At 45.9% G+C, this 72,089-nt stretch overlaps 3 protein-coding genes across 3 annotated transcripts; 1 reads left to right on the top strand and 2 right to left on the bottom strand.

Annotated features, from left to right (window-relative positions):
• Positions 1-17,706: 17,706 nt before the first annotated feature.
• On the top strand, positions 17,707-45,110 carry LOC111267441 (uncharacterized). Its single transcript, XM_086971541.1, has 3 exons — positions 17,707-17,757; positions 36,043-37,670; positions 42,474-45,110. The coding sequence occupies exons 2-3, from the start codon at positions 37,092-37,094 to the stop codon at positions 43,119-43,121; spliced, it is 1,227 nt and encodes a 408-aa protein (XP_086827667.1). The 5' UTR covers positions 17,707-17,757; positions 36,043-37,091; the 3' UTR covers positions 43,122-45,110.
• LOC111267311 (U11/U12 small nuclear ribonucleoprotein 25 kDa protein) lies at positions 44,465-46,452 on the bottom strand. Its single transcript, XM_022845520.2, has 2 exons — positions 45,765-46,452; positions 44,465-45,501 (listed from the first exon to the last, which is right to left on the bottom strand). Exons 1-2 carry the CDS (start codon positions 45,944-45,946, stop codon positions 45,126-45,128), a joined length of 558 nt encoding a protein of 185 aa, XP_022701255.1. The 5' UTR covers positions 45,947-46,452; the 3' UTR covers positions 44,465-45,125.
• A 9,314-nt stretch (positions 46,453-55,766) lies between these two features.
• On the bottom strand, positions 55,767-57,962 carry LOC111267567 (uncharacterized). The gene has a single exon (XM_022845891.2). It carries the CDS (start codon positions 57,504-57,506, stop codon positions 56,379-56,381), a length of 1,128 nt encoding a protein of 375 aa, XP_022701626.1. The 5' UTR covers positions 57,507-57,962; the 3' UTR covers positions 55,767-56,378.
• Between the last annotated feature and the right edge of the window lie 14,127 nt (positions 57,963-72,089).

Below are 72,089 nucleotides of genomic sequence, written 5' to 3'. Positions count from 1 at the left end.
TCGGCAACGTCGAAACACCCGTTTGTCGATATTACGCGCTCGGAGACAGGGGCAGGTAGCCACGAACGATCTTCATGCTCCGATCGAGCGAGGTACTCAGCAGTAATTGCTCAGTGTTCTTCTTTTCTAAGCGCTCGCTCGTCGCGCTGTTCGTTTCGCTTCTGGTTGATGCTTGATGCGGTCTTCGAAGACATCGACTTCGTCGAGTCTTCGTGGCCGACTGGCTCGTTTACTCTCTCAATTCGCTAGAGGCAGTGGCCTCTCGACCACTCGAAACGACACACTCAGCTTTTGCGAAGACGGAGACGTTGATCCTAACGCAGGCCAGCTTGGGCGGGCAGGCCGGTAAGAGGGAACCAGACACGCCGCGTGACCTGAATATAAAGAGAGAAGATGAAAAAACGAACAAGCACCAGAAACAAGTCTCAGGAATTTCTCTGTCTCTTCGACCTCTGAAGTCAACGCAGGAATGAAGTGAATCTTAGTCTCTGGGACAACAGCCATTAAGAGGAGATGTGAAAATACCTTTCCGCATTGTTATAAGCTGTTGCGGGAAAAACGTCGACGTAATTAGTATCAACGGTATAATGGGCTAAATAGATGACCTTGAGGAGATTCCTTGTTTTTTGCGATAAATTCACCAATGAAGTAAGCCAAATAATGTTAATGATTTTTGTAAGCAGGGAACAAAGGGTTTATTCTGATAATTCTGAAATATATCTCGCCTTTTTTTTGTAACTTTGCTTGCTCGTACCTTTGTAGATACGCATTAATTACCATATTGCTCATACTTAAAAAGACGACGGTACTTAAATTTCAACACGCAACTGATATTTCTCTCGCTAATATGTAAACCAAACAGTTGCCGACGGCAAGCGTGTGGTCTCTTCGTACATTCAACTTATGGCGCGGTCTTTTACAGGATAGTTCGTTTTTATTTCAAAGACCAAGTATAGATCTTTTGGTTACCTGCCCACTTACCTTTAGACAATAAATCAGTGGTAACATATCACTAATATGTGCTCCGTGTTCTGACCCGCGGCCATGCAAAGCATCGGACATTTAGACGTATCCCAATACACATAGGTGAGATTTGCTGCTAATACAAAACTGGTTAGACCAAATTGAAAAAAACCGATCCGCCGTTTCCGTACTTCAGTTTGGGCTCGCTTGGTCTTCGCATAAACGTTAGAACGGTGGCCTCTAAAATGTCCAAGCAACGCAATGCCGACTCTAATATTTGCCTAGTGGTCCATGGTGTAAGAAATTCAGCCCTATACGGCTGAAGGCACATAAAGGGCTCCAGCTTTTCGAAGCATAACAGGAGACAGCTGGAACTTGGGAGTGATTGAACAAGACAGGATTAGAGTAGATCATTCCTATTAATCCCAGGAAAACTCACACCAGACAAAGAAGACAGTCGAAAATGAAACGGAAGTGAATTAAAGAATTACTTTCTCGTGAAACGGAATGCAGGTTTGAAACCACTCGCATTTGCTGACATCTCCACCGGTAGACATGATACGCAACAAATGGTTTAGTGACTTTTTACCCTCGTGCATTCATTTAGTTGAAAAGGCACACTTTATTCGGCTTGGACACAGACATGTAATCGTACACAGACATGTAGGCAGCGCTATGAAGACCCAAGTGGTATAGTAAACATCAAAAACTCAGTAGTTCATTGTATCCTTGCTCCACGATTACCGTTTATATATTTCCCACAAAATGTGACATTCAGTTGATAAGTACAATGGTTGCAAACGCTTCACATTGATTCTTATGTATTACATTATGGATTTCATTCTCTAGTAGAATCACGCAATGTTCTTTGCGTCTTTAGTTTTACAACGAATAGCTCGATGACTGTAAACCAGGACCAAGAGAGCCGAATTCTAATCTTTAGATATTCTATAACCTTCGTATTCATTAGGAAAAATTGACTTCATGTCGTCAGGAGTATATATCACAAGTTCATGACCTTCGTCTAACTTCAATTCAATGTAACAGAGGCACAATTACTAAAGCATTTTATCTACACAAAAAGAACTGTAATATGTTTAGTTAAGTTGGACCTGCTTTATAATTGGCTTAACGTAAGTTTCGAGGGTAGTTAATATCAAACAAAGCCTTTTCTGGCCTTGTGAAGAAAGGTAACCGTTCGACCTTGACTATTTTTCAAAGTATAATTGTTGTCCAAGAGCCTGAAGGGAGGTTAAGAGAGAAGATTGGTGCGTGATATAGAACGAGATACTTCTCTTTTTTTTTTTACTGAAAGAAACTTCGTTATTTTAACACACATGATTGTTTTCAGTCCACATAAAACGAACAAAAATAGATATGTAACATACGATCTAACAAACAGATCTATATTCCTATGCTTATATTTAATTATATCATTAGGCTATTTTTATATAGCGATAGTAGGTCAGATGATGGCGTAGTTTCCATAATTCATTGACACCGATATATAACAACTGCATCCATACGATACAAATATAATAATTGTTTTTTTCTTCACGTAATTCAGTATTTCTTTATAACATTAATTTCGTTCTAGGCTCATCTAACGATCTCTATATTTCCATTCTGTAACTCGGAGCAGTTATAGTACACGTTTGCGAGTATACTGCCCAGGTTGAAAGATCCGTTGTTTGTAAATACAGCCGTTTTCATGCTGCCTGCATCCATCCGTTTCGAGTTAACACCACCGAAACCGTGTGCTGATAGTGTTACATTATTAGATATCTTAAGCGCACAGCGTTATCATAGGTGCCTCTAGTCTAACTCTATGAAATGTAGAGTTCACATAGGGCTGGATGTACACCCAATGTGTGTTTTATGTGATCGAGGACAGTTCTAACGCTCTCTGTATTCAAACTGGCTGGTACACAGAACGGTGTACGCATACATATCCGTCCACTCAACAAGGCTTGTCGGTCTTCGCTCGATCGACCAGCCAAACGACGTGACGCAGTTATAGGCGTCCTCGACAGAAGCAAAACGACTGGCACAAATAGGCGGCGACGTCTGCAATCACGCTCTCTCATTACACTCGGCGACCGTTCTCGTCGTCTCATGCTTTTACTGGCCCTAGCCTTTCTGTATTCAGAAGCGTTATCTCGCGAACGCACAGAGAGAAATGAGAGACCGTTGAAACGAAACTGAGTTATTTGGTGTTTGAGTCCAAACTACGGCCTGCGCCACCCCTCGGTGGCTCTTCCTGTCCCTCTGTCTATTTAAGCGAATAGTTGCGCACCACCAGATCGTATATAGAGACAGGTTGAACGCGAAGATCGGCCAGCAGCCGAATCGAAGACACTATGAGTTTCCTTATTCGACCCTGTAACCCTTCTCAGTGAGCTGCTTGATCATATAGGTGCGTGTATGCTTGTATACGTTTATCTCTTCATTCGATATGACGAATTTTTTTGTTTCTCTATTTATTTATTGTATCTGCTTATTGAGCTGTTCTCGTTTTTCCCTTTTTACTTGCTGACGTGCAAACTAGCACGTAAGCGCATAGTTTAGGTGTTTAAGTAGACTCCGGAGAGACTTATACTGTTGGGGCTGAAAACGCTACTCATACTAGCTATCAAACGTCTACCGCCAAAACGTCGCCTTCTCACGCCCGCATCGTAAATGTACGCGGTGACAAACCGAGTGTAACTACGTATGAAGCAGAGTAGCAAGAGCGTCCGTTCTGAAGTCAAATGGCCCTGTCTCCATGAGCAAAGTGAGTGTTAGCTCTGCCCGAGGCTGGCCGTCCGACCGATGAGACCTGGGCCGCGTCGTAGAGTTGGTCTGAACTGATGACCATCTCCTGGATTTCGGGCCTGCCAGCTGTTGCCGAAGCAGCTTCCGAAACGCCGAAAGGCGACGCTGTAACCAAAGGCGCTCAACGACGAGATTGTTTTTCCGCTGTGATCGCTTCTGCTGGTAACTGCCGCTGCCGTTGTGATTGCTTGCTACTGCTCCCACTTCGGGCTCTTGCGTCGTTATCCGCGGCTGCCTTTCCTACCGCCTGCTCGTCGCATCTCATTTCTGGTCTCACCTGCTCAGCAATCATTGAAGGCACTGCGGCCTAACGAGGTTGCTGCTACCACTAGGACTGCCGTAACGACGACTACAGCTTCAATGTCTCTGACTTCCTTCCTCCTATAATGCCACACTGAAAGCACGAAGCATCATCTGCAGCGTAATAATGGAGACGGCAACAAAGCGCAGGTCGCAGAAGCGGCGTTGTTCAGGTCGGTTCGGTCAGGTTTAGCAAGGTACGATTGAGTCGGGTCGCTGGTTTGGTTACCAGCCAACCAAATATGCAGCAGCAACAGGCCGACGTTGTCTGTAAAGAGCAACGACGAATACCATGGCTGGCACCGTGAGCCAGCGGCTAGCGAGCAACCCTCCTGGCGAACGAACTCCACTTGCTCATTTCTCGCACTTGCCTTACTATAAGTACTACTGCATTTTAACTACAGCAGATCGCCGACTGGCGATTGCCAGCCTGACCCAAGTCGGGAGTCACTCCAATCAAACCGTCGAACAAGCCCACCTCAATCTTCTGTGACCGTCGTCTCCGCGGACGGCTTCGTCGCGTCAAGCTGGACCAGGCCAGAGCACACTGCACTATCAGCGCCGATATCATCACCAGCAGCAATCGTGTGCTCAGCCATTTGACGACCCCGAAAACTGTCGTTTACTTTGAGCGCGCACAGTCCGTATGCGCGAGCTTTGTATCGTTGCGTTACGACCATTGCCGATGTGAGTAGAACAGAGATAGGGAAGAAAATTCGAGCGAGTGAATGGGCGAGCGAAAAAAAGCCGAAAACTACTGGGTGCTGGCAGACCATTCTGCTAGCAATATTGGTGCAGCGACCACTGAAACAACAACAACAGCAGCAGCAGAAGCCATGGCCTCAAACCGACATCAGCGGGACAACTTCGTCATCATTATTAACAGCGAGCCGCAGGGTCGTCAAGCAAGAACCAGAGGACGATCGCAGCAACTCCTGTTTTTCCCCTCTATGATGTCGGATTCGTTTGTGGATCGAGCGACGGAGCGAGCACCAGCTCCAGCTCTATCTGCCGCCGCTGGCGCTAGTCATGGCGGTCAAAAGTACTCTACCACGACGTGACGATCCACTCACCTGTGGCAATTTTCCTCAGCAGTGGCACAGATGCTGCTGCTACTTGTAAATCTTCTTCCCTTCTTCCTTCTTCCTCGCTCACTGACTCGCTTCTGCTTCCTTGAGCGTCGGCCAGATATGGAACAAACAGGCAGCGTGCGCGTGCGAGCAGCGACAACACCGACAAGCACAGCAGCAAAACAACAGCAGTAGTTTTTTTACCTGCCTGCCTGTCTACGATCTGTCTGTTCGTCTGCCAGCAACCGCTACAGACAACTGTCTCCCTGCCTCCCGACGCTGCCTTTTCCTTGGCCAACGGCAAGCACCGTAGCAACGGCAGCTTGGACGACAACAACGCAAGCGAAAGCCTCGCCGGAATAGCTGACAAGATGGAATCCACTGAAGTTTGATGCGATCAGTGAGTGACTAGTCGGCGAACAGAGGGACGCTGCAGTAACAGTAGCAGCAGAAGGAGTGTGAATGGAGCACTACGCCGCGACAGCGGCTGGATCGTCGCTGCAATTCGGCGCTAGTCGATGCCGCTAGGACGATCACCGCTAGCAACAGCCTTATTGCCGACAACAACACTGCGGTGCCGCACGAAACTCACGCCTGCCGCCGCGGCCTACGTGTCGACTCGTCCACAAAGCGGTTATACAGTGAACGAGTCAGCAGACGCAGCGGCAATCTAAACAGATATTGTCACAAACGTATGTAGATATGGACAAATGGACAGACAGTAGGCACCCGGTGGCAAGCTGGCTGCCAACGGCCACGTCCACGGGCTGTGGCGCCCCAGTGGAAGCGGACGCGTCTCCCAAACGTGGATTCAGTGAGCGCACGCGGACCACTGGCTACGAGCGATGCACAGCGCGTCGCATCGTGATCCCCGCTCATTGCGGCCGCCCCGTCCGCCAACAATACCACCGTCGCCGTATTCGTTGCCAGCAGCGTCTGACAAAACGCTACCGCTACCGCTATGGTTGCTGACGGCAACGACGAGCTCCAGTTCCTCCTCATGCGAACATTTCTGGCCTATTTTTTTGCTTCTCGCGGATTCGGCAAGTCTGCGCGCGGGTCGCGTATTTCTATTAGAGCAAGCAAACGAACGGAAGAACGAACAAGCGACTGTAGATGAAAAGACGATTGACGACGTTAGCTGGCTAGGGAACAGGGCAGGCAAGGAAACGGCCGAAGAGGAACAGGAAGCCGGCCCGAGAAACTCCATCATATGCAGCCATACCATCCGCGATACCGTCCCGTGGCCATGCCAACAACAGCAACAACAACGACACCATTATCGCGTTCTACTCTTGAACGAAGAACGTCTAGCTGAATCATTGGTTTGTTGGCTCATTGGCCCGACGAAGTGCGGAGCCGCCCTCGTCTTCTATGCACATACATATCTTTAGGCCGCGGCAAAGATATCGACTCGGCAATGGGCTCGGTGGCCAAGTTGTGACTACAACTACTTTTGCTGGAGCTGCTGTAACCGCTGATTGAGCCGTTGAAGATGAAAGTACTCGGTCTGATTTCTTTTCTACACCTTCATTGAACCCGTTTCCTCGTACCTATGTTTCCGATGATGATGATATGCGATGAGGGCCCGAAACAGCGAAGGTATTAATTGTTAGTACAGTACAATAAACGTCATAAATGAATCAGGCCAAAAAGCTGACATAATCAGATCATTTGATACGGGTGAGTGCCATTTAACGGCAGCAGCTTGTTGGGAAGAAACGCACATATTAAATACAGAGCTACTGAGCGTAGACCAAACGTGGGAAATATATGTTATCGATACACACTGTTTTTCAACTATATTATCTCGAAACTAAAAAGAAAGTAGACACAGTCTTGATTTTAGTTTATTTATTATTTGATTCTATTATTTGATCTAAAGTGTGTCGGCGACAGTTCCCAAAACGATTCCGCGCATAGATGCTGCTGTACAAAAATTTCATTAAATACGAACCATCCAGTTAGACAACGTTCTAGCATACAAAACAAATGACAACACGACATCAAGAAAATGACAAACGTATTTTACAGATAGAAAATAAAACAGGACTACACGCGATGTATCATAGAGTATTTAATAACAACCAGTTTTATATTTACATTTCTTTTGTATGCTATTTAGAGCATGTCAGAGATCCTACGCTCTAAGTCTAACAAGTACGGTCATCTTTTGCGTATAATTGACTACCTTTTCTTTTTGACCGTTTCCACCAGTTCTGAAAATGAGAGCTGTAAGTGGCGACTTTGGTCTCCTCCCAGTTTTCTACTGTCATTGGGTAATACCTGAATCTGAAATAATCGCAGACAATATTCGATGCTCAATGTTTGTGACAGGTGGTTAGGTTTTTAAGCACTCGAGACCTGCGAGTAGCAGCGCTACCGGACTTATTTACGCTAAGCGACTACAATCAACCTCTATCTATGGCCAGCCATTGTGGACGTTGTCGCGCGAATCAGGTGGTCACCAACATGGCGTGTGCCGCTAGCGGGTGCCAGTTCCTCTGTCGTCTCCACCTGTCGATCGGCCGGTCGCCTCGTGACGTAGCCATCGGTTGCACGGACGGGCTCACGAGAATCGCTTCATTTCCATGGATGAATTCGCGTCTCCTTCATGCCATTCCATGTGGCCGCCTCAGCATCTCTAGCGGATGGCGGTCAGACCCCAACAACGGGCAGGTAACACGGCTGAGACGGCAAAAACGGCAAGTCATCGAAGCGACTCGAAACCAATTGGCTTACGGTCAGCTTTAGAGAATCACCTATTGGACGCTGTACGGAGTCTGAAGCAATGATCGCTCGGCCGCCTTATTACGGCCATCGAAATCAACGCAAGAAACGAGTATCCTGACACGAAGCAAGCAAAGCAACAATAATACACCACCGTGCTCGGCCTGGTAACGAGTACCTAGCTGACAGTCTTTGCCGAGTGACTTCGTCCGTGTCCGTAAAGTCACTGGAGAATCGATCCGTCTCTTTCTGTTTCTCCTCGTCAAGCAACGAAAGCGTTAGAGAAATCCAAGTGACTTGACTTCGCCTCCAGTGGCTTCGTTTCGTCATCGTACTACTTTTCCGTCCGTTGATAGTGCTATAGAGAGTTAGTACACGGCTAAACATATGTCTGTCTGTCTGTACATGTACACAAATACCCACTAGTGCCGCCATCTGCGATGAATGCGGTACCGCTATTCGACTTCATTCCCGCTTGGATCGTTTCCAAATTCAAACGCGATTAAACGCGATTGTGTGTGCGGCATCTTAACTAATGACAAGTCCGACTTCTGTCTTGTTGTGTGCTCCGATGCCCACCGAAGTCGACGGCCGCGGCACTGGGACAAGATATTTACACGAGAAGAGGGGACGAAGGTAGTTAAGACAAGCGTTTTTGCAACGTATTGCTGATAGTAGTAGTTTCCTTTTACAGCAAAATTTTCAGTTCATTATTGCAACAGATTGCTATTCAACGTATAGAACATTACCGATCGTTTAGTTGTATAAATAAATCTTTCAAGTTTAACATCGGATTATATTGCCGTTAGGTATTGCATTAAACTGTTGACTCGAAGGACCAAGCCTAACGCGTCTTTGCGCGGTTTCTGACCTAACGTTATTAATATGTTCCTAAATTTAGTGGGCCAACACGTCATCGTCTACAGTTGTCTGATTGTTTATATTGCTATCTATATTATAGCGCTATTTATAATTCTCTTTACACATACAGGACAGCATTTACGTGATTTTGCACTTTATCGCCGAACATGGATTGGCGGTGATTTGTGTCTCACGCTATAGACTCCCTTATTTCGCCACCTCAATACGTTCGTCTGTCTTCGTTCATCGCCCAGATTCGGTTCTCTATCTGGCTTTAGATCGAGCCATATCAGCATTATGGTATCGAATATTATCGTTTTCAGTATTATTAACGTAGTAGTACTACTGTTATCGTTTACGAAATACCTACGAAGTCACCTCCCGGTATTGCTATACATGTAAAATTGGGCCTGGTCGTTCGTTCGAGTGGATCGGAGCGGTTTTCTCAATGGGCTCCTTTACAGTCATTGGCTGCATCGCGCATTTAATCCTCTCGGAAGCCCCATACGCACGCCATCTCTGATACCGGAGGGAGGCGCTTACCGGATGGGAGGCCTTCGAGAATCGAGCGCCGGATAGCAGCAGGTGAACCGAACTCGTCCCGGTAAGTGCCGCACAACAACGTTCGCACATGCGATCAACGTACGAGACAGCAGCCTCTTTCAGCGTTCACAATCAGCTAACTGGCTGTCCGTCCAGGGACAATCAGACAAACGCACCGACACAATAGCGGCCAACATCACCATCTCCGTTGGCAATGGCCAGTTACACATTGCTGCTTTTGTTATTCGAGCAGTTAGTTTTTACTCACGGCGTCCAGCCGACCTGTTGATATTCGACCGGCAGACAGGACAATCCTTTGGCAGGTAAACCTTGGAACACGTAAATAGAAGAAATTGAAGTGGTCTCCTTTTCTACTTTGCGGAATGCATTTTTCTTCAGGGACAAAGAAGATGCGATCATCATTTGAGACGGCAAGCTCAGATGGCACCGGAGCAACTAATTTTCTATCCCAGCTAGTTTACTCTACTTTTCATCACCCTCTACATTATACTGCCTAGTTACGATTAAACTACGACTATAATTTAAAAATTTGGTCTTCGCTTAAAACAACCTTCTAAGTGCTACTTGCAACAAACACTCAGTGACATCCAAGAGATCAATATGATAACATTGTGAGGTATTATTAGGCGCAATTTCGATAGCTTAGCCAATTATGTGCGACGCTTAGAGATAAAGGGGGGACATTGGCAACACCTTGCCGCGAACTGTCAGCGTATGGATTCAAGCAAATATTGATTGTTGATAGATATCTTTTGCAAAGTGCCGTTACGCAGACCACGGGAACAACAAAAAGGGGCGACAGAGGCAGTCATGTATATATATATATATGTATTTATTTTGTCGTTGTTGTTTTGGCTCCTCTATGGTTATCGCGTCTGTAGTCGCGATGACTGTAACTAACGTAGCACTATTTGACGTGGACTTCGACTGCGGCTGTTTGTGTTCATCGCTGCTGCTGCTGCTATTGCCACTGTCGCGAACTTTTTTTCATAGCGAAGTCGGAATGTTTGACGAGATGGCGCTCTTGAAACGGGGCCGAAGAGAGACTCGCGAAGACGTCGATGGTGACGGCAACAACGAATGATGTTGATGCGATGTCCAAGTATTTCCGGGCTTTGAGAGGCAATTCGGCCGCCGGCCAACTGTCCATTCGGTTGGCCCAGCAACAGCAGTAAAAGGAACGCATCAGCAAGAGCAGCAGAAGCAATAGCGACGTAACAGCAGCGCATTAGTTCATAGCGACGATTGCGGCAGCGCGCGAAAAGGCCCGCACGAGGGCTCGTAAGGTACAAGCAACGCCAAGAAGTAGCGAGACGGCAACAACGGCGATAGCCACCCTGCGACCGGCGGCCCCAGCGCTCGCAAAGCTGCAATCGAGCGAACAAGCGATAGCGGACAAGAGCCCGGTGGGCCCGTGCCCGAGCCCATGCCAGGTTCGGGCCCCAAGCACAACAAACTACTGCGCGCATGCACACACACATACACACGCACGTCGAAATACACAAGCAAACAGCATAGAACCCAGGGAAGTAGCCCACGTCCAGCGATTCGTTGCTTCACTTACTAGCATCACTACTACAACATTACTTCTACTACTATAACATATGCTGAACGAAGAAGAGGGCTGATGGCTCGTTTATGTGTGTGTATGTTTTTTGTGAGTGTGTGTATTTATGTGCCGGTATGATGTTGTTGGTGTTCTCAGAGTGAGTCGGTGAGTGTGCGTAGCCCCGTTGCCGCCGCTGACGACTGCACCGCAATCAACATCAGTACCAGCGACGTCAACAACAGTAAAGCGAACCGCGATGCAGGCCCTCTTGCGTAGCTCGAACTACGCTGATCTGTGCTGTTCAACGCAGTTCCCTCGGGTGGCCGTTCCATCCCTCTGATCGACGGACGCACAGACCGACCGGCTTTGCCGGACGCTCGGCGTTCTGTAAGCAGGCGCGTTTGACTTATGCTGCGACTGTGCTACGGTGCCAGCCTGTTGTTGTACCAGTTTCGCAACAAGAGCCGCAGATGCAGCGGTGGCAGGCAGTCGAGGCAGCCACCGAGAGCCGTCACCAGCGCAGCAGTGGCCATAGCCGCCGCTGCCGTTGCTGCCGCCGTCAGCGTGAGGCCGGGAGAGGGCTGAGTCAGTGGCTGTCGGAGCTAAGTGGTGCCGCAGAGCCGTTCGAGCCGCGGCAACCGCTACGTCGAGATGCCAGCGACGTCATCCCGCGCCAGCCAGCCAGCCAGCCAGCCAGCCCCGAGAACCAACGAAACGCTTGTTCGCTCCGCCACCAATGATGGTCGTGGCCACCGTAGCGGCTCACTTGGTCGCAGTCTACCTATCTCTATGACGGCAGCAGGTTCCTCCTTGGTCCTTCGTTTGCTCGCCAACGTGCGAAAAGTAGCTCAGCGACGCGGTACGACACACGACATAACGCAATACCGGTTCTCGAACGGGAGTTGGCTGTGTATTCCTGTGCTCCGCTGCTACGTTCTCTCAATGGCCAACTGACTGGCTATGCGACAAAAGAACTTCATTGCTCTTCGCTCGACCTAACCTAAGGAAGTGCGACGGTACAGGATCAGCTTTTCTTCTTGCCTTCCAACTCTGTGTGACCGGCACTCTTCATTCTTGTCATGAGTGATAGTACAACAAATGTTCGATCACCACAGTTACCCAGAAACTCTCTCGATCTTTAACCTAATTGGATACCGAACGAGCGGATATACAAAATAATTAAGTTTGGCGGATACAGCATAAGAGTAAGTTAGCTGCACTGAATTCCGTTGAATAAGGATCACGTACTTGCTAGAAATGATAATCAAGATGTTAGTATGCATAAGATTTCAATGTGAGAGCTATCTCATTTAAACTGACTAGTGATCAAGTGGCGCAAGGCCCAATAGACAACGTTATAATAATTGATGAACGAGCTAGGAAGTCCTAGTCGATAATATTGTTATTTTTATACTAAGCATTCCCAAGGCTCCGTTCGTTTAGACACTTCATGTATCTATGTAGTGAAATGTAGAAGCAAAAGGACAGCTATTGATATGTGTTCCTAAGGTATCTGTGCCAGTCGACTCGAATATGACACTTCTGTAGGAATGGTACTACCATTTCGTATACAAATTCGCTATGGAATATCATGCGTAATTAATTCATAAGCGAATACTTCAACCTGTGACGAATGTAGCTACTTAATTTAATGACATACGACGATGCACTAGCTTTCGAAGTTTATGCTGAAACTCCCAGAGCATGATAGTGCCCTACTTATAGATGAACCTAAGGACAACTTCGTGGTCAACCACGCTGAGCACTCGACTCATCAATGAGCTCAGAGTCTACTAATTTTCGTGGTTTTACCGTGTTTTTAATTTGCTTCCATAAAACGACTTCATGATAAAAAGCTGGATAGCTACTTTAAGTATGTCTTTAAAATTCCTCCTGGTTAACAGAAGAGCTCAGCCGTTCGTAGCCCAGCTACCTGCCACAGACATCCGTTCAGTCCATCCCCATTTATTTACATCAACATACAACTGCTGCAATTGTCTCTGTGGGCCATCTATTAATCTATTGGCCCGAATGTATGTGTGTAGTGTGTGCGTGTGTGTGTGTGTGTGTGTGTACACCCGTCCAACTGCCTCTCCACCAATCTGACGGCTGTTCGTTTTTTCGACTCCAACTTCGGCCGCTAGTCGTCGTCGTCGTCATCATCATCATCGTCCTCGTAGTCGTTGTCAAACAGCTGATCGGCACAACATACCCCCGTTGTCCAAAACGAGGTGTTCCATCGGATTAAATAACATTGCTACCGGCAGTGATATTGCCAGTAGTAATGCTAGTTTTGCAGTTGTTGTTGCTAGTAACAGATCGGACGTCACCGTCTGCGTCGGAAACTCGACTTTATCGGCGTTCGTTGACGCTCCTTCAACTCCCTCCATCACACGATAGTAGCTTCGTTCGCTCGTGGCCACCACTGAAGGCAGCGATGCAGCGGGGCCACGAGCGGGCCACCACCAATGGACAACAGCGCCAGCAGCAGAGGGGCGGCACGAATGCAAAATCGCCTGCTTCTTAGTTGCCGTTGCCATTTTCGTCGTGGTTGTTCTTGTTGTTGTTGTTGTCGTCGTTGTTTTTTGCCTTACGCTCCTTCTTTGTACCATCGTTCTCCCTGTTGACGTCCGTCCCCCCCCCAAGTTGGCGTCGTCAGCGTCATCGGCGGCGGATAGTAGTTTTGGGGGGCTGATGAGGCAGGCGATGGTGACTTAAGAGACCTTTGTGCGAATCTTGTGCCGCAGCTGTTACAGCGGCGGCAAAGGGACCGAGGGGCAGATGCGCCGCAGCGCACGGGGTCTTGGGGCTCGGGGCTCGTGAGTCGCGACTCGGGGCGTTAGATGACGGACCAACCAGACGATGGTGTTGCAAACCTTGTTCTTGTGGAATGGTCGCTGTTACTGCCTTTTCCGCCGTCAGAGCGCTGATCATAAAGCCAACGTTATTGCTAACAACGCTCTATGTAAGCTGTCTTGCCTCGTCGTCAGCAGTCTGTTTGCTGCTGCCGCTGCTGGAGACCTTCTAGCCATAGGGTTCAAGCCCTGTCGCGAAAAGAGAAACTTACAGACATCACATATACACAGACACATTCACTCACACGGCCAGTCCAACAAGGTCTGTGTATGTCCATTTGTGCGCCGTTGGCCGTATTGGGTAACTGCGAGCGATGTAAGCTCTCCGACGAAATTGCTGTTGCTCTTACCGCTTCGTGTGAACGGATTTTGGGACCTACGAAGTGCGACGATGACCGACGTCAAAGACGACGACGACGACGATGACGCTGAACCGGAGGACAGAGGCAAAGACTACTACATCACCATCACAAGAAGATTATTACTGCCACTATTGCCCCTATTACCCTACAGCAATCCAACTACCGAGACACGGGGGGCAAGCAACTCGGGAAGGGTCTGATTTTAGTCAACCCCGAAATGCCCAACGACGAAGCTGCTGTACTTCGTTACATCAGAAGCTTTCGACCTAGGGAAGGTCCCCTTGGGAACAAAACAGCAATCTGAATAAACCATTTTAATCTAGCGTTTTTTGGCTGATGACGTTGCATTAAGTGAAAAGCGATCTCGGTCACTTTTTCAAGATACGCTAATTTCTCTTGTCTGTGTTCGGTACACTTATCTCCTGATCATGAATAGTTAACTTTGAGCAATAAAATGGAAACGTAGAAACATAAAGTGGGGAAGGCAGGCTGAGGGGGTTAAGAGTCGCGGGGATGAATGAGGAAAATGAAGCGGCGTGTATCACTTTGGCGAGTTATCGGGCGCTTTTCAATACTGAATTATGGCGCAGTTGGATGTAACGCAACGCGATCTGCCAGTATGAAAGTAACTTCGACGTACCCGTTACCATCATACACTGTTGCACATCGCCACTCCCAGGAGTTGTTTTGGATCCCCAGGCGATTGAGAAGAAGACGAAGAAAAAGGGGTGCTCTACTTATTGAGCCGCTTATCCGATATATCGCAATATATCTCAATTGCCACTGCGATTTTTGCCGTTCTGTCAGCGGCCGGCCGGCCAGCCGGTATATTTCTACTACTACAATCATCATCACCACCATCACCACCAAAAATCTGATGGTGATCGCTGTTATATGCAACGCTTGTTATTTGCCTCGAGACTCTCGGAGCGAGCACAAACTTCCGTCTATCCTGTATATTATCCGCATCTATGGTTGTGTCGATTTTTTCGTGCTGACACTGTGCGTGTATGTTTGTGTGTGAGTCAATTTCAGAGAGTTCTTTCCAAGCGGACGTTATGTCGGCTTTACGGGACAGAATCGACGTTGTCGGTTGCAGACCATCTTAGACAACGTATAGCTAGATATACTACTGTATAGAAACGAGTCGGCTGATTTGTTTTCATACAGTAGAACAACAACAAGTCAGGCGGCAGTAGCAGTTAGAGATGCGTGTGGTTCGACACTTCAGCTAGCGTTGTTTTCAACGCTCAGATACGCGACAGGAACGTTAAATACAGATCAACGCTACAAGTACGTGCTGCTACTGGGTATTGCGACTTTAAACCGAGAGAGGATGACTGGACAGAACAGAGAGCGTGGTGTTGCTGCTGTTGTTGTTAATGATGATGATGGCGCGGTCGTTCCTGGAGGAAGTTTTATTCTAATTCCGGACGAGGCGCAGGCTGGTTTTGTTTACTTCGGTAGCTACCACCATCGGCATCCGCTGGATTTAGGTGTAACAGCCGCCGTATGAGTAGACGATGATAAATCAGGGGGAACGAATTCATCGTATTCAACTCATCATCTGGCTCATAAATTGTGCTTTCGTGACGTTTTTGTTTTGCTCACTGTTTTTTCTCTTTCGAGAAGAGATCGAGAGTTTTCCTCTGCCAGTGTCCTTCCCCGTGTTTTGTGCTCCTGTGGCCCACAAACACTACCGCTCTACCCCGATAACGTACTCTACCTATTGACGTATGTTGGTACCTGTTCTACTGCTGACGCACTGCTGGTACCAGTGTCTTTCTCGTGTTCTCCATCCCCGCCGCCGTCACTTCTGCTGCTGCTGCTGGGGCACCCACTTCGCCTCATCTTGTCTCCGCGATATGTTAATGTACAACAGCGAGGCCAAGAGGTCGGACCCGCTCGAAGCGTCCCGAAGTCGATCTCGGATCGGCGTTCTCTCCTAGAATCGGGTTGGTCGAGAGTGGGTGAGGAGGCGCTAGACGCCAGCCCGAATCACCCACCAGAACGCCAGGCCGACAGCACCGTCTCCGTCAGTCTGTACTGCGCCAGCCAGCGTTCTCGAACGGCAGCTACCCATTCAGCAAGCCAGAAAGCCCCGAGCGCTCGGATCGATCGAACCAGTCGGGGCAGCCGTGTCAAGCTTAGAGAAGCTGGCGGTGCTCTGTTGCAGTCCGAGTCGGTCGCGCACTGGTACAGCGAGGACGCACCCAGCTACCCCACCGTTTCATCCACTTGTGCAGCTGCCACTAGCACTGTTTCTACCGCTACTACTGCCAAAGACATTGCTACAAGATGCGTCTGTGCACCACTGGTAAGCACCTCTAGCTCTACTACAAGCAGCACCAGTCGGTGAATGTTGACGATGCCAGTAAAAGTAACAGTCAAAATAGTCTCCCTTTTGCTGCTGCTGTTGTTGCACATCGTTTCCGTAGTCTCACTGATTTGGTCGCTCGTTCAGCTCGCCTCGGATCATTCGTTTGCTCGCTCCGTTGCCGTCTCTATTCCGTCATCTCCTGCTGCTGTTGCTGCTGCTGCCGCCATCGCCGCCGCCGCCGTCGTCTCCACCGGTGCTCTGGTGGGTCGGTCAGACTGACGGTTCTCGACGGCGCATGCGCGCCAACAGAGACACAGCGCCGCCGCTGCACGCCTGCCGCGACGGCAGTAGCAGTCGCCGCCGCCACCGCCGCTGCTTCTGCCGCGACTGCTTTTACTCCTCGTCGGCCGCGGCAGCACCCGACCGCGCTACTGGTCTGGTTCGGCTACGCACTGTTCGACTCGGCGAAGAGTGAATCGGTGTTGGTACCGGGAGAGACAATCCTCTTTGGGAGTCCACTTTGACGGACGCTCGGAGCCAAGAAACGTCGGAGTGTTCTAACACGACACTGCCTGCACGTTACTACTCCTTGTCTACCAGTTTGATGGTACTTGCCGTCGCCAACAGGCCAAGTTAGCAACGAGGCGACTGCAGTAGAAACGACCTGTCTATCCATTTCGTGTTAGCTTCGCTGTCGCTGTAGAGGAATGAGTGCGATGCTTAGCGCATAAAAGCTGATAGCAGAATTGTCTGGTAGTATGACCGTGAGTGCGTTCGATCCTATGCCTCAGTCCAGATCGGTTATGCGGATGTGTCTTGTACTCTGCGAAATATGACAGCAAATCTCTGTTTGTGCAGCAGCGATCTTTTAGCTGTGCCCTCTGTCCCTCCTAATACCGCCACGATCCTTGCTAACATAGCTTGTTACGTAAGGATCAGACATAAATGATAGTCAGACATAGCTAACCAGATGTTAAGAAGCATCTGTGAAGATCGACACAGCAGCATATACAATTGATTGCAAAATCTAAAACAACAACAGGTGGCGAGTAAACCGAATCTGCGCCAACTCACTAAATCAGCCATTTGGCGTTTTGCAACAGGCCGGAACCTATCCGCCCCCTGTGTACTTCAGCGACTACCGTCTCGTCTGTGAACTAAGTCAAAGACGGTGCCTACGTCGATCAGTGCTTGTGCATGTGTGAGTCTGTGCTTTTACCATCTGTGTGTTGCGATGAACTGTCGCCATCGTTGATCTGTGTACTGATGAATCTGCTCCCTAGATCGACTTCCTGTATCTCCCGGTCTTTCGTGTTGGCGATTTCATCGTTGATGGTAGGACATCTCAGCGGACGTCATTGTCAATTCGGTGAGTACTACGTGAGACTGTATTTGTGTTCGTGCTCTTTGCACATTCCACGTTTCTAGCTACGCTGACACTTTACAGTGGCTCCTGTACTACTGCTGCTGCTAGGTCTTGCCGCTAACATTGCTATAGGATAACAAGAAGCAAATATTCAAGGGTCCCAACCGAGAGTTTCCTCCATTAATGGGCCGACCCACTTTCCTACAAGTTCTCGATGCCCTCCGATCCGAACAGATTTTCCCAGCACTAGGTTTCGATACAGGGCTACAAATGCGTAGCAAATGCTGGACTTATGGAAACGAAGACATATATATATATATATACCCAACTGAGTGTTGGATGCATTATCACTTTTCTGCTCGAGCTAACTCCTTTTTACGTTTTATAGATTACTGCACGGTTTACGAAGAGCCTTTTTCTCTGCAGATGGAATACCTGCGAGCCTACTAGGTATTTGATATTCCATACGTATATGTACAGATCGGTGCTCCCTAAGTCTAGTGTTTAGCGTTTTAGTCAAACGCTGTATTCGTTTCTAGTCTATATACGTTTTAGCTTGAAATAGCAGCCTTCCTTCTTAGGGCAGTCAGACGTTCAGCGCATTGACATTAGATTAGTTAACTTGTAGCGGGGTTTGTTGTCATGTACTGCAGTTGGCTACAGCTGGTCGAAGCTGCTGCAGAGGTAGCGAAGCCAGCAAGGAAGGCCTCGCATGTCAGCGGCCAGCCTGGCTATATAACTTGCCTGGCTAACTGAAGTCTGTACGCAACAGTCCGTGTACTACTATGCTATAAGCACAGCTATTGCCGTTGTTGCTGATCATGATTATGACGATGATGTTGATGGCGATGCTTGTTTATGCTGCACTGCATTAGCGCGACGAGGTCCGTCGTGCCATTTCGTCCTCGCGATGTTGCCTTGTCTTGTCGACTTGGATCGGACTGCACTGTATGCTCGTCGTTTCATTCGTTTCGCAGGCCGCTGCTGGCTTTTGTTCTCTTCGCGATCATGTGTTCTTGCTGGCATAACAACACCATCTGACAACAACAACAACAACAGCGGCAGCGGCGGCCGCTACAGCTACGGCAAGACCATGATTGCAGCCTTCGCTGTCTCCCTCGGAAAGCCAGCCAGTCGCCTTCGTCACACTATGCGTTGAAGTGTAGCTGCTGCAAGAACGACATCGTCCCAGCGCCAGCGGCGGCATCAGCTGAAGTAGCGGCGGTCAGAGAAACGAAAAGAGAAGCAGAGAAGTGGGCCCCGGTGGCCAAGCCGTGGCTGACCCCCTTTCGAGCTCCGGCTGCCATGACCCAAATTCTTGGCAACTTCTTTTTCATCATCGTCGTCGTCTTCTTCTTCGCCTCCTTCTTCTCTACATTACACACTACTGTGTTCGTTACTACACTGCTGATGCCAACTGATGACCGTAATGGCAGCAGCAGCAGCAGCAACATTAACTGCAGAATCGGCGTCGAAGAGCTGAGCAGGTCTGCGCCGGTGGGCACTGTAGCAACTATTGCTCTACCGAAGTCGCTGAACAACGGAGTCTTCCTTCGACTGCGATAGCAGCTGACTCAGCCCAGCGCCACTCAGCACCACTCGACGCAATAGCAATCTTAGCTCGGGGTTCTGGCTTTACGTCCAGCAACGGAACGGCCGTGGCAAACCCCAGCTCGACCATGCATAAGATGAACACACTTGCACACTGCGCACAAGATTCAGACACAGTCAAATGCTCGCACACATTCACTGATAGACAACAACGGGCTCACACAGCAAACTATAGTGACTGCTGCAAGCCAGCAACTGCGTGATGATCTTGATGTGCCGCTGCTACTGCTACTGCTAGGTAAAAATACCTGGCAAGCACATATGCATGCACACATACACACACATAAACAGCTCGAACTAGCTCACTCGCTGGTTCGCTTTCTCGCAATTTACGCTCATGAGTAAGGAAGAAGCCAAGCTGCTGGTAGCTTGACCTGCCAGGGGGCCACCCGATGTCGACACAGTCCGTTAGGCCGTATGCGAAGCGGCTTGATGGTGCAGCTGCCGTCAACTGTAGCTGGCGTAGCTCGTGGCGGCATCGGCGGCGTCACCAGCACCAGCAATAACACAAGCCGCTGTGCCCCCCTTTTGAGCATATGAGTTCTGCGTGAGAAATTCTGCAATGATCGTTTCGTTTCGTTCGAAGCTGGCGATTGCGCGACGGCTCAATTCCACTCGATTCGACTTAGCTTAGCTTTTCCGAGCCACTCTCAACAAGCAGACATCTATACACACATTCGCAAGCTCACGGAGACGCCCAGCCCGAGTGTTAGTGTCACAACAATAACAATATGTTAGAAACTAACCATCATCTTCGTTGGCACGGATCGCCACCTTGCGGCGACGTGAATTGATGATGACAACGGTAGCGTCGCCTCCGCAGGCGTTTGCCTCATGTCTCGCTGCTGTTGGCCCTGCGATGTTTTCGGTGTTGCTTTGATTACTGCTGGTGTTGTCCGCCTTGTCCTGTCATTGCCCCACGGACAGACACGGGCTGACCGACAGGTACCGTTGTCCCGGCCTGGAAAAGAGCCATAGCTGCCTATCGTTGCATATATAATCTTCGTCTGTCTCGATGTAGTGTATAATATAGTATAGTATTAATAATGCATAAAAGCTTGTCGTGTGGTTTTTTTCGTGTTGCTGTTACGGCTTCTTCCGACGCTACATTGCATGTGTTGCCATCGTGGCACTCGGTTGAGTGTCACTGTTTGGTCACAGTACATGGCGACGTATGCGCGCTCCCGCAGGGCCTTTCGACCTACGGCACAGCAGCATAGTCGGAAGCGACCATTACACTAGAGCGATCGTCGCACGAGTATAGCGCACAGAGTGAGAGCGGCGAGTATAGGTAGGTCGGTAGAAGACGTAGTAATAGCCATGTTCGAAGCAGCAGAAGGCTAAAACTGCAGCGGCGGCGGCAGCGGCCGGTACAGCAACAGCATCGGCAGTTTCGGTGGTGGTGGCGTCGGGCGAGTCCAGCTGAGAGCGCTGGGAGAGTTAATGGGAAACCATCCGTGTTCCACCCGTCACCATCGTCGTCGACGTATCCATCGTTGTTTCACCGAATCGTATGCCGTGCGCTAGACCTGAGTAACGTGGCCTACCAGCTACCTGCAGATCGCTGCTGCTGGGCTGCCTCGAAAGTTGGTAGGCTCCCTCCACTCGACAAAGGATAAAGACAGGGCGGGGGGAAACTCGATACTCAAACGTAAATACTCGACTGCGCTCTCACACGCTCACGGTTCTCTGTGGACCGTGAGCAGAAGCTTCTGTAAGAGAGGCCGCTTCTGGAGATTCTTGGCTATGCACATTTCTCAAACTGTACTAGAAGAGCGTTACCGCCGCCGGCCGATAAATCGCGCTCGGATGGATACACTCGTCGTGGCCGTGGTCGTCATCATGCTTGTAATGCCAACAAAGACCTATCTATATCTCAGCAAAGAACAGCGTCATCCGAACGCCTCAAATGGAGCCAGCAGCCGTAGAGAATCTGTACGTACGTTCAACGGCGGTCTCAGTTCACGTCTGTTAGACGTTTGCTTGCTCGGCCGCTCAGCAGCATAGCCGTTTCCTCTACTGGAGTATCGCCGAGTAAGCGATTGCTGCTGCAGCCGTTAACTCTGTCCTTTCGACGTCAGCGTCATCGTCGACATCTCGTATCACCTAGGCTGTTCGGCGGTACGCCTACTTTCACCGAGAATAGAAGGATTTTATACGGAGGTGGTTGGCCTGTTAGAGGGAAGTAAAGAGTTTCCTCGGCAAGCTGCCACAATTCCTGGTGCAGCATTCATAACGGTGTGGGTAGAAGAGGAGCGCCCAACGAGAGCAAATCTGCTGCGATTTTCCGCCCTCCGAGATCACAAATGACTCGAAGGCGACAGAGGCATACACACTTAAATATACATATATCTATTAAAGATAATGACATCGTTTGTCTCTCGGCGTCTGCAGGCGCGTCCATCGATCGACTCCACACCCTGTCTATGTATTTGCGTTCACAATGGATATGCAGTGAGTATGCGGGACGTTGCATAAAAGCTGTTCGACTGTTAGGTAGAGAGCGTCTGTGTACTCAGCGCTGAACGCCGAGCTCTGTGTAATCGCCTGTCCGTTCTCACCTGGTAGTGACGGAGGCGACAACGGCAGCATCCCTGCGGCCAATGCCTCTCAAAGATTATCTTCTATGTTCTTGAGCCCTCTTGAGAGCGCCATAAAGTTTACAGCGGGAGCAGCGCCGACAAAGCGCCGACGAACCACTCGCCAGCTACTATCATTCCTCTTTTATTTACATTTGCATAGGTAGACTAGCGTAGATCTACTTGGCGACGGTCTCTATCTCTTAACAAACAAATCAACTAGATCAAAGATCTCCAATTTTGCTAGTCGCTAGTGTCGATGCTGCGTCTGATGTTTGCGCCCAACCATAGCGTGTTCTCCATTTTCTTCTAAAAGTAAAACAGCGATAAATTTGTCGCTGCTCCGGGGGCATTCCAGCTATCGATAACGTTCGTATGGCCTCGGTTAGCGAAGCTGCTGGTCGCTTGCCGTCGTTATTATGACGACGGCCAACCCGACGCTCAAGGGGGTGTCTCAAGAAACGACGCTTGGTTAGAGGAAAGATACGCCAAGAGGTATCACTTTGGTATGTGGACATTATACGCGCCGCGACCCAGCTTCCCAGCTCGCCGGCTTGCCTCGGAATTATGGATAAGAGAAAAAAGAAAAAAAGCACACGGAGCAATAAGCAGCCAGCGATGGCGTCTCCCTCCGTTTTCGTTCATCCGACTGCTCATTGCATTGTTGATCCGGGCAGCTACAGCGCTATTGGTAATTGTACTTGATTCAATTTCGTTCGCTGGCTGTCAGCCCACCAACAACATTCTGCAAGCGTCACAGACCAGCAACGACAACGTTGTCGATGGCGGCGGCATCAAGATTGAGACCTGAATCGAACAAATGTGAAGAGATGCTTATGCAATTAGACAGATAGAAGATGCGTGAAGCGTCGCTGCGATCCAAGCTGTAAGGCGAAGATGGAGCGACAATTTTTGACCGAGTTTCACTTTCTCTTTTACCAGGCGATCCAGTAACAACAACAACAACAACAACAACATCAACAACCATCGCATTTTGACTAGCGTCTCGTCATCTTGCGATGCTCGGTACTTGACGACACCGAGGGTCTTTCGACGGGCCCCACACACGCCGCTATCGGCCCGGGCTTGCGCCAGAGCTCTTACGCCGTTGGATGGACGTTGGAACCACGAAGCTCCGACGTCCGCCTGGCGGAAGGGTCTTCATGGCTTTTTTCATCGACATCACTAGCAGCAGCGTCAATATTATCGGGTCTGTTTGCGCACTTGGACGTCTCGAAGCGACGACCGGAATTCCCTCCAGTTCGCTCCGTTCGCTGCTGCGGCTAAAGCCACGACTGCTGGCGCTCGGTTCTTGCCGCCACCGCTGCCGCTGTTGCTGCCGCCGCATTGCGGCTGTGTGCGTCTACTGTGTCGCCGTCAATGCATATTCGACGTTGGTCGTTCGCTCTTGTTGCCTGGAGGTATAGAACGAGGGCCGAGCGGCGAGATAGGTAGGCAGCTAGCGGCTACGACTGCACCGCCAACAACAGCGTTGAACAACCATTGGAATCGCATACACGCACAGACACGCACGATTAGGCGATAGTACCAAAGTCGGGGTGGCTGGCGACGGTGCTGCTGAGGAAAGCGACTGCGCAACAATGAAAAATCGGCTTCGTCGTAGCACGGCGTCATTTGGATACGGCGACGAGGAAGACAAAAAGAAGACAAAGACTATCATTTATGGATTATCCTTGAGCAACAACATCCCCGTCAGTTGTTGTTCTCTCCTCCAGCCAATTCTGTTTCAGAGTAACGCTACTTTTCTATATGGGCGACACCTGCAATGACGCGGCAATCGTGGTTTGCAATCGAGTCAATTAGTCATTACACGGCCGAAGTAACGACTAATGAAATACACAAGACACCGGTTAGCGGCACCTGATTTCAGAACAATCCGTTGTTGCTACGCGAACGGCTGCTGGGCGAGTTAGTGACTCATCATACCCGAGAGCTGTACGCTGCTGTTCTACATTAAAACACTGTATTATACAATATGTCGTGCTTGTTGCTAATGGTGATGATTGCAGTGCAGGAAGTGGTACGATCGATGAGACTGTGATACTGGCAGTAGCTACATATATATATATATATATATATATATATATTGAAGGCAGGCCAGGTCATTCAGGATCTTAGCTATGGGCCGAGGCATAACTTCGTCGTGGTTGTCCCGAGTTAGCTAACGTTTGCTCTGAACGGGCTCGGGACGCTTCGCCAACTCTGCTGCTGCTGTTTGGATCATTGCCATACCGTGCTGTGTCCTTATCCGCTGGCGATGTCGGCACTGCGTGGTGGGTCGCGGCTGGCGCTGCTTCTCGGTTTCATCTTGCTGTCGTTGTCGTCGCTATCGGTTACAGCTGCTGCTGCTTCTGTTGTTGCTCTGAGGCGTTGAGCTTATATTGTGTGGGACTCGCAAGCACATCGTCCGCCCGAAGCACGCATTTGTAGCTAAGCACATTAAAATTCGCTTTAACATAGAAGAACATCGGCTGTCTGTTTGCTAGCTAGTCAGTTAGGTCGAAGCTGGCGTCGAGCGACCAAGTCAGCCGAAATGGAGGACCCGAAATCTTTTTGTTTCCAGCTGCTCTTGCAAGTGGCTGGCCGGTGGCTAGCCCGCTCGATTCGAGGGTCGAGCTGAACAGCCGCGGCTGGTTGAGTAGAAAAGGCGTGGAACCGACTGCTAGGAGGCTTTGACCCTACCATCATGAACATGACTTGAAGCCTCTGCTGATGACCACGAGCCAACGAACCGCAAACGTCTCGTTTGCCATCATCATCGACTGAACTAAAAACCGTAGGAGAAGGTAGTGTCTTGCTACTTCGATGTTTCAAAAGCGTACTCCATGATTTATTATACGGCCTCCCCCATTTGTCGTCATATGCTTCACCGATATTGCTAAATCGATCTGTAACCTGCCCCATGGATTCTTGTGTACCTCCCTAACGACAAATCTCACTGTATTCTGTAGCGTTTATTAGACAAACCTGACGCGCTAATTGTTGCTATAGGAACTACTGGAAACATATCTATTCCTGTTCAAAGTGACATTTACAGTTTATACGGAATCTCGATATCCGCACAATGCTGGGCGATTTGTGACAGAAATTAAAAAAAAATACTTTATTATTACTTAGCTCGAATCCTTTAAGGCTATCTCACCTGCCGGAGCGCACCTGCTGGTAGGGATCCAAGCAGAGCGTAGGCGCCGGCCGTAGAAAAGTAGGGCATAGATAAGCAGCTGTTGTTGGGAAGCTTATATGTAATCATCGTAGTAGAACAAAGGTGTCTGTTGCGTTGCTCGACGACTGCCGGCCCGCTTCTGACTCGCTCCATCGTCCCCTCCGCTCTTAGCTACTCAGTCCTTGGCCATGGCGGCGTCAGGAGTTGCGGTTATATTCAGCTGAGATTTATCCGAGGAGTAGCTTATTAACAAGCTCTGCCACTCTATCGTACAAGATAGAAGTGCGTTTATTCCTGATTCCTACATCTGCCACTCCCCTTCCCTCCCTGTCTCCCTCCTTCACCCCCCTGACCTGCCTCATTGTGTTCTCTCTCGGTAGACTGTCGCGCTGACTGTAATGGTGGCGCCGGCGACGACGACGACTGCTGCGTCGGTGGTATCCGTCTTCAGCAGCCAGCCCACGAAGTCTGGCGGAACGTGAGGCCCCAGGGCGTTCGGAGTTTTGCCGAGTCATCAGAGTCAACAGAACAGATACTCGGTCGTTCGCTCAATCGCCTACTAGCTTGGCCGGGTCGCTCCGGCCATCGCTGAGTCACTTGTTCAGGTCGTCGGCTCGTTCTCACACTCACATCGATTCACATAGAATAGAGCGGAGCGCTATGTGCTGCTGTTGTCGTGTGAGCGCGTGTGTTGCTGCCTCTACTGCTCGGAGTGAGGTGCACTTGTCGCTCGGCTGCTCCGCTGCTGCTGCTGCTTTGTAAAGCGTTCGCGTTCGTCTTTGCATTTGTGTTCGCGTCCGTTCTCGTCCTGTCCCGTCTCGCTCGCCTTTTGGACGACCGGCGACTCAGCAGCGGCGGCAGCAGCAACAACTCGATGGCTCATCGTTCGCTCCGTGCCGTCTGTTTCAAAGCACTCTGAAGCTTCGGAGACACCATTATCGCCACAGCGCTCGCATACGGTGGAGTTGTGTTCTGCTATCGTTGCTGCTGCTATTGAAACCGAGAACCCACGGCGGCGGCCGCCGCCGTTGCCATCACAGAGCAGCATCCTGTCCTGTGGTCCCGGCGGAGCGAGCCGTAAACAGACTGTTCTCCATTCTGGACTGTGTAGCAGGGACGTCTATATTCTGCCAGCGACGAGGACGAGCTACAGAGTCGGTTGCGATTGCGACGACGCGGTGCAGTCGGGAGAGCAGTCAGCGCATCCCGAGGCAGAGCGACTCAGTCAGCTCGAAACCGAGTCAGATGGCTGAACGGCTACGGCGCAGACGCTGCTAGCTCGGTCGACGCCACCACTGCAGCACGTCTCATCGCTCCCCGCCGAAGTCACTGTTGTTCGTTGCGACCAACCCTGCTGGGAGTGCTCCTACTATTCACATTACAACGCACTATATAGATAGTTAGATATGTAGGAGCCACTCGCGCATGCGCCGTGACCGCGCCGGGTTCCGGATTAGAGCCGTTCCGAGTAGTGGTACGGCTCGCTCGCTCGATCGACCGACCGACCGCCTCGATTGTGCTTCGGCCTCTGTGGCTCTTGTCTGGCGTCTCTCTCCCTGGAGCTACTCCAGAATAACGCCCGTTCGGGCGCGTTCACATTGGTCGTCAAGTGTTCGCCGACGCCTCCGCCGCCGCTGCTGCTGTTGCTGCCGCAATTCGGTTGCATTGTTGTCGAGAGTCGCTAGCCAGCAACAGCCCAACTCCATCTAAGCATTGAGCGTTCGCAGAATGTCAGCTCGTTTGGCGCTCAGCTCAAAGCAGCCCGGGAGAACGACCCGTAGAGGTCTGCTGACGCAGACGGCACCGGTGCAAGACACAATTGACCAATATCGTTGGGGGGAGCAGGGGGAGAGAATTAGAAGGCAGCCATCAGTAGTCCGCCGCCGGCAGATGGAGCCGTGGCTGTTCCAGGGATAGTGGCAAGTCGGAATAGATAGACCCTGAACATTTTGCACATTTACTTACTTTGGTTGACAGCCAACCAGCCAGCCTGCTTGCCGCCTGCCTGCTTTCTGCATATTGTTAGGACGCTGGCGGCAAGGCAGCCATAGTAGCAGCGGTGCCGATGGCAACAACGACTGCCAGACAACGTCAATAACATCTACGACGTCGACTACTGACACAAGCTCCGGAGAGGGCGGAACCCGACCTCGTTAGTTCGCATCGCGGCTGTTCTCGGGGCAGAAGAGTAGTGAAGAGAATCCACCGTCACCTCACCGCGGGCAGGTCCGTAAACCGGGTTACCTCAACAGCTGGACTAACTGAACCGAACGTCGAAAGAATTAAGGGGAATCAGAAGTAAGGCTCGAAGCCAGCAAGATAGCCGTTTCGTTGTTGCTTCTGATGACGGCTTTATCAGGCAATGGCGTGGTCTGTAAAAGACACTAGCCGTCATTGTCGCCGTTGTAGAGATGGCGCTAATGCTGACCGTGACATCGTTCGGCGCTAACTCCGTTGCCAGTCAGACTACCTGTATCGATGATGGTGATGCTGAGGCTGATGCTGCTACTGAAACACTATCGAGATAGTTGTCACGAGAAGCGCGGCGATTCTCCTGACGCAACTTCGTCGTGAGTAAGGCTTAGCAGCAGCAGCAGCAGCAGCTAGCGAAGACGCGAGCGAAGAAATCTCGGCCCGCACGGCACGGCATGCCCAACGAGCACATATTACCTCGCCGTCCTTCAGAAAAAACTCGATAGACCAAATAGGTTGGATAAGAAGGTACAGCAGAAATAGAAGGCGGTATCCTCTCCCTTTCTATTGCTGTCGCTTGACTCCGTCCAGGCTTCCTAGCTGGCCTAACAAGAATTTATATCAACTAAGACACAGATCTATGCCGTGGTTGAGAGGAAAGACGCCCAAAACAGTAACAGTTGGTTGCAATAACAAAAACAATAGCACTGCGTAACTAAAATGTATTGTATCTTGCGAGAGTTGCCTCAAGAGGGAAAAATGACTTAGGCCAGGGTTGAAATGTTAGAAACACCTGTCTGAAGGCATATAGCCACAACAACGAGACTAGGCCCGGCTCGTTGCTGCCCAGACTGATCGGGGTAGCGGGAATTGCGGTATATCCGACAGCGGTTCGTCGTAGTGTATTATCGTCTTGTGACATCAGGCTGGGCTATGACGGAATATAAAAATTATATTTCGTTGTTGTCGTTTTTGTTGTTGTTTCACTGAGGCGAACCAAGAAGCACTGAGAAGGCGAAATGACGTTTCGGCAACAGTAGCAGCAGCAGCATCATCAGCAGTGGTGGTGCTTCGGGCCGCGCGCGGGAAGTGGAGATGCGGAAGTTTCGGAACAGATCAGGGTCATCGGGAGTCGTCATTCGGCCGTGTTGGCCAGTAAACGAGACAGGCAACGAAGCATTGACGCCAGCAACGGTTCACTGATGTCGGCAATGGCGGCCGTTGCTGCTGCTGCTGTCTCCGGCACCGGCCGGTCACTCAGTCAGTCAGTCAGTCAGTCGCAAAACTACTGTGCCGCTGCTATTAACATTGGCCATTTCAACGAACGCAGAGATCTAATGGAAGCGAGAGGTTGAACAGCTCCAAAGATCCATCTCCTTTCACCTACGAACGTCTTTCGAGTCTTTCGTCGTCTTCATGTCCATCAGTGTCATTGGCAACCACAGCAGCACCAGCATCATTATCACCGGCATCAGCAGTCGTAGCAGCCGCGGGAAACTCGTAGCCATCGACATCTTCGTTGTCGAACGCTCCAGTGGATGCTTCTGCCTGCCGTCGTAGCCACTGCCGTTGCTTTCGCTGGTTGTGCGCAATCAATGGACAACGGATAGACAAGAAAATGCATAGCCACTTCCCGTCTCATCATTCCAGCCAGCGAGCCAGTAGCGTGCGTCCGACCGTCAATTGGTCCATCCGAAAGCGCCTGTCGCCGATTGCTGCCCTCGTGCTGCTGCTGCTGCTGATGATGATGGTGATGACGATTACCCCAGCTACGCAAGCCATCACAGCCAACTTTGCTGACCAGTTCTTGCTGGTGCATCTTCGTGTCGTATTTTTCTTCTTCTTTTTCATTCTTGCCCCTTGGGCTGTTGCAGCGGCCGCGTTAACAGCGAAGCAGCTACGAATAGCGGTTCTGCCTTCTGCCGCTGAGCAGTCGACTACTATAATTGCTTGACTACTAACCACCAGCTCTGTTTGCGAAGTGCGCGCAGCTCACCTTCACCGGTACACACGCACAACCTCACGGCCAGTGCAAAGATGCGATTACACAGACAACCGTTATTCTAGCAACTGGCAACGGCTAGCCAGGCATTGGATGGCAGTGGCGGCCGAGTTATGCGTCGCGAAGGCAGTAAGAGCGAGCAACCGGCTGTGACAACGAAGGTTGCGACTGCCGCCCCATCTTCCCCTTTGCCTTCGGCGGAGGCATCAAACCAGCGACATGAAGTGCTGGTGGCAGTGCTTTAAATGATGCTGACGGTGTTGTTAGCGTTGACGGCGAGGCTAACTGACCAGTCAGCCAGTCACATGGGCTGTTGATCATGGTTGTTTTTTTGGCGGCCCCCAAATGAAGTTCGCCGGTTACCGCCTCGATTGGTTGCTACCAGATGGACAGATTGCGCAGATCGTTTCTCGAAAAAAGCAATATAAAGTACGAAAGAGTCCTTCTCAAAGTGGCAAGCGGTTAAGATAACAACAGGGCAGCATGGACAACGTCGGCTGCATCATGGACGACACACGCGCACAGACACGGCGAACATCGCGTGCCCGATGAACACGAACGGTACTCGTGTATGTACAAGTCGAAACAGCGACGCAGCAACCGCAACAGATAACTGGCGTCATTCTACCGGAAATGAAGTGCAAGGCTAGCGGCTGCCTCAACTGCCACGAAGCGGCTGCGAAACAGCACGCCTTTCGTTCGTCAAGAACAGCTGGAGACTTTTTCGCATCCAGCGGTCGCAATGATGGCGATGATGCGACGGTACAGCATGTTTATATATATACATATTTATGTTGTAGATGCAGCATGCAAGCATCAACACACGTAATGGTGGGCAATAGTGTGGCTTCCAGCCGTCTTTGATACTTTGGTAGATAGCTCATGTCTGAAGCCCCGGCGCCAGCAAGGGCGGGCGAAACAACTGTCAGCCAATGGCGACTAAACAGGGCAACAAAAAAGTGAGATTTTGCAAAGAGATAGGTGACTTACGCGCGCTCGTTTCTTCTATTTTCGTTTGGGAGCGGCTGGCTATGACGGTGGAATGAAACTATATTGCTCATGTGCCCTCTACTTTTCGCTACCAGCATTGCAACAGGCAGCGCGACGTGTGTCAGGGTAGATGGTTCATCATACGCTGACAACGGCCCGCGTCTTCTGTTACGTGCAACCAAGTCTGCTACAACATGTTCACGGCGCAACATGATTATGGAGCTAATGAGGCACCTAGATTCAGCTTAATAGTTTAGTCGCTAGCTTGCTTCATATCCTGCATCTCGTAATACTGTAACATATATAGAATAATAGCGTCGTCTTTCATCGTCAAAACAATAACGCCCCAGCCTCTCGACTGACGAAGTTCGTTAGGTGGTAAAATCGACTCCTGTTTGCATCAATTCTTGCTGCCGTTGCCATGGTCGCGAAGTTGGATCACAACTGCCCGACGTAAACGATATCTGGGCCTCAACATGATTATCTCTTCCCCTGACGTTTCCCTCTTTTATTCTTATTACTACAGTGAAGTGTGCTGGTCGCTGCAAGCGGAGGCAGAGGCTATTACGTTCGCGGCGACCGTATCGGTTGCTCATCCAGTCGAATCGACAAATAGCGCGTTGAAGGCATTGTTTCGAGCTCCTCGTCCATGAAGCACCGACCTGAATGCCGTTCGTCATGTTCGTCCTGAGCAATGGTGAACCGAACCGACCCCATCCCGGGTCGTCGCTACTCGGGTCGTTGTTGGCCAGGTTAGCAACTACCTGTTTTGCCTGCCCTGCCCTGCCCACACGCAAACACAGTTCTGGCGAGCGCGCGGCCCGCAGCAGCAGCATCATCGCCACCTTACCCCTTGTCCTAGGCTAATGGTCCCGTACATGGTCAGCCAGTGAATATAGCGATAGGTAACGTATTGGTGACCCGGCGCCCAGCTTACGCGTTAAGCCAACTACGAGAGCTCGCCACTTCGTCAGCACGCCAAATATATTATTTATTTCCATGGTGATTCGATTGCTGCTTTATCAGGGACCCTGTATCTGTTGAATCGTGGAGATGTCTATCATGATGATGGCGTTGTCGATCCGGTGGTCGATGATTTATAAAGGTGTAGGCCTGCCATAGAGTTGATTTGGCTGTCTATCCAGCAGGTAGCGCGCTACCTGTTGCTATTATCTGCCAGCTCTGACAGTGTAGCCACTGGAGTTTCCGATGCATTGCGCACCTATAATCTATGTTTGCTGTATTAGTATTACTGTTGCTATTACTGGAACAGCGACTAATGTTACTAGATGCCGTGCGGCGTTGCCTTGTCAAGCAGCATGGTCGGATGGCCTACAATCATTTGTCGAACCACCTCTACTCCAGTCTGTCCTTCTAAAAACATATCATCGCAGCGGGAATCCTGATGGCGTCGAGAGTAACCATCCGCAACAACGCCCACTACTCGATCGTTGGCTCAGTCGACGGGTCCTTCGCTGCTCGCTCGAACGAGGATAACAGCGATCGGCAACTGACTAAGGACAAGACAGCTGCTGACAATCGTGGCAACGCAGATAAAGAAGCAAAAGATCACTACTGCACACTTCAAAAATCCGTTCCTGTCAATCTCCATCTTCGCTCTTTTCTCGATTTAGTATTCTATTCAAAGTCAGCTCAGTTTCAGCTGGTACCAGTGGTTCTACGTATGTTCTGCATTCTTAAACACTCCAACACTCTCCGATCCGTCGGTGGCTCAACGACCGCCGCCGTGTTCGCTTGGACGGTCCGTCTTTCTGTCGGTCGACACAGTTTCTCCCAACGCTCTCATAGTTTATCCCTCCTTCTACCGGTCCATAAACAGGTTACTTGCCCGCGGTTTCTGGCACACGCTGCCGTTGCCGCCGCCACCGCTGCCATCACTGTTCGCTTGCTCGCTGCCGGAACGATGATGCGATTGGTCTTCAAGCCAGCCTCAGCAACCAGCAGCTCCCTTCGGCCGCAAGTCAGGAGCCAGCATGACTCGCCCAGCAACCAACGCGTCGGAGCGCTGATAACGGCAATGGCTGCGGCGGCAGTGGAAGCAGCCATCGCTGCCGATTGTGAGCAAGCGCCAAAGTCGCTGAAGTCACTGCCATTTTAGTGGAGCGACTGTTTTTCTTCTTCGGTTTCTGCTGCTGCTGCCGCGGCCGTCGCTTTTCCTTGTGCAGCAGCAGGAGCAGTAGTGGCGAACAAACAACAATGGCTTGCCGTGGCAGAGCACGGCGGAGCGCCACTTGTGGCGAGCGTCGACTCGAGAGCTCAAAGAACGAACGAAGTCAACTCGCTTTCTTCGTTCGCCCATATAGACGAACAAAATTAGGTTGAAGGAGCAAATAACTCGCTGACGCTGGTTGAAGGAAGAAGCTGAAAGCTGCTAAAAGTATCTGAAGTATCCGTGATGCTGCTGGCTATAGTCCGCTTTCTACTCCACGATGTTGTCAACGGAACGGAAGTATCATTGATAAATGCCCTCGAGAGCGCGGTTTCCCCCAGGAGGTTGTACGAAAATTAAAACGTGTGGCAGGCAAGATGGTTTAGTCCGTGCACTTGTGATATACCCCGGACGCCTTTGTTGCTCTGCCTCATTCGAACGCACTCTTTAAGTGTAAGCAAATGCTTGCGTCTCACCCTTTGCCGTCGTTTTGTCGGTGTATACGTTTGTTTGAGTGTATTTGGCGCTCAATTACAGCCTTTTCCCAATGCCCTTCTATTTAATTTGTTGGATCTCTGTTTTTCATGCGGCGTTTTGACAGCTTTTTCAACGAACGGTAGCTCAGCTTCGCAATATCCTCTTACTGTCGCCCTCCGATTTCGAGTGATTAGGTGCTGACTCGATGAGGCCTGCTCCGTTCAGCCGTCCTACGAACGCAACGGCGCAGTTTCGAGTAACACAATAATAGCTGTAAAAGTAACAGCTTGGTGCTACGGACTACTGCAGTAGCAGCACTTAAGAACGATGAGTAACAAAAACTTCAGTAGAGAGGACAACAGCAAGCAGAAAGTCGGAAGCCGGATATTGGGTCCGCGTGCCTGTCTGCGAGTCGGCAGCTTCAGCGACGAATCGCAGCATCGAGTTCCGTCGTCTTCGAGATGACGATCAGAGGGAACAGACCAATGGGCCACTGTGAATACGACAACGCCAGTGGTTGCGGCAGCTGCGACGTCACCGCAGAGTTGGCTTTCGTCTCACCTGTCGTATCCCCCCTTTTAATGCTGATGCCGTCCGCTTGCTCCACCACTCTATAGTGGTGGCCTAGCGCCGCGCTCAAAGACGCCAACAGTAACGCTACCGGTTGCTGGTTGTCTCAGCGACGGCGATTCGACGAGCGAACAAGTGAGCGCCGTCGAGCGACATCGAGCGAAGAGTAGGAGCAAGCCAAAACAAAAAAGGAAGTCAGGCAGGAGCGGACGTCATCTTGGATCCCAGAATTCACTGTACTATACGTGGTGCTGAACACAGCACAGCACACACTCACACACACACACACGCACATACGGAGGAATAAATAGATATGTGTGGTGGTCCTAGAGGATCCGTGTGTCGCTACTCGCATAATATACTATATGCATTGGCACGACTGACCCGGCTGCAGAGTGTTTTGGAGCCACTGGCATTGGCTAAGCCGAGCTGGTCTGGTCGTCAGCGATACAGCAAGGGGCTAGCCAAAGAATAGAGATGAAGAGCGATGGTTGCTTGCCACTGAGAAATCGGCTCGACAACCACCGAGCGAACGAGGCCTTCTCGATGGTCGATGTCAAAAGGTGGCCCTGAGACGTTCCAAGAGAAACACGAATAAGGCTGAACTGAACAAAGCTGATTTGAGCATGGCAGAACAGAACTAAACTTTCTGATCTGGGCTGTTCGGCGGCAGGCACGCAGTCAGGCCCCACTATCGGCACAGTGTCGCCGTCGGCTGACGTAAAGCTTGCCTTGCGAACATAACTAGCTAGAATACAGTACACAGAACATTTAGACAAACACACATACGTCGAGAGAAATACGCACAATCTCACACAGATAATATCGATTCATCAGACATCTGTATATCAGTTTGCATTTGTAAGTGGATATACGTGAGAACAGAGCTGTGTACGGACCGAATAAAAAACGAAACATCGTAGTCGCCATTGCTACTACTGCCTCTGGCGTACAAGCTATACTGCAGTGACAAACCAGCACAGCTATTGTGCGTATGCACAGTGTACAGTATAACAAGTGTTGTGAAGCGAACGAGCCACCCCAACTGGGCTACTACCAGACGCGTGTAAGATCTGGCTGACAGATAATGGCAAATTGCGTATCAGAAAACATTTTAGCGTTGATGTCGTTTTTACTTAAATACTAGACAGAAACATTGTCATTAACCTCATACAATATATGTATATATATATATATATATATATGAAATCATACGGCAGGCACTATTTCGTACGTGTTATTGCTCAGCAGACTAATTTAATGATAATTATTAAACCATAATTTAAACTCATATTATTTGTAATATGATCTAAACCTATGCTAATATTCAAATCGTAAATGAAGTTTATGTTTGTATTAAATAGATTTTTATCTGGGAATACACGACAGGAACCAACGGCGAGGAGCAAACGAAAATATAGTAAAAAGGAATGAAGTGAAGTGCGGTATGTTGTCAGCTGGGCAATATGGCGATGACCAAAGTGGGCCGGCATCAATATTGACTTTTCTTTGCGGAAGACATTTCTGGTGTGTGCCAAGTCTAGTACTGTTATAACGGCGTCTATAGGATCAACATACAGCGACGTAATTGAGATACTCGGACGGGCTGTAATGGATTATTTTTGATACGCTCTCATCGAACGCAATGACCCAACTATAATGTAGCGTATTCTCTCGTGTTCCGAACAGGAAGTCAAATAGAAAAAAAAAATATATATATATATATATATTTTTTTTTTGTTTCGTATTTGAAACTAGTATATTATGATGAGTGCTTCTTTTTAATGTGAAAAAATATATACTATGGTGCGCTTTACTCCAAACGACACTCAAGGAGATTTGGTTCACCCTAAGACTGTTCGCTTCTAATAATAAGGCTAATATCATTCTCGAAAGAAAGGCCTTCACTCTTCGCAGGCGCGTTTGATGTCTGGAGGGCAGACGAGAACAGCCTTCGGGAGCTCTCTGGGGGCTGAACTTGGTCATTTGTGGTCGCGGTACACTCAGTTCCTTTAGTTCGTTTCTCGAATCTTGAGAGAGAGTTTTTTTTTGTCTAGTAGCGGTCAGTTCTGGAGCACTTCTGAGCTACCCATTCGACCTGCAATTATTGAAGATGGTCGATCTTTTAGACTATGAGCGGTGTCTACACTCCCCAGCTGACTTCCCGGATTTAGCCGTATCGCCCCTTCCACGGTCGTTCGTGCTATCTCCTTTTAGCCTGCCTGCCTGCCTCGCATTGGCTTACGCTCAGTTGCTGTGGTCGACTTTGGTCGATCGGTCCATCTCGTGATGACTCGTCTTTCTGTCCATCCTTCTTTTAGAGTTCTCTTCAGGTATTTCACTCGTTCGACTGCTCGCTTGGCCTTTACCGTACTTCAGTGGGTTAAAGAGACACGATGATGCGTCTTCGCGTTGTTCTTTATTCTGCACAAACGCTGTAACCTTCGTCTATCAGGCTCCCGCCGTCTCCGATACAACTTAACTTACCTCTCGTGTTGTTTTCTGATTTCAGGGAAGAAAAAAAATCCTCGAGTAAGAGAGAGAACGAGAATTCGAACATAGACCATCTTCTCTTAATGCTGTGTCCCCATAGCGTTGTACGACTGTGTCAATTCTGTCGTGTGTCCGTACGCCAAGCCGAGGATGCCGAAGATCGGCAAAGACGGAGTTTGTGTCGTTTCTGCTGACGTCTGCCGCAGATGTCGCATTCACCTGGTGTCGCCAGGCTTCGAATAGCACCGTCTCGTACTGCTTTCATCTATTCCTTACTGAGGCTCTGATCAAGCGTCGAACATGAGATGGACCAAAAGCGACCTGAAATCGCTGAAGAAGTTAAGGACCTGAAGGACTCATTAACGTAAAGACGTCGGCGATGACTACGACACTCCGACGAGACTGAACAGAGAGAATACAGACACTCAGCGAAGAATCTCTAAGATTATCACATGTTCAGTTGTTGAATTCGTTCTGCAGGGCGAAGTCGCGCACCATATCCAGAACTTAACAGATACAGACACGCATAAGCACACACACGTGATGCTCTTTCTATCTATTACTATTGAGTAGCATATTTACTTTTGCTTGCTATTTTTACAGAAGAGCATCGAAGCGAGCCAAACCAAAGACGAGCTGTTCGTGTCTACGGGAAAGTGTAACAATATCTTTTTTCTCTGACTGTTCCTGTTTTCTGCTTTGTTGTTGCTTTTTTTCAGTGTCAGTTTCTACTTCTTTTCATTCACTTCTTTCAGATCGAGTGTGACCAGATTTAATCATCATCAATATTTTCGCCATTGCCGATTATAGACAGCAATCGAAGCCGTCGAGCGCGCCATTGCCGAACAACTGCTGCTCCTTTTAAAGATCTAGCTCCTCCATGCATGCACAACATAATAACAAACGAGAGAATCTTTATCTTACACCTTTTCTATTTTCATACTACCACTCACTCCACTTTATTTCACATGCACCGCCGCGTACAGCTCGAGACGCAGCGCTGACCCTCTCCTATACAAACGACTTCAACTAACTTCATTCGATCATCATCAACGTACGCTTTGCACAATGTCTGAATTACTTACGGTACTGGCCTCATTACTTGCAGACGTGAATGCCAACTACCTATGGCCGGCAGCTTTGGCCGCTTTCCAGAATGCCTCGGGCCAACGGTCCGAGAGTCCTGAACCCGGAAACAACTTCAGCCCTACCCCAAACCCGGCGCCCATCCCGCCACAGGGACGCCGTCGGATGACCCAGCAGAACCCGAATTCGCCCAACAAGCGTCGTGGCCGCTACCAGTGCGGCTATTGCAATTTCCTCGGCGTAACACCATCTCATATGAAGCGACACATTCTAATTCACACGGGCGAACGTCCATTCGAGTGTCCGCTTTGCCCGCGCAGATTCACCCAGAAAGTCCACCTGAAATATCACATGAACAAGACCCACAAATTGCCCGGCATCCCTGGCGACAATAATTCATCACCTCTGCCTGTTGGCCAGGGTTCACCAGGCTCTGGCGAGGAAGGCATCGCACCAGTCGGGGGCATCAGCGCCCACGATGACGATGTCGATGATGTAACCGTTATCGACGACGGCCCCGAGCCAGTCAACCCATCCTCGCTTTTACACACGGAAATGACAGCATGAGCGTAGTAACGATTCAATTACTCCTCAATATCCCCCTCAGTTCACTTCATATCCCCAGCCAATCACTACTCAGTGCTAAGAAGTGACCGTTTGACTGTCCTTAATGCCAATATTGTTGGACATAACAGCCACGCATAACACGTCACATACTGCCATCGTCATCCCGAGTTACACTCATTTATTCACCCATACGCCTGTCTGATACGGATGTAGACATTTTGAGTCGTTAGATCGTATCGTCCCTTGCCGTATCGAGAAAGAAACATTTGCGACATTATATAGGTGTATGGTAGTCGTGAATGTTCTTTTCGTTGTTGAAACACGGAAACCCACGAAAACGTGAGTCGCGCTATCGCTAATAACCTATATACATACACTGGTGTTGACGTATGTCGCTGCGACAAATGATTTTTTATTGTTAGCAGTCCGACATAGTCCAAAGTAGAATAATAACTATTAGTAATTGTATTGAAGCAATAATTATCACAGTCTCTAATCCCTTGCCTCCCTGCGTCCTCAGCACTTCGTGTTCAATTTTTGTTTTCGCCGAAGACCATCGAGCGAGTTGTGTTGTCACATTGAGAGCATTTTCAAGAGGCCCAGAGGTCCCCGAAAACTTCCCTGTCCGAACTGTATTCCTGAGCAGGTAAATGATATAGAAAAAAAATATGATATTCATACATATTCGAAGTGTCCAGTCTGTAATTTACGCAGTCTATATATAATAGAAAAGAGTGATCATTGACCATGGTTGTATAAAGTCGAGGAAGGCAAACCTTACACATGAACATGTGTTTAGGAAATGCCGATGCTTCAGTGATGCACAAGATTTTCCTTATTTGACCGGGAAGCCATCAGGGTCCCGCGGGCCTTGTGCTTTGTATATTTGTTCGCTGAATCTCACTGTGTAAAAATTTTGCTAAAAATATATCGTATTATAATATAGACCAAGCTATATTGTTGCAGATAATGAATAATGTTTTAGCATTTTTTCTATTATGATTGTCGTCGTATTATGACATAGATATTATTTTTGTAAGTGTTTTTATTGAAAGAAAAAAAAATTAAAAATGTTTGTAATTGTTCGTGTAATCATGCACCCGTGACGTGTTTACGATCCATCTAAACGCACTTCTTAATCTTTTACCAAACTATACGATTATACAGTTCTTGTTTATACTGTATTGTGACGACGTATAGCCACGGTGAACGCGATTCACTTTTTCAGTTTCTACCTTATACCTTACGACTATATATATATATATATATATATATATATATATGTATGTGTATATATATACGTAGCGCCATGTACCACCTGTTATGTATTAGCTGTTGAGATGTAATAAAAACATACTAGCTCATATCTGGTACAGTCATTCACGCCGCGCCATCGATCGCCTTGTAGCGGATGCGACGCATGTTGCCCGCGCGATAAATTGGGCCACTCTGCAAAATCCCACCAACTCGAACAACAACAACAACAACAACAACACAGAAAGGGCCTCAAAGAAAAACTGCGATTTGGGCTGACCCATGTTTGATCATGGTCATACGAGTCGAAAGAAAGAGAGCGTAGGAATAAAAAGGTAATTACGTCCAGTTGACATTCAGATCGACATATCTACACACTCGATTTTTATCCTATATTAATAATAACATAACGATCACGTATGTTGTTCTCACTGCAAACAAAAATCGTTTGTAGAGATACTGAAGGTTAGGAGAGTCCAGGCATTTTTCGCGGGTCTCGACGAAGCCTTTCGCACACGCTCTGACGGTGTTTCAAATGTGAGAGAAAATCCGTTTGTTTGAACAGCGTCACCGTCAAGGAGAACAACAACAACAACACTAAATGAATGTTTTCATTAATATTTCTATACTTAATATTTATTCTTGCCTTTACCGTTCCATTTTGTGCCGTCCACCGCTGTATTTAAGCGTTGGCGCCTCCATACCGCCATCATTCCAGGGACACCGAGGTCCCAACAACCTGTTGTACAAGTTATCCTTCATGTCATAACCCTTGAGGGATTGTATATGTGTGTGTGTGTGTGTGCTACACACAATTTGTGCACAGAATACGTGCCTTGTGATGCCTCGAGCAAATAATCAAACAGAGTCACCTAACAATCATACATCTTATATAGACATCCCAGATAGCCTTTAATCACAGAATGAAACGTAATTCAATTCAAATTCAACTATTAAGATGATTATTGTTGGAGTCAGCGAAAATTAAAAATGAGCAGACGAAAAGCCTATCGCTACGAAGATCATGGTTCATTTAGATGACGATAATTATATATATATATATATATATATATATATATATATATATATTATTACCAATATTATATCCCGCTATCAGTTTCCTGTGAAGAGTGTTTTGTGTCTAGCCGAAGACGACGATTTTCGCGACGGATACGCGACTCGTTTTTTTTTTTTAATTTCTGGGACGATTTCGCTAGCGGGTAGCGCGTGGCATTGTCTGTCCTACTCCGAGAACCCGTGAGCCGTTCTATATTTTGGTCGAAATCCGTCGCGGAAATCTGCCCGGAACAACTTGAACAAGCGAATTCTGTTAGTTGAAAAGACCGTTGATTGCAAACCGCAAAAGCTGAAGTATATCACGTAATGTAATTAAGATGCTCCGGGCACACTTGTTGTTTGCTAGCTTCTATTCTTGTAGGTAGTCCAGTAGAACTCTTAGGTACGAGTAGTTTATTTAGGCGTTGTTAGAGGGACCACATGCGGTGTTGAAAGCAGGTGTTCTCTCGCTATCAAAACCCAGTGTTGTTATCCTCGTATGCCGAACTGAATATAGTGGTGCTAAAGATACGCTAGAGTATACGCAAGATAAAAATGTTTGTCGGAAACGGTGAGCAGACAAACGACAAGCAGTATATTAACTGATGATAGTGGTTATTACCACTATTATTGGATACACTTACATAAAAGAAAGAATATAAATGAACAAGTATATAAAGAGTGCGCAAGGAACAGAACGAGTACGAAGAGTAAGTGCGAATAACCCACGAACGCGAGAAGAAGTCTGATAGAACAAAAAAATTAAAAGATAGTTGAATTATAAAAAGTAAGTAAGGATGATATTATTAATGAAAATTGATAGAATATGTAAAATACTCTGTGTATAAATCGTTGCTCTAATCTTCTATATCCCATGCAACTGGCTGCCTTTTCTGCTTTTCTTTTCATTGTCGTCTAGTGATTCCAATCATATTGTGCTAAGAGCGCTATTTTGTCTCTCCGGTGATAAAAGGTAAATGTTACATACTTAATTTCTTGCAACCGCTATATAACTATTCATTTGAAGTTTTTCCCCACGCTGTCAATGAAGATATATGAAAATGCACATAGTCCAGACACACAGAAGAGTGGCACAGGCAGAAACAAAAGTAAAAATATACACACACACAAACACACACACGGACACACACACACATACACACACACACAAGTACTTATATTAAAGAAAAATAGGTAGGCCACGCTGTCTTTGAGCGTTCTTTCGTTTTGACAAATGCTTTGGTGGTCACCACGCGTCTATTTGTTGGTCTGTCACTCTCATAGATGCTTCTCCTCTGTACACTTGGTCTCGGCTTAGTTCATCCCTTTCGTCGTATCTACGATCATTATCTCCGTTCAGAATTTTTCGGAGGCATAGAACTGAAGACATACACAGTAATACATAAACATACACAGTAATAAACACAACAGCTCGACAACATACTGTGTAAATAATATTATTATTAAATGATTCATTACAATTTTTACTATATATGTGCGATATACTGACAGCCAGAATGCAAAATATACGCGTGTAATGTGTACTATTGTGAAATGATGAAACAGATCACTGATTCCAGATGGATATGCGTATCTATTGGATATGAATAGTAAAATGATAAAAAGTACAATAAAAAGCAACATGTGTCGATAACATGTGTCTCAAAAATAAAGATTTATTATTTCATAATTTATTAATGGCGACTGTGTATTTCATTAGCAGAGTTTCTGGGGCTGGTTGAGAAAATAGCTTGAGTAGAAAAGAAATCATTGAAAAACTATAAAGAAACATTATTTGCCAGTGGATTTAATATGCTCACACGATATTCAGTACGAAGTGATGAACTTCGGTAGTAGTATATTAGGGAGGGTGGGCGTTGGCTTTGAGAGCAAATTTTAGTTAGCCAGCTATAGGTATCAGTCATTCGCTGAAATATTTAGTAAACACTAAGTTGTTGAACAAACACCTGGAGTTTCGTGCCTCCTACAGGTTCATCAGGCTTAACTTTCTTCTCTAGGTTTCAGCAACGATAAGCTATTGAATACGCTGTTCCATGTTACGTATAACGGAGGATTCGAGCACCCAAGCGTTCGAAACGTAGCGCACAAAAATAGGTGTAGTTCTTTCTATAAAACATTATCAAATCGCCCATTTACTATTTAGTATTTTTCTTACAGGTAACCGTCACAAGGAATCGCTGCAAGCCGCGCTGTTGTCCGCTGTGAAGTGTCGCCTATGTTTCTCTATGTTCTTTCTGCATCTCTTTTGTTTTTTTTTTTTTTGTCATTTTTTGTGTAGCTTTTCGTTCTTCAGGTGTTTGTAGATCGAACACGACCAGACCTAAATGTCGCTTGGCTCTCGTCGTTTACAGTTGAAGACGCGCAGAGTTGTTCCGCACTCCACTGTCGAACTCTTGCCCTCTTTCGGAACACTACCTATTTACTCTGTTTCTTTGCATGCATATAACAAAATAAAAGACAACTTGAATCATGTACCTTTCTACCTATCTTACATTGACTAGTCTTCGCCTAATTGCTACGGCAGTGTTCAGCTTGAAACACTTTTCCGCCTCTTTCCTTATCAACTTCTACGACCACCATGCTGGTTTTAATGCCTCAGAGTCACTTACAGCGGTACACTTATTTTTTGCAGACGTTAATGCGAACTATTTATGGCCAGCCGCCCTAGCCGCGTTCCAGAATGCCTCAGGACAACGGTCCGAGAGTCCAGAACCTGGAGAGAATTTCAGCCGGACCGCAAGCCCCACCCTGATGCCACCACCGCGACGTCGTGTAACCCAGCAAGATCCAAACTCGCCAAATAAACGTCGTGGCCGCTATCAGTGTAGCTTCTGCAACTTCCTTGGCGTAACGCCATCGCACATAAAACGTCACATTCTAACTCATACTGGCGAACGTCCATTTGAGTGCCCGCTTTGTCCACGCCGCTTCACTCAGAAAGTCCACCTGAAATACCATATAAATAAAACCCACAAAATGGGGTCCGCAGAAGAGATTTCACCGGTTGGAGACATCAGTGCTGCTGACGATGATGTCGATGAGCTAACCATTATAGATGATACCCCCAAACGCGTCAAGCCGTCCTCGCTTTTGCGCACAAAGATGACGGCGTAAACAAAAGGCGATTGCCCTTTTTCTTTTAACCTGAATATAATCGGCTGCAGTTACCGATTGTCCCCCAGTAACAACCTGACAATGCGGGTGGTCAACCAAGTTCAAGTTGCCAGACCTGACAACTACACAGCACGTAATTAATAGCCACTCTCATCGCATTCTACATTCACTCGTATACATATATAGCGTAATGTCTCATATTTTGATTCGTTACTGTGTGCCTCTACACGTGACTTAACGTGATCAAGGGTATCGTCACAACAAATTTAACCGTCATCGACACGGAATGTGATCGTTCGTCCCTTTTTCCCGATGATGCTTGCTTGCTTAGTTTGTACTTTTGGTTTTTGTGTAAGAACATCGAGCCAATTTTATTGTTTCATTGGCTATAAAACTGGTTCTCTCTTTCTCTGTAACAGTCCTAAGAAGGCTGGAAAAATGCAGTTTACTTTAATTTTGGGGAAGGACACGTGACCTTTTGTTTGAGAAGTTATTAGGGTCCCAAAAGCTTTGTGCTTTGTACATTTATTAGCTGAATCTCACTGTAAATTTATTTCAGACACTTGATATACTATAAATATCTCATACATAAAAAGTGACGTATGAGCGTACTATTGTTCTAGTTGTCGTCACGTCATATCTGTTTGGGTGATTTTTGTCCATACGTGCTTTAAAGCACAACTTTACCGATTTTTGTGGTCACATACCAGTATTGCGCCAGGCATTTACAACACACGCCATATTTCACTAAACTCTACAACTATACAGCTAATTACCGCTGTTTAGACGTACACGTAAAAGGATATTCATTTATAGGAGCTATTATTTAACCCTTAACACTCTTATTTTTTGCCTAGACGATCCCATAAACATTGTTGGCGAATCGCTGGCGACTCCATGCTGTTATCATTCCAAGAGCCTCGTGGTGCATTCATTATCAAACGAGCTCATTCGTCCTTATATATAAATGGCGTTTTTACCAGCTTCCATCTACAAATCGAAGTCAACAAGAGGGGTCAATTTTAAGTAAACTTTTTTGACAGATCGCTTGGGCGAACGGACGCGAAGCAACCTCTTATAGAAGCTACACGTGTGTCCGTAACGGATCCAACAACAATATTGATAATATTGAATGCAATTACTTAGAGAAATATATATATTATGATGAAAAAAGTATATATATATATATATATATGTTATATATATATATATATATATATAACATGACACAATTTGTGTGAATAAAAAAGCTATATATGCATATATCGAAAAATATATGTACAAAAGAGAAAATCAGAGGAATAGCAATGAATGTCAAAGATACAGAAGAAAGAAAAGACGACTACATTGATAGCGTAAAGACACCCATTTTCTTAACGCATATAAAAATGAAATTTATTTATAGAAACTTCTGAAAACATGTAACATACTCTGTGTATAAATATGTGTTCTAAAAAGCTTCTATCTTTCCCAAGTGTAACGAAAACCACACTCTTTATTTCAAACTCTGCTGCTCAAAATGAGATGTTTTTTGTTCATTGCGACGAAACGAACAAACCCACAAAGTCAATGCATATATATAGACTGATTTTTATAAAACTGCGATAGTACAGCTTTTCCACTCTCTCTACGCTAATTACCATTTGTCTAAAGATTTCTCAGTTTATAAGTCTAAACACATATACAAAACATTATTACACATCCAGAGAAAGACGCAGACAAAATACTTTGATAGTAGACACTATCCAGGATAATTTTATGTAAATATATATTAATTATTAGCATATGTATGCAGTATATTGACAACCAGAATGCAACATGTTCAGGTGTAGCATGTGCTTCGGCATAATGATGATAATGGTTGCGGTTGCGGACCAATAAGCGTATCTTGCATATGAATAGTAAGATGTAAAAGATATACTGAAAGTAACATGTATCGACAATGCAAAGCGCCTTAAAAATAAAGATTTATTATCTTATTATTTATTACTTGCAAACACGTTTTTATTTCTTTGACGCGCGATATGCCTCATATGCGTGGAAACGGTGACCCTGGCTGGAAGATGTAGAAGGTTGGTCAGTAAGAAAATCTCTTGTTTGGTTAACAGTAGCGGCAGCTCGGATACGCAATCGTTTTGCGAATTTGAGGACTGTTCCCGATGTAATGTTGTATTCTCGGATCGAACAGTCAACTTCGTCAATACGGACGTCATGAGCCACAAGCGTATGATGGCCCCAGAATTGCTTCCATGAGATACGAGGTTTTGGGAAACAAGGGTTGTCTGGACAGGTTGACCGCAGATAGTAATCCTCTGTAGCTAACTCAACGGCCCGACGAAGTTCTAGGATACTAGCGTCAGGCGAAACGACAACATCCAGCCTGCCATCAAGGATAACAAGACCTTTACAATATTTGAAAATGTACTATACAAAACAATTATGAATAATTTTGTCATTGTTTGGTTGACTATAATCGACCTGTACTGTGCAGCTGCATAGTTCTAACCGTACGATGTTAAATTCTATAAGTTATATTCCATTGGATAAAGCATCCAGAAGGATATTGTGTAATCGTAATATTTCTTGTAAACGTCGAGTACGACGCAACATACGTATCAGTTCGTTCCTTCTAAACCGCTATACCTTTTGCCATCATCCCTCACGATAAATATTCGAATCTTTTGTCCGGTCTCTGCATCGATCAGTTGCTGAATACGTTCCAATGACGACGTTTCCAGACCCGAAAGTAGGTTATCACTTTTTACCAAATTAAACATTTTTTTATCAAGTTGTTTCAGTTCTGCCATAATTTTGTCCCGATTCATGATTTCTGATTGCTACACAGTTAGCACACTTCATACACAGGGACGAAATAGGAATGGGACAAAGACTGTTAAAAACGAGGCTTACGTCTTAAAACGTTAGCTAAGTTACTACTGTGTACGCTTTCAAAGCACCCTTTCAAGTTTTTTTTCGCGTTTTATCTCATCATACTGTTCTTACTACTAAGAAACCGTATAGATGCCATAAATATATCATTTTTGTTATGAAAAACTAAACACGAAAAACACCGCCGCCATGCGAGGATGAATCGGGTCACACTGTTAAGTTACGTATCACCAACATTCTTATTCTTAACAGCTGATCGACTCTGTTAGAACTGCCAGCTGACACACGCATGCCTTGTTTACAAACGGCGCGGTTCATTAGAGCGGAAGCTTTATTCGACATGAGTAGCCGGTACGGGTGGCGCCCTCTGTGGCAGTTGAATGAGGTAATGAAGATTGAGACAGAATATTGGAAATGATGCACTTTGCTTTTACCCATTAATAATGATCCCATATAGATTAATTGATGAGCTTAATTAGCGAAGAATGATTGTTTTTATTTTCTTTGTTTAATTGTGCAGTATGGGTTATGGCAGAGCAACAAACTTGACTGCGTGGCTATGTGAGCTGGAAATCAGTACGAATACTGAGTGCTTATGTACAACGTATGTATTTTTGACAAAAAAATATATCAATACAAAAAAAATAAAGCGTATTCGAAGATAGACAGTTAACACTGCAGCATCGATGTCGAATATGCTGAACTACTACATAGAAATGAATACAAAATAAACCTAAAAACCATCTACTAACCAAGCTTATATTTATGTCACTGGACACATTCGCCAGAACGAATCTGTTCTGTTGTTAGTTGAATTCGAGGGTGAAATAAAACTGGCAGACTACACGATGAGACGAGAAGTAGATAAATGCTTTGAGATCCCTGTTCTGAGTTGGGATACTCCACATTATCCACTTCTTTTTCTTTGTTTTCTTTAACTAACTGGTGCTCAAGTCTTCTCGAGGACGGCCTCCTCGTGTCAGTCACCTGCGCTTCTTGCGCGAAACGTACGCCGGTCTGCGTCGCTTTCTCGCCAACAGTATACTTGTGTGTTTAGCAGCTTGCGTTCGTTGAATTCTCTCAAGCTATCTGTGTCCTGATCTATCTTTTTCGCCAGTTGACCAGCGATTCACAAATGTATATCATGTGCAAGAGTTCGTAAACTTCGCTAGATCATATCGAGCAGACTGGGCCGTTCCTCTCCTACACTGGCAACTTCAGAGGTGAACAGACGCTTCGAGACTCGTTCTCCTTTATTTCTCCCTACATCTCATCCTATTGAACACTAGTATTCGGACTACAGACCCCAAGGGGCAAGCTTAATCTTATGCAGGCGCTGGCCCTTCGTTTCTAAGGAGGCCACGGAGAGAGTTACGTTCTTTCGCTAGTTTGAAGCTTACTGAGCACGAGCCAGTCGTGCGGGCTGAGATTGGAACCATCTTAACCAAAGTTGAAGACGCGCATCAAAAAAGCAGTAGCAGCAGGCTGACTGAAGAAGATTTCGCGGTAAAGAGGCTCATTTATCACGGCAGAGTCGGATCCGCCCGCTGAGTCCGCGACAGTCTCGAGCACTTCGAAGGAAGACCTGGCAATCGTTCTTGAAGACTCAAGAGCCAGTCCTGATCGCAAAAAGAATGGACGTCTATAACAACAGCAGCAACTATAACTCGTGTGCTAGCTTCTACTATTGCTCGCCCTTGGAGTAATCGATAACCTGATGCTTTGGCCATGCAGCCTTTGACGCTAGCCGCTTGAGAATGGAGAAGTGGCAAATTTTACAAATTACTGCTATAAGAATAACAAAAAAGCTGCAAATTTATGATCTACACTAGACGCATACATAAACCGCATAGACTCTTAGCATGTACGGGTGCGATTCGATGCAATCCCCATCGAAAACACGAAGTAAATGGACGTTTTTATGATTTAATTCAATAATTGTTGTAGAACCGTTTACTTGAACTGATGTTAGGACGATGCTTGTAGGCTGCCGCTCAGGGTTCGACTTTGAACAGTACTATTACTATTATACTATATGCAACGAGGATTTCGTGGCTGGAGCTCAGCGTACGGCGACATATTCTTATTTCCAGTTCCAACTTCGCAGTTGGGCCTGACGGTATGGCTGAGAAAACTGACTAGGTCCTGCCGACCCTGTCAAGGCAAGACGACCACTTTTATGAAATTATGTTCGACAGTCATTTCAACATGCGTTTTGCGGTGCGTTGCCCGAAACGCCGACCTCAGGTTAAGTGACGAAAGTGGGCCGTGGCAAACATTGCTTTCGTTGCTAGAACTCGTGCTGCGCCAAAGGCCAACCAACATGAAATATTGAACGAGAAAATGAAAAAATAGATTAGTTTTAGGGTTATAAAGGTAGAGTGAAATGTGTACGACTAAGCGTTGCAGCTCTTGGAAAAGAATACTAACTAGCCTAAACACAGTGTTACACTGAAATTACACCTAGCATGTTCTGGTCGCTCTATATACGATGTCCCGGTAGCCTTTGCAAAGAGCCAGATTTGAAAAATAAACATTGAATTTTCAAATATATATCGCTATGTCAGTGAAATTATGATTAACGGAAACAGTAACTATGTAATTAAAGGAGTCATGGAAACACAATATTATAGAAAAAAAAATATATCGAATTCTATGAGTATATGTAATGTCAAAGTGAGATTTAGCAACTGCACTGTGTTAGTTCCTCGCTCATCCTTATTTTCAATTATTTTAGTCGCGGAAATATAATTAACCACACCATACGATTTTTTTTTCGAAAAGTAACATTCAGTTAAATCATTTTTAACCCTGCTGCGTAGCACCTACGATTAAAAGGTCCCTGTATTTCACTAACAGTTAAACGGTCCTAGATAACCGTATGAGGATTGCTTCACCAGTCTTCATTTCGTCAGCTTTCGTACCGTGTGATTTCTTTCTTAGTTGACTTACTTTCAATCTATTCAGGCGCACTAGTGGCTAAAATAGTTGCTTTCATTGTCTCTATAAGGCGAATACTCGTCTAAACGAGATAGACCTAACTGAGAGTGGGATTCTTCACGAAGGTTAGTACTAAGGGCGAGAAAATTACGTAACGGAAATGGGCAAATATATTCGCATTCCTGTCAAGCGGTTCCTTGCAGCCGACCTGCTGCTAACGTTGAGGTGACTGTTTCGTTACTTCGACGCATTGGTAAAAACAATGAGTTAGCCTTCAATAAGAGTCGCTTATTTACCTCATTCCGTTTCTTTTTCTATTCGGTTTGAAGCATCTTGCCGATTCGGGATCGTTAGTAGAATTATGGCAATGACAGTTACAGCATAAGGCATTTTACGCATTAGAAAGAAGCATGCAATTAATCCTTCTTCTCTTTTTAATAACCCCAGACTTGTCCTTAAAATAAAATACAATCAAGAAAAACATATCGGGGTACGACTGTTGTGATAAAATTCTGATTGTCCTTAATGTTATGTTCGCTAGAGATAGCTTTTTTCGATTATATTACGCAATGTACATTTAAAGATTTCTCAAGTTTAAACATTTAATTAAATTTAAGAGGTTCAGCATTGTAGCCAACGGATGCGCGGGAGAGCAGTAAAGATGGGTGGTTTGGGTCGCATGAACTTACCTAAAGTCAGTCACCCAGCCGGTGCTTATATATTATTTATTGAATAATCTATAACTTATATATCGAGCGTATAAGCCAGTTTGAATCAAGGGACCTCAAATCAGAAACGTGCGATAAGCTATATTCCGCATACGGTCATACTTCAATTTTTTTGCCATATTATCTAAACGGGTCCATAAAGCTTAATTACACTCTATTTATAGATCTCAACATCTTACAGTTTAGAGGCTTGCTGATTAAGGCTATGCTCATAGCGTACCACAGTGTTAGTACTATATTTGTGACATTGTTACTATATAAAGTGCATTTTTTTATTTGAATCGTGTATTTCGAAGTTTAAAGTTACAAACAAAAAAGTATACGGACCGCCTTGGCTTCTACATCTATTAAATACAATATAATAATACTTACCGATCAGTGTTTTTAAATAAATAAAACTTAAGCAGTGCTTTCAAAAAAATAACAGTTGGAGGGGACAGCTTGCTGCTTGTTAATTTAATAGTTCGAATAGAATTTTATGCTTTCAATATCACCACAAAAAGTTCCCACCGCGTTTTGTCTCATAGGTTTGAATATGACATAATCTTATTACAACTTCCTTTATGTCTCGAGTATTACGTCCGGCATCACCGTTACGGCTGGCCTCCAGCCATCACGAAATCAGGTCTCGGATTTGAACCTAAACCAAAACGTGCCCGTAGGATTAGTAGGCTTATTACAACCCGTTGTTTTTGTTCTTGTTCGAATGTGATTAACCTAGTACCAGCATTGAGCTGGTGATTTGAGTACAGAACTACAGGTGACTGACTGGGCGTATGGCTTTCGGTGCCCCTGAACAGCCTTGCGCATGTCCACCTCAAAGAAACTCATGCACGAAGCACTTCACGGTACGGTCCATAGCGCAAGCATTAAATGGAACGAAGTGTCAGCGAGCTCCAGCAACCGCCAGGTTTAAATAAAGTTAAACATCCTAAGGCTATTATCCTTATGTTTGCAGACAGGTTGCTACGGTACTAAATCTGAACGTCTAAAGCAAAAAAAATTGTGTACAAAGTCCAGCAAGCGAGACGAGCATTATCACGAGGAGTCTTTTGAAACTGCGAGACAGTCGCCCCCTCGCACGCACAAGGCCCGAATTCATCTTTACCATACAGACTCATAATACCCGCACGATACAGGTGCTTAGAAATGTAAAGAGTACTTGCTTTACTTGTGGAACTTGATCCACATTGATGCCGCTGCACAGAAGCTCCCAACAGTTATAATTATGGGAGATTTTCTCTAGGTAAGTTTAAAGAAGATATTTGAAATAAATAAACAAACGTTTCGGTATAAAGCTATGCGGGGCTATTACCTGTCTGTGACACGATTTCATTGTCTCGGTATAATTATGATTTAATTTTTAGCCAAGCTCGATGTAAATAGAGAAGCAAGAAATATTTAGGTGCGAGGAAGCACCAGGCGTCTCATTAGGGTTATATCTTACTAGGAGAAACGATCTGACAGTCTTTAATGTTGCATGATCATTCACTAGCAGTAACCTAAATATTGGCAGGGGTTTACACTGTCTGCCGTACGAGACATCTAGCTATTTCCAATGCTGCCCAGAAATATTTACCCCGGTGAGTGTTGAAAACTGTGACGTGAGCGTTGTCAATCTCCCGTATTCTTACAATAATTTTTCCTCAAAGGCTATGTCTATGACGCACTCACATCCAAGCAGGGACGTCCATTCTTAAAGATGCAGGTTGCCGCTGACTTTTCGCTCTATTCATAACGACATTTACGTCAAGGCTTCTGACGTAAATAACTCACATGATTGACAATTACGCAGTAATGGGCAGCTATGATGAAAATAGGCGCTTGACAAATGATATTTAGCGCTCTGATTTTTTAAATTAAATTTTACGTATGAGACAAACGCATCATGGAATATTTAATCAATCGAAGCTAGGTAATGGTATTTAATTTATAATACCGGGTCACTACAATTATTATAAACACTCGCTTTGAATCATTTTGAGTATCTATCGTGAATTATATCCTATTGAATGTAGATCTATCTTTCTTTCTTTTCGTTTACCATGTAGGTTAGCCTCCGGGTAGATCATGCAATGAGATAGCGTCTGTTGTGTGTAAGAAACTTAATGAGTTTGCGCAGCAGCCGCGCAAACCCAGTTGGACATGCCTTGCGTTGGGCACGGACCAAATAGAACACTATAATTAATACGGAAGAACTAAAATTAGCATAAATTGTGTCAATGGCTTTTGGCTTGCCTGAACACTGCAACAGATTAGTTAATCGGACTAAAGCTACTCATTAATTATAACGATGAATTATTTGTAGATGATATTATATCCTTAGGATACTAGTTATTTTTTTTAGAGTGCAATACAGATAACATTTAGACTACGGCTGTCTAAACTAAATATTTGTTTCTATCTATTGACTGTTGACAGAAATGTTGCGTACTCTAAACCAAATGAGAGAGCAGAGGGAGCGTCCGTTTTCTTGGTAATAAAATAATTTCGAGTACAAGATGAACTTTAGCGCTTGAGGGCAGTCGGCTTTTCTCAAGGAGGTATCTGTGCGACAGACGTGCACATACTTTCACGCACTCTACCCCGGCAAAGCCCATGGCAGAAGCATGTAACGCTTCGGTGTGCATAACAGCTATTGCTAGCTGCTTGTTCGACAGACCTCGTAAGCCCTGACTAGTTTCGGAGATACCGAAGATTGGTTAGTGAGTCCTTGCGAAGCTACCGGCAAGCTCAGAGGAATGCGGATCTCAGCACCCTTCTCACCTCACGCTGAGGGCAGAGGCCGCTGGTCCTGGTCGACTGCTAGAACGATCCAGTCGTTCGAAGTGTTGCGCTCCCGGACGTCATCAAGATTCGCTTCGTCTTCTGTTTTTAGCCCTGTTCCTCTCATAATCGAAGACGCCTCGCGTAGGCCGTCGACCTCTACTGAAACCACAGCTGCGCGTTCGAAGGTTCGTGAAAAATGTAGAGATGATAATAGGTTCGGCTCGACCGTCTGTTGCGTTGTCTCTAGAGATTGTGATTCTACACCGTTAAAGCTTAAACGGCCCAATGCTCCGAAGTAAAGGAGCCAATTCGGCTATAATGCTTTACGCTATTTGAATGAAAACGACATTTAGATTAACAGGTTGATCGACTTTTATACACAGGGTGGTTTAAAAAGTACCAGACCATTTAGAAAATGATTCAAAAGACAAAGTAGGAGGAAAACGGTTTCAATGCTAACGGTATTGATGTGCAAAGTATGATATACGAAGTAAAGGACAGTCCCTCACCTTGGCGTACCTAGATTCAAATGAAGCCAAGCCCAGTCGGCTAATTTTCTGTATATTTTTTTAGGTAATGCATTGTGGATGCACACCTTTCAACGTTTTACGCAGTTCGGCGTTTGCAGAACTAATGGCTTAAGTAAATCACTTTGAACAGCAAAGTGTGCGCTAGTTGTAGATTCACTGCCATAGGCCCAGTTATCATTCAGCGACGACCCGACGTTCTTCAGCTACAAAAAACAAACTGGTTCTTTTTCTTACTTTTTATCAGCAGCTGGATATTCTTCCACACTTCGTTTCTGGCTGATAAGTAAGCAGAAAAAAATGCGACAGATCGTTCGTCGGCGACTCTCATCGACTCCACTGCGTACACGGTAGATCCGTGTTTAAACTTAACACTTCCTGGAAGTACCAGGGATGCTGGCTAGTGATTGTAAGTGCTCGAACAGCGCCGGCTCGTATCGCCGAATTAGCACAGTTTCAGGAACGGTACATGTTAGCAGTTCGTCCCAACGGCTCTGCATAGCGACGTGCACGACGCCGCCAGCGGTAGTGGGCGTCCCCTGTGACATTGCTACAGCGACTTGCGGCCACTGGTTTTGCACAATGAACAAGCGAGTATCAAATTCGTTGCTTTGGCAAAGAGACCCTTCGAGGCGCTTCGGCAGCGGTTGCGAACATGTGGAATGGAGCTGGCGGTGACAGTAGTTTCAGGCGTCATAGAACATCGATGCTACTTGTGGTAGCTGCAACAAAGTCTCGTCGAATAATGAGTAATTTTTCGCCTTTTCAAGCGCCCCACTAGCTGGGCATCGCAGCGATTTCGATCGAGAAAGCGACCTCGGCTGTTTTGAGGGGGTATCGTCGCGATCTGCGATCGCGACGATACCCCCTCAAATAACGAAGCTAAACCCCTTTTTTGGACTTTTTTTTGATGTGTGAATGATGTCATGAAGACACTACACTGTTTCGAGCTTTATTGATGTAGTGGGTTGCGTATAAAACTATTGTTGCCTATACTGATGTTACGATGATTGGAGGTGCAGCTAATTAATTTCTAAATAAATTGCCCTCAGTATGATAACTATTAGTAAACGAATGCGAGAGATTCTGTTTTCAACATATAGAAGTTGAATCTAAAAATTAGCTGAACTTTTCGTCAACCTTTTTGTATGTGCAAATTTCCATAGAAACGTTTTGCGCACCGGCTCCCCAAGCGTCTTCGACTGTACTCTGCATGGCCTGCTATATATTGCTTTGATCTCCTTTCCTATTCTAATAGCGCCGTCCAAGACAAGTCTCGCAATGTATTGTTGCTAAAATGTTAGGTTAAAACTGGTGGAGTTGATGATTAAGCGTGGAAATTGTCTCTTGGAACATGCTTGCTATGAGCGAACGGACGTGCATGAAGAACAGACAGATTGACATGTCCGCCCGATATGCAGCGGTTCCGCGCGAAGGGAAACGAGAAGGTCGTTTTTGATGTCGCGAAAGTGCACGGCAAAGTTCGAACATGCGCACGTACATATAAAACGAACGAAACGGCCCACCATGTACGAATGTCCGTGCGTCGCGCACCACGCAACACAAACGACAGATCGAAGCGGAGGCACAGAGGCGGGCTATGCTGTACAGCTGCCGTTAAGTGTCGAGAAATCGGATGGCCTACGCACTCGGCAGCCGACCGACGCTGGTTACTGCCTCTGTTGTAGTTACTACATCGTCGGCCTGCGACGCTGCTTGATCACTACAGCGGCACAAACGGGCCCAGCAGCTACACAAAGATAGGGTCTCCATTAAAACAACGACTACTTATGCTCGTCATTGCCAATCAGCAATAGCAGCGATGGTTTTTGCTGGCGGCTGTTCGGTCCATATTAAGATCAGATTTTTCGCCGCTGGCTGGTTTGCCGAAATCGGAACGTCGCCTGATAGCTCCATACATATGTAGCGTATATTCTAAAATAAAAATAAGCAATGGCAGCTTAAAAGCGTATGCAGCCGTCAATACGCACTTGACTGCTGCACGAAGCAGGCCACTCAAACAAATTATAGCAAGTCAAATGCTAAGGTAGCCGTTAAATCATTATTGATACACTTACCGAAAACACGTAATCAGGTCATCGTAGTGATTGATATAAGTCATTTCTCGTTTGTTCCTATGCGTGCAGGAGGATACCGCAATAGTAGCCGGCAAGATTTTGCAAGTCGCTGACCTTCAAGCATCACCTCTTTTACTGGATACAATATAAAGACCACCTAGCGAAATTATTCTCAATTGTCTCTAACACGACAAAAAATGGGACCGTGTCACTTTTATATCTATAGTAAGATACAGGCGTCAACATTTGGCCTTCAGGATGTATCGCTTTATTCATCGTGATAGATGTGAGATAATCTAATTCCGTAACTGAAAACTGGGAAGAATAGAGAGAAGAACTTATGAGCTGTTGAATCGAAAAGAGATCTAATTATTATCTAACAGTTATGAGGTATGTTACGACGTTTTTTTTCACTCATCTGGATATCTTCGTGCAAGTTAATATCCGTGACAGATGGAAAATCGTAGATATGACTACCATTATAAACGATATTTTTTGAAATTGAGAACCCTATTTCGCGTAATCATACGCAAACGTTACGCCGCCCTGCGAGGCCTGACTTAACAGTTGACTTAATCCAGAAATTTATCAGTCCTATTTTAAGAATTATTAAACGATAATGATATAAGTTTTAGTAAACTTCCGTCAGAGAAAACAATGGCCGAGCTGTATTACGAGTGTCTGTCGCAATGCACACAAGAACTGTATAATAAGTGAGAGATATACATTTCATACATATTTATTTATCAATAAGGTAAGCCAAAGACAATTCGTTTGTGTATTTAGCACCATATCTACAGTAGTTTATTGAGTGTAGCCGAAGCCATTGTGATAAATTATAATTAAGATACTTATATATCGTACGTATAGTACATCTGCGTGAGCATACTGAATTACCCACTACATAATTTGTGTACGTGTATGACCGTATATCTCTAGGTACGTAAACGCGTGCCACCGTAGACGGCACCCTAACCTGAAACCGATTTGTCCATAGCCGTCAAATCCTGGAACCCGTGACAACTTAGCTCACAAGAGCAGTTCCGTGCTAGGCCACGGCCTTCTGTGGGCCGTTGGGCGATGGTAATATCACCCGGATATGCACGAGGTCATTCTCTGGGGTAGGTATTACAAATTTATCTGTGTGCTCTAAAATTTTCTCATCATTCAGTTGCAACTGCTCACTGTTGAACATAGTTTTGAGATAGAGAAAGTTCCGTTCTGATAATTTGAAACTTATTAATTATCGTCGAGAACAAGGGTGTGACTCGGGCTATTCTAATTGCTCTCTCCCTGTATTCAGTAACGATCACGAAGTCGACTGAACTAGTGGGTCCGTTCGATGATGCTAGTAAGGGTCAGGGCTAATACTAGCCATATTGAAACAAGCGGAGTATTGCTAGAGGCTTGAGTTAGATATTCTTCTGCGAAAATGTCCACACCTTCAACATGATTCATGCTGCGCGCGGGCAAGCTAGCGTTATCAAAGTCGGCACTAACGGCTCCTTTCTGCAGAGTGAATAGGTCATCACTGAACTGCACCTTAAGCATAGTCGTCATATCAACACTGTAAATCGCGTTTAGATCGCGTTCATGAACGATCTCCCTCCTTCGCCTTCGGCCATACCCTAACTGATCGTTTCCGCAAGGGACGCCTTTGCATGCATTGATACAGATTGATACGGTCCCTGAGAACATAACGTAATTCGAGTCAGGGAACTTGAAAGCTTTAAATGTGGCACTTAGCGAATCACCATTATCGGGCGTGACAAAGTTGGAAAAGATGTAGGGATCGATTGAACAGCCATTCGTGATGATCAGCTCTTCCTGCTTGCCGGCACTATCCGATACCTTAAGAAAACTAGCGAGAATTCCATAGGTGGATTTACTTACGGGGTCAAGGAAGATGACCATTTCGAGGGGTGTCCCTGGCTGCACATTGTATGTTGTATCCAACATACGCCCGTTCTGTTTGATACCCAAATCCAAATTAGGGATCGGGGCTTGGGCCTCAATGTATTCGGTAATGTTGATGTAGTCCGGCTCGACGATATCTGGCCAATTGGGAAGGACCTGTCTCCTCGACCTACTTATTTTGTCTCCTATATGACATTGAATAAGCACTATTTCGTTCTTATCTTGGCCACTTTCGGGTTCGACGATTAATCGTTGAAAGTAAGTCTTTTCTCCCGTCATTTGATTGGTCATTCGGCTGACGCCACATCGAAATTCATCTTTTAGGTTGACCTCAAACTTCACCACGTTGTCCTCAATGATCGGTTTACACATCGGAAATCCTTTGAGATTCTCGAAATACATGTTCTTGATTTTAAAATCAACAGCAGACGTATCTACCGATACCTTAATACTATCCTCGTTGCACTCCGTTGTCGGCTTAATTTTAGCCTCAGCCTGTAGAGCCAGGCCTATAAAGAATGTGGCCAAAAACCACATCGTCCTAAGCAAATTTTAACAGCAAAAAAAAAAAATAATAATAATCCTACTGCACAACGCTTTGCGCAGGACGATGTCCACTGCGGCCAGGCCTCTGCGTTGCTGTAAATCCTGTCTGACAGAACCACCAGCCTTTTCACGATGGAAAGTTTAGACTAAGTGAAACGACACCGTCGCAGCTCCAATGGCGTTACCAAGCGTATCCTGTCATACCATCATAGTAGAGTGTCGTCAAATTAGCTGCAATCACCAACATCAGCGACGGTGAGCGAGTTGTACGTCCTTCGCGCATAACACTAGTATGTCTTCTTCGTTGCTGCCAACACAGCTGCTATTCCGGTGCCGGCGTCTCCAGTGATGTTCACTCTGATCCGTCTTCGCTATTACTCCCTACGGTTGTTACGGCCTGCCATCTACGAGCTGCTACGAACTGCTTGCTATTGCCATCACAACGTATACAGCTGCAGCAGCAGCAGCACCAACGATCTTCTTCCATTTGCGCTCGTTCGCCGTGCCTCGCCTGACAGTCAGTATAAGTACAAGCACTTACCGTGGCTTCGTCAGCAGGACTTGCACGTGGGCTGCCATGCCGTAAGGGGAACGATTCTGGACTTCTGGTTGATGTTGTTGCTCTCATTTACAGACAGCGTCTGAGCGTTGCCATTGCAAATCCCAACTGCAGCACGCAATCGGAGCTGCGTATGAGAAGTGATGGCCAATCGCTCGGTAATCTAGTACAGTACATTGGCGTGCGGGTTCAGGTCCCGGTATAGCGATACTACTGAGAGTATAAAGGCGAAGTTAGCGAGCAATACGAAATGTGGGCCAACTGGGAACGGCGAAACAAACCGTTGCCGGTAACCGGATTATCTGGAGAAGCGCAAGCATCGAATCCAGCTTAATAGCTCCGTCTAGTTCTCAACAACGGCGAGCTCCCCAGCAGAGATTGTCCTTATAAAAAGTTTGATATTTACACAAGTAACCTATTAGATTATAGCTACCAACTGCCTGTATTATCTAGTAATACATGTCATAATACCGCGTCAGGTCTTACGATAGTATGGTTGTTCCGACCACGTATAAACAATGTTAGTCAATATAAATACTATATTATTTGTTTATTGAAGATTATCTAACATCACTCGCATATCGCTATTGGATTCAAGTTCAGCGAAACTGCCATATCCTTGATAAATTCCGCCATGATCATTCTAAGCAATCAAACCCTGAAGATCTTAAACAACACGGTGCTAGTCTCATTGTCATAGATCATTGATCTTGAAAAACTATACCAAGACATCAATAATTTGTATATTAAAGACTCTCAAAGTGAATGTAAGGGATTTGTACAGAAGAAACAAAGGTGTTTACCTACTTAATTCGGTCCCTTCGATAAACCTAGATTGAAATTGCAAATGCCACGTACTACGCAAGATGTCTTTGTGCGAACGCAGGTTTATTAATTAGTTGTAGTGTAGCTTTCTTTTCCTGTATCTCTAGTGCACCATATAGTTTAGGCCAGTAAATGTAGTCTGTTTTTTTTTTTTTAAATAAAATGGAGTTAAGATTTGCTATTTTTCGGGTGTTGGTTATCATGCCAGTTCCAAACGTACCTTTAAAAGACATCTTTAAACTAAGATTCTTTCCGCAGCCGGGGCTAGTACCAACTAAGTATAGACTATTGTTAATCCAGTTAGAGAACTTCTTTGCAGGGCTATTGTGGGACGGCTAACGCTAGCTGCAATTCGAATAAAAGACTCATAGAAGATGAATTGGTGAACCGGTAGTTGAAGATCCGTAGGCTAATTAATGAGAAGGGGGAGGTCTTGCACTAAGCGACAAACGGGTTAATTGGGTAGGCTGCCTCGTTTACGGTTAAGTAGAACGCTACCCACGTAAACGCACGACCACTGATTTGGTTCCAGGCCAACTAAAACCGGTTCGTTTCTTCGGATTCTTTGAACTTTTAATGATAGTTTGCTAGGCGATCACGTTTGTGCAATACGTACACGACTAAACTTTTTCTATTATATATTGAAACGGTCCTTGTTTTGTCGTAGGCAATATTGCCCATTGCGGAACATACTAGCATAGAAAGATTCCGACGTGATCAGAGAAAAATTATATATATAGATAGAAAAATATTCTGCATATCACATGAATGTTTTTTAGTCGTTTTAATCATTTTTGAAGATGACACAGCTCTTCGTCCTAAGCTTTTGCCCATTTTTCTATCCTGTCTTCATGCTAGTACATCGACAGCACTTTCACCTAATGTTACGAGATATCCATTGGCCCGATCCATCTGTTCAGCTGGCTGCAGTCTCGGGTGTCAAGCGATTCTCTTTGCACAGCCTACTCCGTCGATTATTTCAGTTAAGTACCGTCGTTCATAACCATAGTGATCCTACGTTTGGCAACGATGACGAGGTCGCAGATAGCGACGATGACGACGACAATAGAGACTACAGCCATGAAATAAAGTGGTTCAAGAGTAAAACATTCTCCGAAGCATTTCTCGGGAAAACTACCAACACTCTGCAGATCGTGATCTGCAAACTCACTTACACACTCGTTTGCATCCCCTCATGTACCCCTATGTTTCCATGTGCTTAGAGAAAGCGATCATCTCTTCCCCTCTCCCGCTGTTTCCTTTTCTTTTTCGAGCATCGAGTTTGTCCATCACATCGCTGTCGTCTGCTTCTTCTGTATTTAATACTTCAAGCTTAATGCCTTCGAGCACGTCGTGGCCCGCCCGCCAATCTTCTGTTCACAATGGTACAGGCCTCTGGAAAATGACAGCGGTAGGGCACTGCCCCGCCGAGCCACAGTCACTGCGAATCGTCGCAGTGCCGTTGCCCTTCAAAAATCTGCACCGTGACAGCGATTACGGTTGTAGGAATATTGTCAACCGAACTGAACACAAGGAACGAATGGTTGGCTAGCCGATAGTGCATCCACGAGGTTTCTACCCCCCCCCCCCCCCCCATAGACGAGGAGCAAGCGGTGGCTTGATTGTGATACCCCACCCTAGTGATTCGTGCTGTTTTAGTTTTGCTGAGTCTCTTATAATAATAATAATAATAATGTGAGAACGAGCCCGCTCCCTTCTACTAGAAGCAGCGGTCTGCGAAATACTTAGAACAGAATACAGTTAGTTTAGCAGCACAGCTGCACATTGTTGAGGAATTGGTTTGGGTACAACAGTCTCTTCCCAGCTTCAACAGTTCCGTTCCCAACTCCGAATACATAGAGGCTTCGACACTTCCTTAGCGTAAAGGAGACACACGATTCAGAGGCACAATGCACGGTGCATGAGGTGGGAGTGTTTGTGCCTGCTTAGAAAAAGATCGGAGCTGGGGAAGTTGATCGGAAGGCGAATCCGTCGCTCTAGCCAGTGACTGCTTCTCGTTCCCTCTCAGCCGCTTCCTTCCCTTCGACCGGGGGCTTCACACATATATATGAATTGACATACATACATATATATACATGGTTTCGATATACATATATGCGTATATATGTATATGTATGGCTAAGCCGTGTACACAAATGTGGCCATAAACTCATGCTCTCTCTCGTCGCCTCAGCTGTCCTTTTGTCAGGCAGTGTTCTCGTAGCTTCTTTTTGGGTAGTCAGTCGACTTTGATCCCGAGCTGAAGATCCCCTTGTTCGCGGCTATGGCAACACAAACGATGCCCAGTTGAGACCTGGGTAGCAGCGAAAAGCAGTGAAGTCAAGTTGAGTCATACTTAAAGGAAAGGAATCAATGCTTGAGAAATCGTCAGAGAAAGAGGAGAAGCGCGACGACGGTGAGGGCGATAACGAAAAGTGGAACGGCCGTAGAACGAGTGCCTATAGCATGTCTAGTTGGACGGGGTGCGTGAAAAAGTGCCGCCGCCGCCGCTGTTGTGCGCAGGGCAAGGCAAGGCCGGGCCGGGCGAGGAAAGGCAACGCGAACAAATGGACAACGCCGGGGCAGAAGAAGAGGAGGCAAAACTAATTCAATTTATTCGCAAATCGAAACAGGGACGTACTGAGCGCTGTCTAGCGAGAGCATGCACGCATGAATTCAGCAGGGTTGCATCGTTCGAGTCTCGGTCGTACCGGTTAAGGATCCTCGTGGCAGCCGGCGCTCTGCAACTTGTCCTACAACGAATGCGACGCATCAGAACGACTCGGCCGGCGGCAGTACAGGCGGCAGCAGCAGTAAAAGAGCGAGCATTAGACGAAATCGCTAGGACAATAGACACGCTTGTCGCAAATAAGGGAGTACGAACATTCAGCGCACTCTTATTGTATACGAGCACAAGTAGTGTATGTGTAAGGGAGGGGGCAAATCCACAATTAAAACCCTAGATAGAAAAGCGACACCTAGTTAGTAAAAAATAAATATTCCTAAGGCGTTGCTGCGTCATGCGGAATATTCAGTTACTACTGATACTATGATTACTGCAAACGCGTTTGGCTTATAATGATCAATTCTTTGCTGGCCGAGTATCGATAACTTCCTAAACTTCGATCGACCGAGTAGCTTGCATTCAAATTTATGGTACACGAGGTGCATATATTTGTTTTGCTTTTGTTGTACGTATTATATCTGAACAAATACAAAGTTCTTTTGCCACATGTCAAGCATAAGTTGCCAATCGAAACGTTCTATGCGACATTTTTCCTCTAGCCAAGTTTATATCGTTTGTTTTTAAAAATTTTTATGACTTAAGATTAGCGGAATTCGCGTTAGTTCTTAAATAAAATAGAAAAAATTTATCTTACGAAATAAATTATGAGAAAGAGAGTGTTTCATGTACACTTAACTAAAATACATCATGTAACCCACTGCAGGCGCACTTTTATGTTTACGTAATACATTAAAACCTACTGAATATGTTCTCGTAGAAGACTGAAGTCTCCATACTATATGTAGCCCAGTATGTAGGGGCAATTGTGTAAAATTTAGGTCGTCTCAAAAGAACAATTCATTTTAGCCAAGTAGAGCGCTCTATAGTATTGAGCAGTTCGCTTTCAACCTATACCAGCCTAATTATTACACAAAAGTTTTTAAACATAAATTATTTTCTATTCCCTTTGTAACACCTAACCGTAAATAACTGTTAGCTTATGCACATACATTGATAGCTAGCTGCGTTTGATGTCGACTGAAGTCGGGTGCGTATACATGATTGTGGACGCAGCCTAGAACGATCCAAAAGCACTTTCCTATTTAGTCGCTTTCTTCCTGTACGTAACTTTCCTTATTATAGATCCAATATAATGCGTTTCGAGCCTGATAGTACACATGTAGCATACCAATGCATGCTGATACAGCCCATAAGACCTGTTGATATGTCCAGCTGTCTGAATGAGTTCTGTTCGTTTTTATCGATGGCCTGTTGGCCAGCTGCAACTTTACCTACAAGAAACACTTAGTCTAATCGCGTTAATCTGTAAACATGTAGTCAAACCCAAGCCAATGTTGGCACTTATCTATCGTGACTAGCTAGAGAACTGCTCAAGACACTGTCATATCGCACCGCTTAACATACCTCTATCAATATCAGCGAGGCTTATTCCACCCTATTAATCGCGGAAGCTATCTATGTATGTATGCGTTGCCACCTCAAGTAACTCACCACAGTTAGCTTTTCACGATTCTCACCCATATCAGCCTAACATAGATGACCCTGTGACAGGGTTTATCCCTTGGGGAATAAAGCGACCGCATCAATAGGTCTGAAGTATACGACTGTTTGCTTCAGAGTCTCCCCGATCCTTTGACGCCGTTCCCCACACTTCCTATCCTACCGAATCGCTAAGCGAGTAATCTCGGGTCTATAGGACAGCGATCCAGGAGAGTTGAGGACTGCAATTGGCTTGCTCGGCTGCCTTCTTTGAGCAACTATTCTGATCATCGTTTTTCTACGTCTTCTCCTCTAACCTTCGCAATTATGTTGCGCTGACACCTCAGGACACCGCCACTACATCGCGGGGGTGACAGGTGTGGCTTTACAACGGATCGCCGACTCTTTACAATGAACAGCACGAAGACTTTCGTGGTCTAACAGCACAGTCATCAGCATGAGGATTAGAGTAAGTACCCACATAAATGCATACATACACTTGCATCTTTGCGCACCAACACAAGCAGAAGCAAATACGTAGCACACATATCCAAGGAAATCGCACGAGAAGACCAAACGGTCATTCGCGTGGGGCACTGCTATACGAACAAATAGGCAAATAAGCTCAAAGTAAGTTGTCGGCAAAACCTAATAAGCCTAATGCGGTTACCGTTCGACTTCGAGTCTGTAGAGATACGACGAAGACTTCAATCACAGTGGTAGTCGGAAAGCGAAGGCATCGTTGAACAAGACAAAGACTTCCATGGGCGCAGGAAGGCCGTGCTGTCAAGCAGGGTAAATCGGGAGGGACCGAACTTCGACAACCGTTGCTAAACTTTGCAGCGCAAAAAAACAATTCTGCATACACGAAATTAACTTTTTTAAATTTAGAATCGATGATAGTTTTATCTAATTCTACATTCAGCTCAGATAAGTTTGAAATTTTTCCATTAGGGAAAATAGAACGGTATGACAACATACATACTGTGTTGTACGATTGAAGCTTTGGATAGTCTCTATAAAATCATGCTGGATCCCATACTAATACTCTCACAAATACTTCGGATTATTTTGTCGTTAGAAACATTTCCCAAATTTAATCCTTACTTAAATAAGCCTGAATCATGCAATTCATATTGTATTTATTTTGATTCCTCTAAATACGAGCACGAATTAGTTGCGACAATAAAAAACAATGGAACAGTTTTAGGAATTTTCATGTGCCATGGATATATGGATACCTAACCATCAGAAGAAAACTGGTTATATGGACTTTTTCTTCTAACTATAACGAATTTTCAATTCACTAGAAAATTCACGCGTCAGATCCCTAGAGTGTTGACGCAGATACGTACTATTTTTATAGACATACCGGTTGCATGGATGAAGTCGTGTACACTGTTACCGAAAGCGTGCAGCTTCTAAAATAATGCCCATACTTATATTTCCAACAAGACGTCAATTACGCGTTTTACATAATCAACCTGGTCCTCCAGGACGGCTTCAGCTGCTGTCTCTAACCACACAAACGATAGTAATATGCGACCTAATCTACATATTACACTATGTCTAAAATAGAGAAAATAAAAATTCCCGATCTCGACCTACATCGAAAAGCACGTACATCTGTTGCGTAACGGTTAAGGTATGCTAGTACAGTTGTTGGCCAGAAATGCATGTTTACCATGCAAGAATTCTTTCTGGACGGGATCGTCGCGCTGTGCATGTATCTGCCCATTAGTCAAAATTCTCCTGCTCAGGAAATAGGATAAAACGTCTTTTCAGTGTCCCAATTCTTTTTTGTGGTTCCGGGTGTGTCGTCCTACGGACGATCGAGAAAACAGAATGAGATACTCAGCAGCACAGATTCATTTTTAGATGCAAACACTTGCTCTAAAGGGTACGCGTCGAATAAACCCCTGACGTACGTATTCATGAAGGAGATACTAACGATAGCATACTTCTATGAACCCAGCAAATAAATGGCGGCCAAACCGGCCGATGCATAGTAACTGCAAGCATCGGTGGAATAAGGTGTCTTCGTGGTAAACTACTTGTTTATGTAGTGAGACCCTTCATATGCCATCTCTTTTCTACTACAGCCTTCAGATAAGAGGTTAGCCTTAAAGCATAGCCCACACAGTGCCGAATCTCCAATTAGTAGTGGACTCGTACCTCGCTAGTATACGTTTCATATTTGTGAGGAGTGACTAGGCTCGCTAGCGTATAAGGTATGACATACGTATCGGACGACAATCTCCGAAGTAGGACCTCGGATGTGCGGATACGTACTATTTCTATAGACATATCGGTTGAATGGATGAGGCAAACGAGCGGGGCAGTCATCGGGATTGACGAAGAGACAATAAATCCGGCCGGACCATCCTGGGCCCCATGGGTAGTTCTTGGTGTGCGATGTCAGCTCTTTTTATGGTTCTCTCTTTCATCGTCGCCGCTCTCGGTCATTGGCCGTTCGCTGTACTGCTATCGTTTAGCTGCTTTTCCTACTTTGTGTGCACGCTGTTATTCTCTGCCAACCGGTGTGTGTCTCCTGGAGCTGCTTCTGTCCTGTCCTGTGCTCGGTATAAATGGCGCCCTGCGCTCGGCGTCTGCCGGCCTTTTCTCAGTCTGAGAACAGCCGACAACAAACAGTTGACCGGCTGTTCTCATTTAATAAGATTGTTTCAATGAAGAATCCTTTTCCTCTTTCATTTCGCCTTCAAGGGCAAGGCAGCTAGCGCGAGCCGAGTAGCTAACTGTGTTTGGTGAATTAAAGTACTGCATCACCGTCGGACAAAGAAGAATGACATCAAGGCAGTGTTCGCGTCAGTCGCAAGTGAAGGCCGGAACGAGCTGCTCAATACTTGGCAGATGGACGCAGGGATACAGAGGACAAAATGCGCCGGACCCACTCTCTGCTCTTTCCATACCAAGCACTGGGAAATAGTCAGTCATTTACTTAGTGGCTGATCATCATATAAAAGTCCCGGCTGTTTACTGCGGTCTTCCCTCAGACAAATGTATGTAACGACGAAGCAAATTTACTTAGTGAGTGACCATCATTTAGAAACTTCGGCTTTATCATCATCCCCTAGTGTAGTCTTGGCTTAGACGAGCGTACGTAACAACGAAACAAATGGGCGAAAACAATCTGTTCTTTGCTATCGGTCACTCAGTTAATCATCTCGTGGGCAGATCCAATTTTTTTATTGTAGATGATCGATATTCTTCTTATTTTAAAAAATGGTAGATCCTAAATGAAAGGTATAAGAGGCATTTCTGGGAAACTTACTGAGATTTAGCATCACTCCTGTCTCGCTTCCTTCCTTCTTTGAGGAATAAACAGATTAAGTGTCCATTTGTTAAGCTCGTCATCATCAAGCCTGTCGTTCATGTCAGACCTCGCCAGTCTCAATCGGACCGTAAGCTCGTCACCGCCTCGCGGCCGAAGATCAATGATTAGTGTACATATATCTACAGAGCAAGTGCTCCTAACTACCTCCGTATTAGCCACTGACATTGAGATGAGTGGAACGACATTTTGGCGTTGAGCTGCTATAATAGAGACGATACCGAGGATGAGGCAGGATGGTTGTCGAATGTCGAAGAGTCGAGTATGCCTATCACAGAATGATCTATTACTTAGGGCCCTTAAGTCTTTCAACGCGGTAGTCTTGCCAAAGGGTACTATTGTCCGGCAAAGCCTGCCCGATGCCTTGCAATTCAGGGCAGCATCGATGGGAATGGTGCTACAGCGTGCGGATATGGCCCTTCTTGTATTGCTGTTGATAGCCCCTGGATGGAGTAGTTTGTAGTATGCTCTCACCCACTGACGACCATCTCGCTTGCTAATGTTGCATAAGAAGCGCGTTTGTTGTCTTTGCTTCGTTGGTCGGTTAACGTACGACTGCAGAATATGCAGCGGCATTCTGCGTACCACCAGACCCACGGTCACGCAGTAACCAAGTCGAGTAGCTAAACAAGAAAGGATTGAGGGAAATCATGTTGGGAAGTGTACCCGGAACGACACCAAAGATAGCCCTCTAAGCGATAACAAAGTGATAGCGTCATCTGGTGTGTAACGACGAAGACAATGGTGCCCTAGCTAAGCGCACCACTACTACTACTGCCAGGCATAAGTGGTTACACCGGCAGCGTCTAGTTAGCAGCGTTACTTACCCTTGAACACCAAAAGGGCCCGCTTTGGTCGTTCAGTATATTAGCCAGACAGCTTAAGCGATCGCAGCGCCGTAACAACCGGGATATGAGGGTCGACTTTTTTGGACCTTCGTTGTCGTGGGGGCTCTTGTTCCCCTTGCAAGACAAAGTAGGTCGCATTAGCAGAAAAACCAGTGACCGCTGTGTCGACCGCAACAGTGACGCTGCTGCTGCGATAGCCTGAACAACGCTAATGGTGGTTGGAATAAAATGCTTTTTAGCGTCTTTTAACGTCTTCTGGCTGGCTGGCTGGCTGGCACATTGGCCTAACGCCGTCCTGCTGTCCTGTCACTGCCCCAACTTCATTGGTTTAACGACAGCAACGCTAACGCTGTTAGCGCTGACTGTGAGCTCCAATTCCACACTGAGTGCAGTTTTTGCTAGAAACAATATCGCATCCTCTCTCCGCGTTCACCGCTTGTCTTCATCTATCCTGCCCTAATTCATGAGTAATGTCCTGATTGAATTATCAATCCCCGTCGCCCCACACACCCGTATCCCATCTAGTTTTCCTTGTCGCTCGATCTGCTATAGCTCCAGGCCCAATCGAATACCCTTCCTTCTTCCCGTTCAGCAGTGAGCAGTCGGTAGTAGGCCCCAATGATCGTTGATCGACGCCAGTCAAGCCTGCCGTTTTGCCTGCCTGCCTGCCTGCCTGCCTAGGGTAGTCCACGGGTCTGACGGGTTCGGCTCCTCTTGAGGATGATTCCTGAATCCTGACTCCTAGAATCAGATACTACCGAACGCGACCACCATTAAGAGGGTAGAAAAGTGGAAGACGAGGCATCGAACAGTAGCATGCTAACGGTAGCTATACAAGCAGAAGGAGACAAGGATAGTTTTCTTCCTATTTCCGCACTTGAGCTTGATCGGCCTCGCTTCACTGCACCTCGCTCAATGAATTTCATCAGCGAACAGAATGGCACCGCTGCGATGATGAAGCTTTTCTTACCCTTGAGATCTCACAGAACACAACGGAAGAGACAAGGAAAGAGTACGCTTACTGCTGCTGTTACTGCCAATGCTCTGCCTGTTCAGTGGCCCATATCGCCATTTCGGCCAAGTATTCGCGAAGCTTGACTATTGGTTTCTTAGTAGGTGCGACTTTTATTCAGACCCGGGTCGCACTCATTTCGCCATGCCGCCACTAGGTCGTTTTGTAATACACCAAAGAAAATAGAAGCGTCTTCCTCTTACGGAAAAATAAATAATAAAATTATTCAATCGCCCTATATAAGTTCTACAACAAGGATAAAGACTGCAAGCCACGCCGCTCAAAAAAGATATGGAAGTAAATCTACTGTACGGTTTGTACGCGATTATAATAGTGCTGCCTTTACCTGTCCGTCTTTAAGGCATATTTAATATTAGCATTAGGCCAAGCAGATAGTCCTAAATATTACGTTAGGAAGACAGATGGTCGGCAAGCATCAAATTCACTTAGAGTTAGCGTTGCACTATATTGATGAATTGACGACCATATATTCAGGCTAAGTGTCGCCTGACATCTTCCAGCTCGTATGATAAATGGGCCTGCAAAGCCATTTTTCTGTTTTATACGAAATTGAAAGTGATGCATATGTGTACGGTGACGGGAGGGGAAACGCAAGTTAGCCCGTAATCCATCTAATTTAACTACACAACTGCAAAAAGTCGTCAGTTTCACCTAAAGGGCACTAACCAGCAAGGCTTTATGCAGCACGCACTTGCCGACAAACAATTGCAGAACTAGCCTATATCTAAATATCTATGTTTACGTTAATATAAGAATACTAATTTAATACCGTTCAATAGGTTTATATTGTGCCTTACGAATATGTATTGAAATCTCTCTGTATTACTCATGTAGCCTGATCGCCTTTGTCCTCGTTGTAGCAAGTAGTGCTACTCTGCCCTGATAACTGCGCGCACAATACAAGAAATTGAGCTACAGTAAGTCAACTTAATAAGTTCTTCGGTTAAGCTTGAATCTGAAGCCAATATATAAGGGTCTGTAAGTAACGTTAACAATTCTACGTTGTATAATTCACATTCTCATATGGATTAAACAATTCAGCACGCAGTATTGCCGGCTTAGCCCTGTACGTGCTATCTCTACAATAAAATGTCAATCTACGTATACATGCTAAGCCGGTGGGCTTCAGCTGGCTCCCGTTATACACTGCATTTGAAAGCGCCGCTATCGGCGACCATATGCAAGGTACATGAAAGAGTTAGAATGGTAATGATAGTTTGTTTTCAATATTCTAATTTGAATTTAATTAATTATTAATTAATTTTCATTTGTTCATTCACTGTGCCTCGCATAGCCAAAAAAAAAAAGGTTATCTACGGTCATGCAAATTTTTTCACGATACCTGGAACACACAAAACTGGAACGCTTCTATGATCTAAGAGAAGTTAGTCATTATCGGACGCATCACGGGGTATCAAAGTTCTTAAGTATTGTTTTTCAACTTACATAGACACCTTCACAATTGATCGTTAAGGTATATTATACCAATCACCCTAGATGCATTTCTAGTTAAACCACTAAATAGGTGAATTGTTCAATTTTTATTTAGGAGTAGGCTTCTTTTCTATACTTTTACACTGATATTTCTTATTCTACGGATCATCTTGATATTCCCTTTCAGTCGGTGTGTTTTTCGTTAATTTGTCAAATACGTGAGTGTTTAATCTAAATATAAACGTATATTAATACTTCACCAATAACGACGTTGTATACCTTTTTTCCTAGACCTTTAATTTCTCACCGTTTTTTTTTAGGTATTCAACTTCACATTCATTTTGAGGTTTTCAAGTCCGATAAATAGACGTAAGGCCAAGGATCGGCCGTCTTTAAGATTGACAGCTTTAGAATACGCTTCACTGTTATCATAGTTTTAAAGGCAACTGTTCATTGCAAATTAGTTGCTGAATATAAACCTCGAAAACTCTTTGATCGTTTTTAGCTATACACTATTGATGAACCTCATATGGATTAACTTCTAACGCGAGATCACCTAAAATACCCTCTCGATTTTCTCAAATACAAGCACGGCACTTCAGAGAAAACTTTTCGACCAGGATAAAGATGTTCAAGATCCAAGTAACTTGACAATCAAACTACGTCACTTCTTCACGAAACACTTAAACTATGAAAGTTCTTTGTGTCAAATCAGTCCCTTTAGATTTACAGAGAGTGAAACAAACGTAGGAACATATTATCATTACAGTAAGGAAAAGGATTCACTTTTATACTGTTGTTAATCCTCTGTTATGGTGTTTATTGGTTGTCCTGTGCTCTAGCAGTCTGGCACAGCAGTACTTCTCCAAATTATTATTTATAATCACTTACATTATTGATTTTCCACATAGGTGTACCTTTCTTTATGGAAAAGTTGCTTGTCTATGCAAAAGAGTGTAATTTTTATAGAAGTGAATAAAATGCTGGACTGAAAAACAGCACGAAAAGCCTCTACCTGTTGAACTGCATGAGCTTAACTTTTGGCGATATATTGGCTAAGTCATAGCGATCGTTCATAGGTTTGTGCTGTCAACAAAACGCAGAGTTTGGTATCAGCTTCATTGGCCTTGGAAATGTACTTCTAGGTACTATTAGCTGAGACACTCGAGCTATGCTATTCTCGACAAATCGATGACTGTAAATAGTCAATCGTTTATTAGCTCGGGGCAAACAGAACACCAAACTTAAATCAGAACATTCTATTGCTAACTGGAAATTCAGATCTGATTTTTGTCATCATAGGAGGGAACGTTTTTTCAATTCTGATTGTAGACCTATGCAATTGTAAATGCTAGGCGTAGGTGCCAAGAGTACAACTAGAAATACCTCGTACGGTTCGTGTCCTAGAAAATATGTCTCCCTAGAAATTTCAATCATTCTGCAAGCCAGAGCCGGATTTCGATGAGAATCTGCAAATGAAGAGACTTTCGTTATTTTACGGAAAATGTCGGTCAACCCTACGGCTCGTGGAGGGTCTCTCGAGTAAATAAAGTTATTCCATGGTGTCCCTGTGAAGCCCTATTGCAGATCCGCAGAACTTATTTTCGAAAACCTCAGTCACGCTAAAGGTGTCACGCACGAAATTCTCCGTAGTGTTCGTTGGCTGCTGTCACGTGCCAGACATGCATACCTTGACGTTATAAATCTCCAGTTGCCGCTCACGGAAATCTTAAGCTCATAGTAAACTGATGTGTAAACAGATGTCCTATATTTATTGTAAGAGTAGATAATGCTGATACAAAATCAGGTACAGAGTTGAATTTAGGACACCTGTTAATCGAGAAAAGATATATTAAAAGCGCTATTTTAGCGAAATATGCAGTCCTTATGAAGTATACACTGTAGTTTCCATATATTTCGTGTCTCTCGGCTTGTTTCCTTCAGTTCGCACACATCATCATATATTTTGCACAACGTTGATTTGGCAGAAAAAAAGAATCAAATGCTGTTTTCTCTAAATACCATCTAGTCTCACACTGAAATTAGCAGATAGTCGAAGATAAGGGTTAACTTATTTGCAAATATTCTCTGATGACTCGGGTTTGAAGCCATCGTACTTCCGGCGTACTACGGCGAGAAATGAAGCCGTGCTTGCATTCCCGTTGAGATGTGAACCTTCAGGAGCGAACCGTCGAACTACTCGGTACAGCATGTACAATTTAGAATTTTGACCCGCGAAAAGCTAGAAGCGTGTCCGCTTGGCCATCATATCAGCACCATACTCAACACAAAATAAGA

The sequence above is a fragment of the Varroa jacobsoni genome, unplaced genomic scaffold (assembly GCF_002532875.2).
Source record: "Varroa jacobsoni isolate VJ856 unplaced genomic scaffold, vjacob_1.0 scaffold_12, whole genome shotgun sequence".
In the NCBI taxonomy this organism is placed as follows: domain Eukaryota; kingdom Metazoa; phylum Arthropoda; class Arachnida; order Mesostigmata; family Varroidae; genus Varroa; species Varroa jacobsoni.
Note: the sequence above shows the minus strand (reverse complement) of the source record. Positions and strands in the feature narration are given on the sequence as shown.

Excerpts from the sequence above, each read along its gene's own strand:
- LOC111267567 (XM_022845891.2), bottom strand. The coding sequence starts at position 57,506 with ATGTGGTTTTTGGCCACATTCTTTATAGGCCTGGCTCTACAGGCTGAG.
- LOC111267441 (XM_086971541.1), top strand. The coding sequence starts at position 37,092 with ATGTCTGAATTACTTACGGTACTGGCCTCATTACTTGCAGACGTGAAT. Across the intron at positions 37,671-42,473 it reads TTTTACACACGGAAATGACA|ATCATGTACCTTTCTACCTA; the intron begins GCATGAGCGTAG and ends AAGACAACTTGA.
- LOC111267311 (XM_022845520.2), bottom strand. The coding sequence starts at position 45,946 with ATGAATCGGGACAAAATTATGGCAGAACTGAAACAACTTGATAAAAAA. Across the intron at positions 45,502-45,764 it reads GTGAGGGATGATGGCAAAAG|GCTGGATGTTGTCGTTTCGC; the intron begins GTATAGCGGTTT and ends CCTTGATGGCAG.